A 63,675-nucleotide genomic window follows, 5' to 3' on the forward strand; every position below is an offset into this window, starting at 1 on the left:
TGGAAGAGCACAGAGATTGAAGTGAAGATCCATAATTCATCCACCAACAGTTCTTTTCTTTATTCTTCTTTAATTTATTTATGTTGAATATTGCTATAGGAATGGTTATGGATTTGTTTCTGAACTAAATTTCCCATTTAGGGAGGATGATGATTGTTGTTTAATGTTTTGCCTAGTTAATGTTTAATTACCATTCCTCAATTCTTGTTTGTGAAATTATCTTAATTTGTGTTTAATTTCATGTTTAAGATTGATCACCTTGTGCATGCGCTATGATCTCAATTCGAAATCTGAAAAGTGAGAATTGAGAATGCTAAAATTAAGATAATCGATGTTCTATGTGAAACGAAAGTATTTGCATGACTTATGTGACGAGTAGATTATTACTTAATGCTGATTACATGTTAGTTTAATTAAGGAATTAATTAGATAACATGTGATTTAGAATCTAGAAGATCTGAAAGGAGCTAGGTTATTTCATAATCTGTCATTCACTCCAAGAATAGGATAGTAATTAATCATTAACGATTTGGGTAAACAACAACAGGATTCTCCTCCCTATTATCTCATCTTGCTCAACTTTAAATTGCGTTATTAAGTTTTCTGAATTTCTTTCATATTTTACTGTTTTTTAAATCATAATTGCTTCCGATTTACTGAATAGAATCATAAGTATAATTTAGTGGTACTTAATCCAATTCCCTGTGGGATCGACCTCACCTGTGTGAGATTTACTACTTGATTGCGTATACTTGCGTAGTGTTTAAAATTATAGCAACAAGCATATGGTGGCCAAGCCTACTGTGCCATAAAGGAAAAAAAAAGGATTTTGAATAGCCATTTGATGAGTATTACTGAGTATTACATTGAGGAATTGAAAAAATAAATAGAAGACAGAGGTGTAGCATGATTGAGTTGAGGAGAGTCAAATTTGTATAGCCCTTTCTCAAGCTTCCCAACTAATAATATCTTCTGAGTGACTAAATCCTTGACACAATAAGAAAATTGGTGAAATTTAAAGAATACATTATTATCTTGTGCAAACAGGAGACTCTTGATAATAGATGGAACATGTAAGAGATTATTAATACTGAGGGATTGAGAAGAGAAAGGAGAGAGAAGAAAGGATTTACCAATATGCTCGATGCTTAGACCAGTGCCATTACCAACATAGATCTGTTCATTATCTGTATAGGGTGTGCTTGTGCCAAGATTGGAGTTGTCTGGTGTGAGGTGATGAGTTTCACCAGATCTCTAGATACCAGCTATCACCACATACAGATTCAGAGGTGGCATACATGACTTGCATCTCAGCAATGTTGGCATTAGCAGGAAAGTTTGTGAAAGATTCAAGACCTGTAAAAGACTTGTCCAAACAATAAAAATATTATTTAACAGTATGGCCAACCATGTGGCATAATTGGCATTGAATTCTCTGGCCAGAAGAGTTGTTGGTGCCACAGCTATTTCCAGGGGGACCACCAAGGCCAGTAGAACCACCTCTAACATAAGGGGGACCACCTCGTGACATGGTTTGAGATGAGGGACCACCATACATGTTACCAGATCCATCAAAATGAGAGGGGCCACCTCTGTGACTGGTAAAAGGATTCTGAGATCCATTAAAAATAGGTTTGGAAAAATTGTTATACCCAATTGGCTTCGTATGAGAAAGATTTATCTCACCTTTGCTGACATCAAGATTCTTGGCATTATTATCGATTCTCATGGATTGAACCATTAAGAGAGCTTCGATTGGCCAAGATCAAAGACAGTCACTGAAGTCAGAAGTTTTTTTTATTTTAGTTGGATACTATCAATGTTTTGTTGAGGGGTTTTCCAAGATCTCAATGCCTTTAACAAAATTAACTAAGAAAAATCAACGTTTTTTACAAATAGATGTGAAACCAGTTTCCATGAGTTGAAGCAACGATTGATCATAGTTTTGGTATTAGCATTACCATCAGATTGGAAAAAATTTGTCGTTTACTGTGATGCGTCTGGACAGGGTCTGTGGTGTGTTCTAATGTAAGCTGATAGGACTATTGCTTATGCCTCTCGTCAGTTAAAGGAGTATAGTAACAATACCCAACACATCAATTATGCGTTTGGATATATACATAAAGTGTCCGAAAATATTTCATATTCTGAAAAATTGAATTTTTATTAAGTTTTTGAATTGAATTTTTTATGTACTTTGGTATTCTTTTATAATTAGTAAGTATATTAAACCTAATCAATGATATTTGAAATACAATTATAACAAACAATATTCTTGTTAAAGATATTTTTTAAACAGTTCTAATCGGTGTAGGTCGTTGCAATCTTACTACGAGATAATAATTTTTTTAGCTTTTGATGATTATTTGTTATTTTAGACCTAATCAAGGGTTAATTAGATTGTAATTACTATTCAATATTGTTCTTATTTATTGTTCTTATTGATTGTTGATACATTATAAATTATTAAAATACATAAATAATAAAAAATATATATAAGCAAATTAAGGGTGATTATCTACTGTAAAAAGTTATCTAAACCAAATCACGAATAGGCTTTTCCTAGTACGACAAAGCACCGAGTGCAATATTGCGCGGGAAAATATTAATATGGAACCTCCAAAATTTAATTTTTGTCGATGCAATATACAAGTCCTACAAAGTTCACTACTTTTGTCAACGCGAAGAAACGTCAACATAAGTCAACTATACAGAATCGGTTATTATTTTTTAAAAGGTTGTTTTCCCAACACATACCAATTTGCGCCAGCAAAAGATCCATGAGTAGCCACTACTTTTATCTAACTCTCTAGTTAATCTTGCGGAAAAAGTTTTAACTCTTTGACAGTGCAAAAATAAATATTTTCATCGGCACAAAGCGCAAAAACTTATTTCCCTGAAGTAGCTTATAACAATGCTCTTTTAATATTTTACAAAAGATCTTGATCTCTCATCATTACCATATGCTCTCAATACTTAGCCAAGTGGTATTTTTCTTTATATTATTATGGGCATGCTATTCAGAGTTATTTCAATAGGAAAATATATATATATCATTTATATAAATTTCAAAAGGAAGTAATAAGAGATCACGATCGATCTATTAAAGGATTAATAATGATTACAATTTACAGTGATATAATCAAAAGCACATGGAAGGATATATATAGGATCCAAAAATACTAATGCATGGGCCCTAAAATAAAATACTTTAGGGTTCTCTTCATATTATTATCAATTTATGATGGTGAATATCTTTAATCTTTCACACACACTAAAATATAATTTTCTTGGAAAAGTTTTTCAAGAAAAAGACAGATAAAAAAGGTCACATCGCCATATACATACGCGCACAATGATCTTATGGATTAGAAATGAAGCTATCTATATCTATCTATCTAAAATGTATATATTTTTTTATTTTATATTATTTTAAAATTTATAAATATATATATTATATTACCGTTGCGTTTTTCCTAAGAAAGACATTAATTTTATGGACTATATGGTGTCTTTTTTTTTCTTTAAAAGGATAAAAGATATATAGCTATGTTAAAGGAAACAAGAACAAACAGCATGTAACACGAATGCACTAATAAAGAAACACAATATATCCTTTCAAATTAAACCCAAAAATAATAATCACTAAATAAAAACTTTTGTCCCAATCTTGGTTACAGCTAAACTTCAAGACTTATTGTATACTAATAAAATTAACACAACAAGATGTACCCCACCACATCTATATACGCGTGAAGTGGGGCCCTTTCTCAAGTAATTTTTCTTTTTTTCTTTCATATTAATTTATAGATTACTACTATTAATTATTTATATATGTATTATGTATATGTATAGGTAATTAGTCGAGTAGGGGTAGTAGTGGGGTTTTTTATTAATTACATAAATAAATATATTATATATGGGGAGGCTTATGACATGGTCTACTTCACGTCAAAGAAACTCACATGCAAAACATAAATTCATTGAACAAATAACAAAACGTCAGAAATTTGGTAGATGTGGATACTAGCAACATAACATGCAAATTTCTCTATCATATATATATATATTAATTAAACATTGCGTTTGGTATATCTTTTTCTATGTTGCTACTTCGATTCTTAGCTTGCATTTTCATTCCATCTTTCTATTTTTTTTATTTAAAAAAAATGGGAGTGAAGAGAGCAATAATTTTCATATATATTTAGTTGCTTTCATATTATTATTAATTTTTATTTATTTTCTCTTTGGTAAGCATATAATAATGTGATGTTGTTACCCTTTCCTTTTTGTTTTTATATATAGAAAAAGAAAAGAAAAAAAGTGATGAGATAAAGGTTTGTCTTGCATTGCATACCCTCTTTCTTAAAATAATAGATTTTTATTATTAATTTTGTTATGTATATACTTAGAAAGCATTATTCAATCATAATATTAAGGAAAATTGAATAGTATTATGGTGAGCTTATTTATTAAATTATTATCATGTATTAATTAATTTGTTTGCCTTAATTATTACGTGATATATTTGTGCACAATAAAATAATATGTATATCAATATGATTATAAAGGTTCTTTCTTACTTGACCTTCTTCAATACCAAACAATATTTTTTGTAATGGCCATTAAACTTCATTTATATTCATTTATATAATTACGCTTTTTTTTTTCATACATATAATTTTAGTTAATATTCATCAACTCTATCAACTTTTATCAATATTTTAACCAAATATATATTATATTTGTTATATATATATCATATTTGTCGTATATGCAACCATGAATTTAGGACCTTCCAAAAAAAAAAAAAAAAACCATGAATTTAGGGAAGAAAAAATAGGTTATATATATAATCCTCATGACTTCCACTTCCTCCGTTTATGGAGATAGAATGTAAATGGTCAAGACTAAGAATGAGAAATATATATATACTAATAATTAGTACTTGAGAGAGATGAACACACATATATACATACCTCATTATATATATATAAATAAATATATAGTAATAAATGAAAAAAAGTCTATACGCGGTTTCATTGCTAAGCAAGAAATATATATTTGGACGAATAATATTAAGTTACGACTATGGTAGATGTGACATGAAATGTGTACTGTCCTAGCTCTCCGCAGTCTATGGGATTTTATTTTAATTTGTCTAATTATTAATTATTGAGTATTATTATTTTTAATTAAAAGGAAATTAAAACACTATTTCGTCTTCAAACTTTTAACATATCCTTTAGGATAAAATTAATAAATTTTTGTATAATTAAATTAACTTATATTGTTTCCTAAAGAAAAGTAAATGTTATATATCTTGCATTATGGTTGGGTTAATATGGATAACAAGTATAGCACACATTCACATTTAACAAGAATAAAAAGAGAGGAAGAGCTGCGAAATCAATCTGATGAATGATGATAACTTCCAATAAACTTATATTTATAACACAATTTGGCATATGAAACATTTTAAGTTCTTGTTTGGTTAATGAAGAAAAAAGCCCTAGTTAAAATTCGTTTATTGCTATTGCTACCTTACGTTAAAATTTGTTTTGTTAAATGATTAGCAAACTGCCTAACATATGTTGTTGTTAGGATGTCTCGGTATTTTCTTGATTGTAGCATTTGCATGTTTAATGCACCAACTGTTATGTTAAATATTTTGTATTCAGAATATTAAATTTATTAAAGTTGATATTTTATCTAGAAAAAAAACCTTAATTTCTCAATGTAATTAAATTATATCTAATAATAAAATGATTAATTATATATGTTGTTAAATTAATTTTTTAAATATTTTCTTTAGTTACATTACTATATATTCATATAAATATATATAATGCAAGATCCAAATTCTCTCTATATTAGTATTCATGTATTTTTTTTCAAATACATAAGATGATTAATTTACTATCCAAACATAACGTTACTAGACTAGGTAGACTAATAACATAACAATAATTAAAATTAGATTTGACTTTAAAGAATTACATTGGGTTTGAGTGGGTGTGGTGGTCCACAGTGGATCACAGCTAAGAATATATAAGAAGTTGGAGTTGGACCGGGCAAGGATTTAAGATGGGCCCACAACTGTTCAGTCAAGTAAGAGAGCACATGCATGTTAGAGAAATGTTAAAAAGGTAGTAGTGATCTTAGCATACTCCTATATGATAATATTATTATTGGTCTAATTAAATATTAAATCTCATATAATTTAGAATAAATTGCGGCATAAATATTTAATGTTTTAGATTTTATACACTTAAATACCTAATATTTATTTTTGGAGGCAAAAATACCTAATATTATAATTCTCTTACACCGTTACTACCACTTGCGTTATTAACTCATAAATATGGACACGCAGAGGGCCAAAATGCATTATATTTATTTATTTTATTTTAAAATTTAATATTCTTAATATCAAAAACTAAATACTACTTGTTTTTTTAAAAAAAAAATAAGAAAAATGCAATATTAAATTACCATAGCTGAGTGAACCAGTGTAGTATATGGAACATGATTATTGAATTGAAGTGTCAATATCATGTGAAAATTATTATGAGAACATTCTGATATTAAAAATATTAAGTTTTAAAATAAAATAAAAAATAAATGTAATGTATCTGAACTCTCCACGTGTCTATATTTATGAATTAATAGAAGTGGTAGTAAAGGTGTAAGAGAATTGTAACATTAGGTATTTTTGCCTCCAAAAATAAACATTAGGTATTTAAGTGTAAAAAATCTGAAACATTAGGTATTTATGCCGCAATTTACCTTATAATTTAATATAATAATTAACTTTTGGAGAGTATCGCTAGCCAATCGCAAGACGATAAATCTAAAGGTACTAGATACCACTGGTGCCTAATAACAATGCTTTGTATATTATGTTATAGAGAATTGTAAGCCACTAAGGCTAGCTTAGCGGTGAGGGAGGGATGAAAAAAATTGATAGTTCCGTTCGAACCTAGGACCTTTAAACTATTAAGCTATTAAATGATCGTAAAATATCATTACGCTCTCAAAAAAATGTTATAGAGAATTGTTAGAAGACATTAGTAGTGTTTTTAGTACTTTCTTTTATTGTTATATTGCTATTAATATAATTAAATATCGGATCTCATATAACTTAAAAAATTAATTTTTAAAAAATATTGTTAACCAATCGTGAGACGCCACCTATAAAAAATATTAAGCGCTACCAATATCTAATAACAATGCTATATGTTATATGGCAGAGTCAGACTAAGTATAGACATTAAAACCATCTCAAGTGTCCATGTGGTTCAATAGCTTAATAAACCATTGTGAAATGTGATGTGACTACCTAATTAATTACCAATTAGCTCAACCAAAATCTTATTAATTTCATTTACATTCTCTACTATACCATTATTATTATACCGAACCAATCACTTTCATATTAGAAAACTTAGGAATGAAAGAGAAAATATAAATTGTAGGTGTCATGAATTATGTTTTAAATCTAAAAGAGTAGTCTCTAAATTTTCAGTACCAATTTAAGAAAATTGCATTACTATACATGTACATTATGAACGTAATTGATCATTTTATCACAAAATAAATTTCCCTTACTATGAATAAGGATAAGATAAATTGCAATACCACATTGATTTTGTAGTATGGTCATTCTTGGGTTACAATATATAAATATATCCATAAATAAACTTACAAAATTGAAACTCCTACTCCTTTAAACAAATTAGTTTCTCATTAATTTTTAAAATCAAATTATCTTTCAAATGAGAAAATTAAATGGGAAGATGAATAAATCAACTTTTATATTATTTGAATGTACCTTATGTCCTTCACCTTTGTTAACTCCCCAATATCCATATCAAATAAGTTAGTTTCTAGTGTGAAAGTATCTTCTATATGAAATTGTTTGAATAATTAAGGATTTATTTATCAATCTCATGTAAACTATAATTTCTCATATGTATATATATTTTTGACAAAACTATGATTTCTCATATTAAAAAGGCATATATAGTTGCAAAATAACCAATTACTACAATAAGAAACTTGAAAAAGACTTATTTTGGGTTGTATTTTTCACTTTTTTAATAAGAAAATTTACATCTCATACTGTAATTATTATTTTTATTACTTTTATACTGTTACTTTGTAACGTTATAATTTACTTTTATACTGTGTAATATTTTTGTTTATATTGTATTTATTTTTCAAACTTTTTTTAGTGTTTGAGTAACATTTGTCACATTAAAATCACATTGATCGAGCTAGATTTTTTTTTGAAGCTGAATACACGTTTTTCAAATCCATTTCTTCTTCTCCTTCATCTTCAAAATTGTTGTCTTCTTCTTCTTAACCTTCTATTTTAGTTTTCTTTATTTGTTTGAAAAATTTATCTACGTTTTTTCAACTGTGGGTGGTTATGCACGTTTGATAAGTTGGTGAACTGAATTCCATTTCAATTCAGTTTTTTTTCTTTCTAAAATCATATTTCCTCCCTTTTTACCTTCCTTCGTTGGTCATTGTTTCCCCATTTATATATATATATATATATATATTTGTTTTATTCTATCCATGATTATTACTCGTTCATGTTCTTCTTCTCCAGTCGTAAAAAAATCCTGAAAACTTTTGAAAAAACTGTGAAGAGTTCAACAATGGGTAAGAAAGATTTTGGTAAGAAGAAAAAATTTTAAGATGATCCCCCTAGCCTTACATCTCCCATAACTTCTAAAAGAAAGTTAGTAGTTGATTAAGTGGAAAAGAAGAAATCAGAATATTCTAAAGTTATCATTGAAGATTCAAACTTTGATTTTGAGCTTGAAGATGAATATTTTGAGATAGAGAAAGTGACAAAGGTATTTATTTGTTTTTTTTTTCGGGAGGGGTGGGGTTTTTTTAATCATCTTGTTATTGTTTATGTTATTTGTTGTGTTTTGTTTTCAATCTTGTTATGTAGTTTAGGGTTCTCTTGTTTTATTGTTGTTTTAGTGTTTTTGTTTGTGCATGGTCACTGATTTTTTAAATTTTATATGTTTTGTATTTTGTATGTCCTATTCATTGTTTAATTAGTATTATATACTTGATTTTATGTTTTTTACAGTTATTTTTTTGTCGTTTTGAATTATTTTTTAATGTAAGGGGAAACTTTCCAAGGGAAAGGTTCCCTCTCATGATGATATGGAAGTCCCCATTGTCAAAAGAGTTATTGAGGTATAGTATTTATTTATTATTTTATAATTTTTGGTGATTTTATTTTTGTAGTTTTATTGTTATTTTACAGTGGTTTGAGTTGATTTTAAGTTATTGTTCTAGGATTGGAGTCCTAAGTTATGGTTATTTTTCGACTGTCCCATGGTTGATTGGTGGTTGCTGATCGTGGCTGCTGAGTTTAAGGAGCTTTGATATTGTTTGACTTACACACAATTGACTCTTGCTACAGCTCCAAGAATTCTCTCGGTCATCGAAGATTTGAGCCAAGAAAGAAGGAGCTGATCTTTCTTGCGCCATTGTTGGTAAACTGGATTTGGAGCACCATTGATCAGAAGTCGTGGTGGAGACAAGTCAGTGAGCAGAATTTCGTCAAGATCATGGCCAATCACCGTGGGAAGAACTTGAGATTTCCATGCTAAAAAGTTCGTGTGATCGAGTTTGATGGTGAGAGAAGAAGTAAGAGAATGAGAGAAAGGGTTCTAGGATTGTGTTGTCGTAGCAAGAGGATTAGCACCAGGATCAGATACACCAGCTGATGACGAGTTGTCGCCAGAAGAAGCTATTGACAGAGGTCAGTTGCTCTGATACCATGAACAAAGAGAAACAGGGGAGAACAGAGAGAGAGAGAGTGACACAAGGAATGCTTGAACACTTGCCTCAATAATGAGGACTTTCACTTTATTTATAATACAACAGAATTGTACAATTACAGAACAAGAATTCTGTTATAAATGAGAATTCGTTAAGTGTAGAAAGAAAAACCAAGAAGCCAACTAACTAATCAAATAGTGACAAAACTAACTAACTAACTATCTTGATTATCCGGCACTAACAATACCTAATAACAATGCTATGTGTTATATGGCAGAGTCAAAGTATAGACATTAAAACCATCTTCAAGTGTCCATGTGATTCAATAGCTTAATTAATTATTGTGAATTGTGATGTGACTACCTAATTAATTACCAATTAGCTCAACCAAAATCTTATTAATTTCATTTTCATTCTCTACTATACTATTAGTATTAGGGCTTTTTTCATAAATGTACAACAAAAACAAAATAGACATAGCCAATTTATACTATACTAAAATAAATATATTTTCTTTCTATTGTTTCTAGAGAAATACAATTTTTACATCAAAAAATAAATAAACAAACATAACTTTATAAACTCTAAATATTATTTAACTAGAAAAAATAAACAGGACACAAAAAACAAAAAAAAAAACAAAAGATAAACAATTTTTTTATGTATATTATTTATTTTCTAAAAAATTACTAAAAAAATAAACATAACACACATAGAGTGATATAATAAACCTATGTGAATATTATTATTTTGTTTATTAAATTAATATGTTTAATTAATAGAAAATAAAATAAACACATATATACATACAAAATGTTTTATATTATTAGTATGTTTATTATAATTGTAAACATAAAAATAGACACATCTAATATTTACTAGGTGAATGTACGTGCCGAGCCACGTATTGCTAGTTTCATTTAAGATTTTGGTCTTTTTAAGATTTTGAATGTATTTTATTTTTAAAGATTGTAAATTTTTTATTTGAAAAAATTAAATATTTATATTTGAAATATTATTTAATAATGTATTAAAAATAATATTAGTGTAATTATAAAATTGTAAATAAATTTATTATTGGAGTAGTAGATTATTGTATTTAGTTCTTTTTTTAACATAGCATTGTAATGTAAGTTTATATCTATAAATATTCTGTAAAGTGTTAATATTATATGAACATCTTCATTTATAAAGCTAAAAAGTGAGTCAATGACAGAAGTGGTATATCTGCAATCACACAAAGATAGAAGTGGTATTTCTGCTTCCTATACTTATCCAGAGAAAACATTAGATAACGTGAGGTTAACTTTAATATATAAAGATTTTTCTTTTTTAAAAAATAAATAAAAAAAATTATTAATATTCTCCCAAGATAAGTTTGTTAGAGAGATATGTGGCTAAGATGATTTTTTTTTTAATTTAAAAAGAGATTATTAATATTTAAAAGATTGTTTAATTTTTTTGGGTTTAATTATATTGGGTTTATTTATTAACGGGAGATCAAACCTAATCGTTAAATTTAACAGAATATTCTTTTATTTTTAAGTATATTCTGTTAAACCAAAAAATACCGTTAGATAGACACTTTTAATATATAAAGATACTATACTAAAATAAATATATTTTTTTTCTATTGTTTTATATGTTGATTATTTTCTAATGAGTTAGTGAACGAATTTATCTATTAAAAAAAATTCTTACATCAAAAAATAAATAAACAAACATAACTTTATAAACTTCAAACATTATTTAATTAGAAAAAATAAAACATAAATTGTAGATAAGTATATATGCATATGATTTACTTAATGAACACAAAATTATTTATGGAAAAAATTAATATTGAGAATCATATATTTTACAATAAATAAAAATGAGATAATATATCAATAAAATATAAACAAAAAAATTTGCATACATTTATAACACAAATAATAATACAAAAAATACAAATCAAAAGAAAACACATGTAAATAAATAAATAAAAAAAAACTAATCTTCTTATTATAATTTTTATAAACATAAATGTTTAAAATTTGAGTATATTGTATTTGGATATAGTATGTATTTGAATAATAGTTTTATAGGGAAAAATTAAATAGTGATTTAATCTAAATACAAATTTTCAATATTATTTATAATAATGGTTGATTTTTAAAATTATATAAAAATCTAAAATAACTATTAATATATCATTCAATAACTATAATAATGAGTGATAATAAATTAAATAATCAAATACTTACCATTTATATATTGTTTAATAAATTGAAAATAATTTTCTTCATAATAGATAAAATGTATGATTATATGAAAATAAATTATTATACACATATACATATATTGTAATAAAATTATATAATGTATATATTAGTGTAAATTGCCCTTATTATACCGAACCAATCACTTTCATATTAGAAAACTTATGAATGAAAGAGAAAATTTAAATTGTAGGTGTGATGATGCTTATGTTTTAAATCTAAAAGAGTAGTCTCTAAATTTTCAGTACCAATTTAAGAAAGTTGCAATACCTACATTATTATGAACGTAATTGATCCTTTTATCACAAAACAAATTTCCCTTACTATGAATAAGGATAAGATAAATTGCAATACCACATTGATTTTGTAATATGGTCATTCTAGGGTTAGAGTATATAAATATATCCATAAATAAACTTACAAAATTGAAACTCCTACTTCTTTAAAACAAATTATTAGTTTCTCATTAATTTTTAAAATCAAATTATCTTTCAAATGAGAAAATTAAATTAGAAGATGAATTAATCAACTTCTATAATATTTCAATGTACCTTATGTCCTTCACTTTGTTAGCTCATCAATATCCATATCAAATAAATTAGTTTCTAGTGTAAAAGTATCTTCTATATGAAATTGTTTGAATAATTAAGGGATTTATTTATCAATCTCATGTAAACTATAATTTCTATATATATTTATATAATATTTTTGACAAAACTATGATTTCTCATATTAAAAAAGGCATAGGGTTAAATTGGTTTGTATTTATTCTTTTTTTAATAGAAAAATTTACATGTTATACTTTAATTATTATTTTTATTACTTTTATATTGTTAAACTGAAACAATATAATTTACTTTTGTTAATTCTATTTTTAGCATATTTAATTGACAAATTTTTTTTATTATTTATTGTATATTTCGGCTGGTATGTTTAATTTGGTTTCCCTATTGTGTGTATCTAAACTTGGAAGGAAAGCTGTCTAGCTTTCCTATTTATGGAAATTGAGGTAAAAATAGTAAGTTTGATTAAACAATTAATTTTTATCTAACCAGCTGTATATTCTGATCTTGTGTGAGCTTCCCATTTTCTTAGATCAGATTTCTTGAAGAGAAAACCGGAGCTAAACTTTCTTTTTCTATAAAAGGAAAGTTGTACTTACTGCCCACGATTCTGTAGGTACAGAAATGGAAATTCTTGGGCTGATTGAAGAATTATTTTAGGGAAATTTCTAGTGGGTTGGGGTCTTGTTTAGACTGTGTGTAAGCTGTCAATAAGGTGTATATTGATTATAAATACACCTTATAGCAGCTAGGTTTTGTATCTCTTTCATACACTTAAAATTGTATACATATCTTAAGGAAAGAGTGTCTTTGTTTTGTAGAGAAGAGTTGTTCGACTCTTACTCTGTTTATTTGTAGTTTGTATTGTCTTGAGTCTGTATTCAAGTCTACAACAAAGAAGAACATCAGTGCAACCTTCGGGAGAAGGTTTTACAAAGCTTTCGGGAGATTACTTTTCAAGTCTTGCATCGGGAGGATTCAAGCACACAACCTTTAGGAGAAGGTTTTTCAAAGCTTTCGAGAGATTGCTTTTCAAGTCTTGCATCGAGAGGATTCAAGCACACAACCTTCGAGAGAAGGTTTTTCAAAGCTTTCGAGAGATTGCTTTTCAAGTCTTGCATCGCGAGGATTTTAGCACTCTTCAAGGTGATCGAAGGGATTTCGAGCTCTTGGAGTTTTATCAAGATTCGGTTAGTAGGTGGAATACATCAAGCTTGCGGCATACAATACGAGGGAGTCTATTTATGCATAAGTCAATTACTTTGTATTTTTGAGACCGATCTAATGAATCTTATCTCTGGGCCTGGCCCCGTGGACTAGTAACAATCTGAAAGGATTGTTGAAACCACGTACAAAAACCTTGTGTATTTTTACTTTTTTGCACTGTTTGTTTTTCTGGTTTATTCTAGAGTTACAGAATTGTCTTTTGTAGCTACAGAAAAACTGTTTCAGTACCAGTTTCATTATTCCGCATTTAATTAAATAATAAAACTGGAAATATTAAAATACGGAATTTCAACTTTTATACTGTGTAATATTTTCGTTTATATTGTATTTGTTTTTGAAACCTTATTTTTACTGTTTAAGTAACATTTGTCACGTCAAAGTCACATTGAGCCAATTTTTTTTAAAAACTGAATACACCTTTTTCAAACTCATTTCTTCTTCTTCTTCTTCTTCTTCTTCTTAACCTTCTTTTTTAGTTTTTTTCTTCACTTGTTTGAAAATTTTATCCACGTTTTTTCAATTATGGGTGGTTACGCACGTTTGATAACTTGGTGAACTGAATTCCATTTCAGTTCAATTTTTTTTTTCTAAAATCATATTCCCTCCCTTTTTACCTTCCTTCGTTGGTCATTGTTTCCCTTTATATATTTGTTTCATTCTATCCATGGCTGTTACTCGTTCATGTTCTTCTTCTCCAATCGTAAAAAAATCTAAAAAACTTCTGAAACAAATGTGAAGAGTTCAGCAATGGGTAAGAAAAGTGTAAGAAGAAAAATTTCAAAGATGATCCCCCTACCCTTACATCTCCCATAACTTCTAAAAGAAAGTTAGTAGTTGATTCAGCGGAAAAGAAGAAATCAAAAATGTTCTAAAACTATCATTGAAGATTCAAACTCTGATTTTGAGCTTGAAGATGAATATTTCGAGATAGAGAAAGTAACAAAGGTATTTATCTGTTTTTTTTCGGGAGGGGTGGGGTTTTTTTAATCATCTTGTTGTTGTTTATGTTATTTGTTGTGTTTTGTTTTCAATCTTGTTATGCAGTTTAGGGTTCTCTTGTTTTATTATTGTTTTAGGGTTTTTGCTTGTGCATGTTCACTGATTTTTTAAATTTTATATGTTTTGTTATTTTGTATGTCCTATTCGGTATTTAGTATTATATACTTGATTTTTATATTTTTTACGGTTATTTTTGTTGTTGTTATGAATTGTTCTTAAATGTATATAGGGTAAGGGAAAACTTTCTGAGAGAAAGGTTTCCTCTCATGAAGATATGGAAGTCTTCATTGCCAAAATAGTTATTGAGGTATAGTATTTATTTATTGTAATTTTTTTGGTTTATTTTGTTTTTGTAGTTTTATTATTATTTTAAAGTTATTTTAGTTGGTTTTATGTTATTATTTTAGGATTGGAGTCTTAAATTATAGTTGTTTTCTTACTGTTCCATGATTGATTGGTGGTTGTTGATCGTGGTTGGTGAGTTTAAGGAGCTTTGGTATTGTTTGACTTACACACAATATAAAAGTTAGAAAATAAATTAGAACAGTATAAATATTAAATTTTATGTGTCCTAATATTTTTGTAAAGTTTGGCCCAATTTAGGTATTTGTGTAAGTTTTCCCTTTAATATTAGAAAGAGATTTTTACACCATATACTGAAATTTCTTACTTTTTTTTACTGTGGGGCATAATTTTTTCAAAAATACTGTGTATTGTGTTAAGTTTCATGTGTTGTTCCACTATTATTTTTCTAGTTGTTCTACCATTGCTTTTAATTATTCTGTGTAGTAAATTACTGTAAAGCCCGCTTAGTTAATTTGGAAATTATCAGTTGTTTATGATTAATTATGAAATTATTTATAGCTATTTAAATAATTTATTATACTGTTATTTATGTTATTCTGTAGCTTGCCTATTTTGTAATTCCCAAGTGCCCGCATTTGGAACTCCTGCCGTTTGGCTCAGTAGAAATCACAACTTAGTATGTTAGTAGTTTGGGGACGGGTTTTAGACATTGGGAATGTCGGGAATGGCCGGGAATTTAGAATTTCCCAAAAATACCCCTTTAGTGATTTTTATGTGATTTTTTGGAGAAGGGGCAAAATGGTCTTTTTGCCCCATTAGTGTTTTGTCTTATGTGACTTGATGAATTGGAAAATAATGTTTATTTTAATGTTATGTGGCTGAAAGTGTTATATGTTAAGTGTATATGCTTTATTCCAAATTTTTACAAAAATGCTAAGTGTAGAGAATAGAAAATTTTGAAAAAGAAACTCTCCATTTCTCTCTCTATTTCGGCTGAAGCTTTGGGCAGCAAGGAGCTGAATTCTTCATTGATTTTTACTTGTTGATTCATCCCATCTTAAGGTCCTTTGCAAGCTAGGTTAGCTCATCTTCTCCCTTCTTTAATTTCTTGAGTTTTGATGAAAAAGTTGAGTAAATGCATGTTAATTTGAAGTTCTTGCTGCTGTGATTTGTTGTTGTTTTCTAAAGTTTAATCTTGCTATTTTTAAGTAATTTAGAGCTAGTGTATGCATGATGGTTACTTGGAATCAAGTTTTGGGAGTTTTTAGTTCAAGAGCATGAATTTTGAAAATATATGTTGAATCTGTAAATTACTTGCTGTGGTTGATTATTTTCATTTTCAGAGGCTTAGTTATGCATATTTATGTAGGTTTGATCTAGCTTGATTGCATGTTAGTGGATTCTAACCAAGTTTGAGTTTTGGAACTCAAAGCTTGGTCTTTAATGGTGTTTTGTGATTCTGTGAGTTCTGGGTGATTTTGTTGCCTTTGAATGGTTATTTGGGGCATATAGAATGTGTCCTAAGATCTTGCATGATTTGGGTTAGAATTGATCGAGATATGAATATTTGATGTTGCGTCGCGAGGAACCGACTCCCGTTGTGCATCCGAATTCTGGACGAGGGTCCCGACTTCCCAGAACCGGAATTCCGGTTGGGCAACCGGTCTACCGGTTGGGGATTTTTCAGAACCCGTGTTTTTCCTCGTTTTTATGTTTTAAGGGGTATTGCCATGCTTTTTATCAATAGGGAAACTTTTAGTTCCTAGTTTAAGTCCCCGGGAAGTGATTTAGCGTGTCACTTATAGCGTTGTGATTTTTATGGTTTAGAGCCGCAATCCGCCGTCACTTCGGGCCAAATGTTGACCGCACACCCGAATTCGAATCCGTGTAAGATTAGTATAACAAGATGCATATGTAGATTACATGTTTAATGAGCATGTAGGAAGCCTATTGGGATTACATTAGTTGTATGCTGGCTTCGAACCAACCAACCCTGTCACGTCTAAGACAGCCGGAGTATGACCAAGAAATGAGTATGACCGGCTTGACCGATCAGCCGACACTTGGTTGGTGGTTCCGTGCTATTGACGTATCCCGCTCTGCACAGCCTGAGTATGACCAAGAATGAGTATGACCGGCTCGACCGATCGTGAGGATATAGTAACACGTCTGCAGACAGCCGGAGTATGACTCAGCCGGAGTATGACCGGCTCGACCGATCGGGTTGTTACGTGTCAATAGTACCGTCCCTATGAACGTTCGTAACTCGCACCATGTCGGACATGGCAAGAAGGGGCTCGGCACCATGTCGGGACATGGCAAGAAGCGGACTCCTGTGACGTGTTGGACACTATAGCTTAGAATTATGTATGAGTATTATTATGCTTTTCTTACTGAGTCTGTCGACTCACAGTTCTACGTTTATGTGTAGGTAAAGGTAAGGCTAAAGCTGATGGACCGTGAGCGAGCTTGTGAAGATTGTACATGTCAGGCAAGTTAGGCCTGGAGCGTACGATCCTCGGGACAGCAAGGCTGAATTTTTGTAACTGGTCGTTAGACGACTTTTATTTTATGTAACAGTTAAACGGTTAAATCTTTTGTAAATGATTTTATAATCAGGATCCCGAGTCTTTCTGTAATATTATTTTATAAGTTTAATTAAAAAGCAAAATTTTAATTAATCACGTTTTTCCATAAACCTCGTTGATTAGCAACGAGCTGCACAGTACGTTTAAAAATCACGTAATGCGCCTAAGGTAGTTAGGGTGTTAGAATTACGGTTGTTTTATAAAAAACAGTATTTTTGTAAAAAAATTCATGTAGTAGTAAAATTGTAAAATTTTGTACAAAATTCAGTATTTTTGTAAAAAAACCTTACTAGAAGGGAAATTTACATAGTATACTAACTTTTATTATTTTTTTACAAAAATACTCAGGCGGTATTTTTTACTTTTTTACTGTATTTTTTTATAAATTTCATACTGCAGTATAATGTGTTAAGTTTTCATTGGTGTTCTACTATTGTTTTGTAGTTGTTCCACTATTATTTTTAGTTGTTCTGTTTTGTGTTCTACTGGTCTTTTATAAAAACACGGTATTTTTGAAAATATTTCCGTGTGACGGTATTTTTGTAAAACTTATCCCAAATTCCAGTATTTTTGTAAGTTTACCTATTAGAAAGGCTTTATCTTTTAATTGGGCCCAATATTCAAGCCCATCATATAATCTAGTGGGCTAGAAGTCCACAAACACCATTAGCCAGTAAATGTTGGACAAATGTCGATTTTTGGTACAATCCGTGAATCGAAAACACATTCACATGCTCTTCACTTACATTATTACATCGTAGTCATCGTCCTCAATCTCACTCTGCTAAGCTACCACAACACAAGGAGCTTAATTTTTATCTGATTTGATCTAAAGAAAAGGTTTTCTTTCTCTTCATCTAAATTTTAATCAATTTATAATTAATGTCACAAACAAACTGTTTTGATTAACTCATATTTATTATCCATTTCGATTTCAGAATGGCTTCTTCACTGCTCTCTATAACTTCACTCTCTTCTTCACCATCAGCTTCGGTCTCTACTGAGGATTCTTTTAGGGTTAGCTTCTTCTATTAATTTTCTTACTGATTTCTAATTTTTGTTTTGTTTGCTGAGATAATTTATGAAATTGGATTCAATACAAACACTCTTGAGATTTTTTTTTAATTGCAATTTGCCGATCCAAACTTTTGTGTTTTTCTTTTCAAACAGGGAAGGTTGAAGCTACACAGTTCAAGTTTGAGCTTCACCAAGGAGAAAATCAACATTTTTTCAAATGGAAAGGTACATATACATATACATGTATATATCTAATACAACTATATATGCTTAATTATCGAAATAGAGTTTTGAGATCTTTCAATTAAATCATTTGAATTGGTTTTGGGTAGTCTTCTGGCCGTGTATCTATGGTTGTTGCTGTCAACACATCTCGGTTTGAGGGAGTTCCCATGGCCCCTGCTGATCCAATCCTTGGAGTTTCAGAAGCATTCAAAGCAGACACCAATGATTTGAAGCTTAACCTTGGAGTTGGGGCCTATAGGACTGAGGAGCTTCATCCTTACGTGCTTGAAGTTGTTAAGAAGGTTGATTTTGTTTTTCCATTTTAACAAATCTGATGATGATAGTTTTAGTTCTCACAATAATTTTGACACAAAACACATTTTCTTTTTGTTGTTGTTTTTTAGGCGGAGAATCTTATGCTTGAGAGGGGAGAAAACAAAGAGGTAAAATCCAAGTAGTCGAAATGTTTGTTGACTTGAATTCTATCCCTCTTGATGATAGTTACTAAATGTGATTTGTTTACGTATATAGTACCTTCCAATTGAAGGTTTGGCCGCCTTCAATAAGGCAACGGCAGAATTATTGTTTGGAGCAGATAACCCAGTAATCAAAGAACAAAGAGTAAGCTTGAATTTCGAATTTGAGTCAAGAAAAATTAATTCTTTTCATGGTACCTTGATTATTTTTGTCATATTTTCTCTGCTTTATATCAGGTTGCAACCGTTCAAGGACTTTCAGGAACAGGTTCTCTCCGTCTCGCCGCTGCTCTTATTGAAAGATATTTTCCTGGGGCTAAAGTTCTGATATCAGCTCCAACCTGGGGTGTGTAATGCCAAAATAAATTTCTTGAATTTGTTTTTGATCTGAACCTTTAAAATTGATTTTTATGTCTAACAAACTTTTCATTGCAGGCAATCACAAGAATATTTTTAATGATGCTAGAGTACCCTGGTCTGAATACAGATACTACGATCCAAAAACAGTTGGTTTGGATTTTGAGGGGATGATTGCTGACATTGAGGTAAACATGATGATCATTTACGGACTGCTTGATCAACATTTCATAGTACTATTATACCAATGTAGTTCAATCTAGTGCACTGTGGCTTAATCTTGTAAATTCTCACTTGTGTTATATTATGTGTTTCAATTTTGTAAATTGTAGTATCTATGCTATGCAGATGTGTTTCTTTTCATCCCCTGATAACTTTCTCTTTTGTTTTTGAAAAAGGAGAGGTAAAGTTCATGTAATGCCTTCCTTTATTTTGTAGTGTCAAATTGGGCAGATGCTATCTATAAGATTATGTGTTCCTTTGTATTTTTATGTATTTCCGAGTGTGTTTCACTCTTTTCTAATTAGTGATATGTGTGTTATTTTCTTCAGGCAGCACCTGAAGGGTCTTTTGTATTGCTTCATGGCTGTGCTCACAACCCAACTGGCATAGATCCAACACCCGAACAGTGGGAGAAAATTGCTGATGTCATTCAAGAAAAGAACCTTATTCCATTTTTCGATGTTGCATACCAGGTACCAATGTTTGAAATTTTGCTTTAGATTCATTCTCTATTTACACTACTACTTTTAAGATTTTGTGTTGCAATGCAATGCATGCAGTATCCATTTTCTTATTTTGGATGTAACATTTAGAACATTCTGTTGAGTCGTTATTTAACTGTATATTTATTATTATTTTATTTTTCTTTAAAGGGATTTGCTAGTGGAAGCCTTGATGCTGATGCATCATCGGTGAGACTGTTTGCTGCACGTGGCATGGAAGTTTTGATCGCTCAGTCTTACAGTAAAAATTTGGGTCTTTATTCAGAAAGGATTGGAGCAATGAATGTTGTCTGCAGTTCAGCAGATGCAGCAGCAAGGCAAGTTCTTGAACTTTTATTTTAATTTTCTCATGCTCTGATAATAATGATCCTAAATCTTCATGTGTGATTGTTCCATCTCCCCAGTGTCTTTTTCAACCAAAGGTAGACTACAACATTTTTATACTACCCTAAAGGTTATTTCTTTTGGAGTATACCTTCAATTATAATTTCATCCAAAAACCCACAGAAAATCTAGATATGAGAACCTAGTTATATGTGTGCCTTCTCCCTAGTAAGCGCATCTGTCAAGTTATGTGTAATTAGTAGTAACTAGTAAGAAGTATTATCACTTAAGTAAATAGAAGTATGATAATATTGAATGTGGTATCAGCACCCGTTATTGCAGAGCGATCCATTAACCTTGTCTAGTAAATGATTGAGAAAATTGATGTTGAGCTTTAAACTAAGCACGCTATCCCATGGAGAATTTATCACCAAAAATAACTCATTGAAGTACTCATATTTTTTACCCTGAAGCCAGCCCAAATTTCTGTAAAAGCTCCTTAACCCTCAAGCCTCTTTGATTGATAGTTTTGCAATAGAGATAACTTATCATCCCCGAAAAACATATGCGGCACTGATGGAGCTTCATGAGCCACCTTACACCCATGAATCCACTCTCTCGCCTCATACGTCTTGATGACAGACTTAAAACCTTCCACCCAAACAATAAAAAGGTAAGGAGAAAGGATCTCTTTGTCTTATCCCTCTTATTGGACTAATCGGCCCTATCTCTCTTCCCCCATGAACAACTTTATACTCAACCTTGGAAATACACTGAGGAACTAGTTGAATCTCGTTCATGAAATCCCATCTTTAAAGCATCACTCTCAAGTAATCCCACTCTAGACAGTCATAAGCCTGCTCATATCTAGCTTAAGAGTTATGTATCCTTCCTTGCCTTTCTGCTTTCTTTTTAAGTAATGAAGCCCTTCAATACATAACATCACATTATTTGTTATCAACCTTCCCAGAATAAAAATAACCTGCATTTCTGAAAAACATGATGTAACAAAATAGACTTCATTATATTAGCCAGTACCTTAGAAGCAATTTTGTACAGTATAATATTGCACAAAGAAATAGGTCTCAGATTCCCCATAGAAAATTGTTTCTTTTTCGGAATCGGCACTATATTAGTAACCTTCATATTATCCTCCTACACCAGCTGCCACATCATTCCCCACGATCATCCAAAAATTTTGATAAAAGGTTGGACTCAAAACCATCTAGTCCTAGTGATTTATCCAGATGCATAACTGCTTTCTTCGCTTCTTCATCTATAACCGGCCGAAGCATCTCAATGTTTTCATCTATAATCGTTGTTGGAAAACATCAATAGTCTCGCCAATCTGCCCCTAAAGCAACAAACAAATTATGAAAATAACATATCATCTCCTTCGCTAGCTAACCCAGGATCTCAATCCACCCACTCTCTGTCCCCATTTTTCAATTTATAAATAAGTTATTTTTCCATGCTTGCTTGAGCATGAAAAAACCTGCTATTTTTGTTCCTTTCTTTCAACCAAAGCTGCTTCGATCGTCGACGTCAAAAACCTTCACGTTGAACAACTTAATATAGTTTCAGAATTAAGATCAAATTATTAATTCAATCTACATATCGAGTTTCAATTGCAAATCCTACAAAAGGAAATTAGTTCATTATCACACTAGTATAAACCCAACAAAATATCATAAACAAAGCTATCATGTTTACAATGGAAGAACAGACGAGATTAAGAAAAACTCTTGAAATATCTGTGAATCTTTAGCTCTTCAATCCTTGATCACTTTTGTTATCTCTATAATGCTTAGGGGCTGTTTCTCATCTACAAGATGTCCCAAATTAGTAAAAAAAAAAATTGCAAGAAAAATACACAAATAAGGCAAGTTTTCCATTTCTGAATTTTGGCTTGCGTCGACGCTAACACCAGCCAGCGTCGCAACTCAGAAGAAAGTTGTCATAACACGGAGCGCTGACTTCGCACTTGATTTTTTTAGCTCAATTATCCATTCCTTTTCTTTGTTCCGATGTCTTTTCAAACTACAAAACACATTTAAATTAAGTAAAATAAACTACGAAACGCTAAAGTACAAAGTTATAACGTTAAAACGCACAATATCAGAAATCATTCATGTCGTCATAGATTCATCCTGTATGCTTGTTCCTTTGTTAGCAGTAGTGAATTTCTCATATTTTCCATTGCCTTTCTATAGTCGAACCAAATACTTTTTTAGCCAACCTGTTGGTTATTTAGTGGAGCATTATGTCAAGAACTTGCTAACAAGTTTATGTTTATGTTATTCAGAGTGAAAAGTCAACTGAAAAGGATTGCTCGACCTATGTACTCGAACCCTCCTATTCACGGGGCAAGGATTGTGGCTAATGTGGTTGGAGACCCAACTCTCTTTAATGAATGGAAAGCAGAGATGGAAATGATGGCTGGAAGAATAAAGAACGTAAGACAGAAATTATACGACAGCCTTAGCTCGAAAGACAAAAGTGGAAAGGATTGGTCATTTGTACTTAAACAGATTGGCATGTTTTCATTCACAGGGTTGAACAAAGCCCAGGTAAAATTCCGATTCTCTTCTTCAACTGTATTCCGCGATTACTTAACATGGTGACAAGCCAACTTTTTCTGTTGAGTGTAGTAATCAGATCAACTACCACAGAAACAGATTATTATATGAATAATAATTTTTGCTTCATTATTGATCAGAGCGATAACATGACCGACAAGTGGCACGTGTACATGACAAAGGATGGAAGGATATCCTTGGCTGGCTTATCTTTGGCCAAATGCGAATACCTTGCAGATGCAATCATTGATTCTTACCACAATGTTAATTGATAGACTACTTCAACAAGCAAATCCACACACAATTTTTTGGTGAGCCTGTGAATGGGATGTCTAGATCTGAATTTTATTATATGATTACATAATAATTGTAACAAAGCAATGCTTGCTTCTCAAACCTGTTGTTTTCTCAATGAGAATTTTGTATGCTAAATTCTTTACCTGTAATCTTGTTGAGCATGATATAGTCTGCAGCTTAATGAGTTGTGATTCCAAAAAATAAAACAAAATAATTCTAGTATCAACGGGATTTGTCATCGTCGTGGAAATTTAATTTTCCTGTTATTATAATTTCTTTAAAAGAATTAGAAATAATAAATATTATAATTTACAATCCATTTGTCTATTTTCTTTTATTTGGACAAATTCCTCAATTTAAATTTTAAATTATGTAAGAGAAAGCCAAATGGATTAGCACGGTTATTTTCAAGCATACTTACTGTGGTAAAACGGTTTTCAACACAGTAAGTATACTTGAAAATAACGTGATTTTTGTGTGTTAAAGATAGACCGATCCTGTTTGACACAATATTTAAACACAATATGTAGAAAGATGGTATGCTCCATAGAGATTTGTTTTTTCCTGATATGAATAGAAATGGGTTTTCTTTTGAGAATGGAAAGTCTATTTAAAGTGTTAGAAATTTTTAGTTAGGTGTATTTCAGTATTAGAACAAATTTAGCCACAGCATCGCATAACTTTGGTCTAAGAAAATTTTTGTCAAATAAAAGAGAATGAAACACATTGGGATGATTTTCAACAGGCTGTTTGTACTTTCAACTAAAATTTTTCTAAATTTGAACCATATTTTCAACGTGATTTTTTAATTCACCCTTCTGGACTATGTTTTTCACTTCAAAATCCATAGTCTATCTTTTTTGGTACTTAACATGTATTTGACAATTGCTGTCGAAGTCTAAATTATGACTCTTCACACTGCTATATAGTCTTTTCTCAAACAAGAAAAAATTAAGTCAGCCTACCAAATTTAAATGGATATTTTATCTTGGTATGCTTCTCTAGAAGAGTGGAAGAAAAATCCTTTGAGATGAATGGGAAAATGTTCGCAACAATAGACACGTCTTTGTTTATCCCTTAGGACCACATGTAGCCAACATGATGGATTGCTACACTGTCTTCCTTGTAAGTCTTAATGCAAAATTGGACGAGAATAAGAAAGTAATTTGCAGTCCCACCTTTGAACTATACGACTCCCAGGAAGCATCTTTCAGAGAAAGTTCACAGTATAGAGATCTCCAAAAGGTTATTTTTAAGTAAAATCAAACTATTCAACTAGGAATTTGGCCATAAATAAAAGATGATGCCCCATGAAAAATATTTTCCTCAGATTATTCATGACGCATAGCAAAGGCTCTAGAAAAATTTTAAATTTATGAAAATAGTCACAATCAGGTCCAAGCCCCTAAAGCGAAGAAGAAAAATTCATCACTATTCAAAGAAACTGACACTGTAGGAGTCCTACTCCGTAAGACAAGCATTTTTGAAGATTCATAAGACCCATACATGGACCAAGAATCAAGCAAGATCCTTATCTCTTTCAGTACACTAGACTAGAATGGGAGATTGTTTTTTCTGATTATGATGCATGAGCATGTCCACCAGCTGGAAGCGATGAAGATGATAAACCATCAGGTTGGCACCCACTTTAGAAGGACCCCAATTATGACTCCGACTACAATGCTGACCACAAGTTAATTATAGACTGCTCATAAGTAGTACAAAGAGATTCCATATCTCTTATTTTTGTAAGATAGAAATAAGTAAGAAATTTTCTGATAGTCATGATGTTTGTAGGAAATTTCCCTAATTGTTTGTTTGTAGGTTTGTCGTTTTCTATATTTGTCGGTTTGTTTATTTGTCGTCAATTTGTCATTTTCTATGTTTGTCAGTTTGTCATTTTCTAGGAAGTTTCCTTTTTTGTTTGTTTCTGAGAAATTTCTAGGGAGTTTCCTATTTTGTATCCTACCTGTTATCTGTATTCCCAAATGCCTGCTACGTGGTAATCACGGAAGGGTGCCACCTTGGACTATCTGCAATCAGGTATGTCATTTTTGCTTAATGACACTAAGGAAACTAAGGAAACTGTTATATTCCGGAAGCTAGTCAGGGATCCCCAAGTGTTAGCAAAGATGTAAAGGACTCTAGGACTCTTACATTCCATCTGCGATTAGGGAGGATCAGAGTTTCTGGGAGCTACAAGTATTCTAGGAAGGTAGTAGGTCAGTATGATCCGGGACGGATGTGGCTCAATAATCCCAAAGGATACTTGACGATATCCTACACGGAGCTCGAAGCGACGATTACTTATTATTCGACACCAACTCAAATCTTGTACCCTGTGTCAAACTATAGTAGTGCGCGCACTTGACTTTGAAATCTCCTTTTTTCCTAATGACTTGTCTAGGCAACAACTTTTCAAGGTAAAACCTTTTAGTGACACGTGTCCTAGTTCACATGAAATCCCTCACTGTAGTCGTACACCACACAATGGAGAAGTTTCCTACCAACCAACAAATAGATCGTCATGTTGTAGTACCAGCTCTTACAGCGTGTTGAGTACGAAACCCTAGGTGGGTAAAGGGTATGCCCTTAACCACATGTATGCCTATAAATACTCTCATTTTTTATGCACAAAGGGTGAACATTTTGATACTAGTCGAACCTCTGCTAAAATTCCTACTAGCTTCTTTTTCCTCAAGAGAAACAAGAGGAGTGTAGAGCTAGGGTTTATATTGTAAACACTTGTATTAACTAAACAGTTGTAAGGCTAATACAGCGAACTCGTGGATTAAGAATTGTCAACGCTCGAACCACGTAAAAAATTACTTATTTATTATTTATTATTTTATTCTTTTCTTAAGCTCTATTTTATTAGTTTTCGAAGATCAATTGATTACACTTGTATGAATATGAAATATTCATTATAATTGATTCTAAATCAATTTTTTGATAAACATAAATATTCTAATATTAGGTCAATTTAATTTATTTCTCGATTTGATTTTTCGAATTAATTAATGTGGCACAAATACTAATAAAGTATCTCACGTATAAATAGGGTGCTGAGCTCCTCACTCATTTTGTGTAAACAGTCAATTCCATCTAAAGAGAGTAGAGAGATCTTAGAAGCTCAATTACTCATACTAACGCATTTTCTTTTCTTTTGTAGATTCGAAGTTCGTGTGAGATTAAAGCTCAAAAGATCAATGATTGGAAGTATTTCTTCGATCTCTTTTGTAATTTGCATATATATTTGATATGTTTATATTATTCCGCAATTGATATCGATTGTATAAACTTTATTATTTTTATAAAATAATATCTAGCACACAGCTAGCATTTACTTGCATTTCTATTAATTTTCACTACAAAACAAAGACATGTGAAGAAGAAAAATTAAACCTTTTTCCACTTTGATGCTGGAACTGGAACTGGAACTGGAACCAGTGACAATAATACTTTAAAGTCAAAACTAATTAATAAAGCTTTAATAATAATAATCCTGAAGAGGACACAGCTAGCATTTGCCTGCACTCGATAACATGTAACTTATCTACTATATTCTAATTCTATTGTATTGTTATCTCTAACAATAAGCAAGAAAATTAACAAATAAAAAATAAATGATCAGTCTTAATTAAGAAAAAAAATAGTGCTTGTGCAAATTAATAATATACTCATACCACAAGAACTTATATTCAACTCAACTATGTATGATAATTAAAGGCATGAGCTAGAGTCTAATATTTTCAAAACATGATTATCTTGATTTATTTTGATACTAATGACTGTGTCATGTGGAGCCAACAATTTCAATTGAATCACATGGTGAAGTTGAATTAGTTGAGCAGGATTAATGCCCAAAGCCCAAGGAATGGAATGAAGTATTATTCTATTCTCTGATATATATATATATGGCCATATATATATATAAATATATATAGAGAGAGAGATTTAATTATATTTTTCAAAGCACTGAGTTGAGTCTGTGAGATAGAGCAAGTAATGATGGTGAACATGCATTGCAATTCCATCATGCATTTAGACTAATTTCTTCTTCTGTGTCTTGATAAATGATAGTCACAGCTTTATATAAATGAGCTATTGCATTATTCACTAGTCTATACATGATGACATAGAGCTACAATACAAATACAAAGGACAAATCTTTAATATTATTAGTGAAAGAGGAAGAAGAAAATAAGGAGAGAGAAAAAGACATAAATTATTTGGTAGAGTTTAGAGGTGGCAATTCGGGTTAGATACAATAATACAACTCGAAACCCGCACGAAATAAATGAGTTTGAGTTTATTTTAAATGGGTACGGGTCATTTTGGGTTGACATAATTGACCCATTTATTAAACGGGTCATTTTCGATAGAGTCGTCCCTAAAATATATGGAGTTAAAGACAAAATTAAATTTTAAGTCCCTTATATAAATATATTAATTATTATTAAAATAATAGTTCTCGTATTTTGGTGTAAATGTAAAAAAATTTAAAACTTTATATGAGCTCCAAAGTTTTACATATTAAATATTTTTAAAAAATTGTAAAAGTAGAGATTGAGGATTAATCTCTTTTTGCTTAAAATTACACTCTCTACCATTACACTAAATATTATTTTGTTATATTTTTTTATTATTTAATATTTTATTTATATATTAATATTTTTCTTTACAATTTCGATTTCCTGAGTTTGCGGGCTTAACACGCCTAACTCAAAAATAAATTGTATAAAAGTATACACTCTTAAATCTATTAAAATTCATTACATATAAATTATATATTTTAGTTAAACATGACATAAACATGCTAAATTAATCTTTAAAGTATTATAAAAAGATAGTAAACATGTTAAATTTACTATAAATATATGTTAATAAATTATATATTTTAGTTAAAGAAAACATAAATATGTTAATATTGAGTCCATATTTTATATAAGACTCAATTTTTTACATTTAATTCATGTGGCATGTGGGATAATATTATCGAAGAATAAGTTGATATGTTAACTAAAATTAAGTATGGTTTTTTTTATATAAATAGATAATTAAACGAGTTGGGTCAGGTCAATTCATTTATAAATGGGTTAGGTTTGAGTTTAGTTTTCGATACTAAATGGATCAAAGTTGAGTTTACTATTTACTTGTAATGCTTAAATCTTGTCATGATAGGAACACAAATTGTCACCCCTTTTATCTTAAAGTTTAAAGAGTTTGTTGAGTGAATGAATGAGAATGATATGAGTAAGACTAGTCGACCCGAAAAGGCTTAGGCTTTTTATTTCATTCAAAGGCAACATCATCATTCATTGCATGTTAAGTTATAAATTTTAAATTGTCATAATAATGGTTATCTGTTTTCTTTTTCTTTACTTGGATGGTCATAAATGTTTTATCTTTTATTTTTTGCTAGTGTCATAATTGCGTGTAGTTTCACATATGTAATTTATTGAACCTGAAATTTCATAAGAGAGGTTCAACTACTCAATGGGTTTTAACAAAAAAAATTATAAAGTGGAGTATATATCCTTTATTAATTAGCACATTAAAATGAAAAAGAAAAATAAAATAATAGAGACTAAAAAAGTTGTCAAAGAATCAGAAAAGGTATGAGAATAAACTTATCTCTTCTAAATCTAATCTTATTAAATGTGTGATAGAGTTATCAAAATTTGACCCTGAATTAAAGTATGCTTAGTTTTATTTTGTTTGTTAATATATATTAAGGTCAAAGTATATCAACAACCAGAAAGTGGAGGCTTTGATTAAAATGAACTCAATAGACAAAATACTAAAACCTTGAACTAATAATGTAAACAAAAAGGAATGAAATTTCATCATCCAAAAAAGACAAAAGTAAACCCATATCACATTTTTGGCTACTGAAAAGAGTAAAAAACACAAAAGATCCACAACCAAAATAATATCCAGAAATACAAGCCAAACCCCATAAAATATTCTCAATCAAATAAGTAGTTTCATCTTCATTGGGAGGCAGCAGCAGCAGCAACAGCAGAATCGTTGGGTTTGGGCAAAGGGGTATTAACTTGGATTCTACCATCAATACAGGAAGAGCACTTGGTTTCAGCCCATGTCTCCAAGTCAAAATTTCCATAGCCCATGATTCTCTTACCTGAGCACAACCGACCCACCATTACTGCCATTGCTCCTAAGATGAGAATAGCAACTAAGACACCAACAACAGGACCAACAGAAGATGAACCATGGCTCACTCTCTGCTGCTGCGGCGACACTACTACTACACTCAGTGGTGGAGCCTGTGATGACATTTCGTTAAAAAAAGAGATTAGTTAACACAAGCTGACCACTACAATATCACAATTTATTCGTATATAGAGTGTGTGTGTGTGTGTGAGTCGACTGAGGTGTTTGAAAAAAACTTAGAACAACACGTGCATAGTTTCAAAGGGGTCAAAGGTGTGGGAGTCCGTGAAATAATGCAATAATAATAATAATAATAATAATAATAAGACTAATAAAGACTTGCTTCGTCTTTGATTCAAGATTTCAGAGCAGGGCAATTAACTCCACTTTACTTTACTATTCTCATATAACCATTTTGACCAATGGTGTTGAGAGGATGACACCCATTTCAGCACAACGTTATTTCGACAACGACTTCTCTCTCGATATTCAAAGCCATTAATTCAACACCCATTCATTGGTTTCCACTTGGATTAATTTCATTTCATTCATTCACTGTTTTAGTGTTTTTTACTCGTATCATAATAAGCAAAGTAGGCTGTACCCGTTACTATTTGTGCCCTATTATTGGACCACTGCAGAAACTTTCATAAACAAATTACACCCCATTCAATTAAATAAAATACTCCAAACTGCAAATTAACATCAACTTCCGCATGATCACGTGGTTTCAACCAAAATAATTCGAAAATAAAAATTTATATAAAGCTACTATACTATATAGCTTTAGAAGTTGGTCAAAAGTTTGTTTAGAAAATCTCATCCTCATTATGCTATTGTAGTACCAACCAAACCTATGTGAAAAATGTAAGGCAATGGTTCTATACAATATGGATTAACATTGAAATATTGAATACCTAGTGTTTAATACATAATATCTTGTTAATGAATAGAATATTATACAGAAATTACAACAAATCACCACAACAGCATTTTGTCTGGCTTATAATCTTGGCTCAGTTCATGACATATGACATTCAATGCGACTTCTGTTAGATTATTAAATGTAAAAATCTTATGTTACATCAAACAAAAAATCATACACTAAGATCTGTTGTAATGGAATCAAAACACATTACAATATTTGGTTTGCTTTCAAAGTAATGTAATAATAAGAGCATTAAACTATATGTGACTTGATATTTAATTGGACCAATAGCAATATGAATCTCATATTAATAGAGAAGGTGGAACACTTATATTCAAGACAACTTTTGTATATTCTTCCAATGTGGGACTTGGGTAGATACCCCAATATTAGTCAATAGAATTTTTGCTATTCAATCACCATGCATCCAAGCATTGAACACTTATTGAAATTGTGGTATTGCAACATAATGATGACTAGCACAGCCAACTTTAATCTAATCAAACATAACTCCATGAAAATGTATCATAAAATAATTGAATCTGAGCTACACAACTTACTAATTTTACAATTACAGTTAAACAAAGCATAATTAGATTGGGCTAGCTCAATGATTTAGACTTCGAGAAGATGGACAAAAGGGTGAAAATTTGTTGGAGTTTACAAGGAAGCAAGCTGAGAAATAGTAAAGTTAGAATGCCATGCAAGGAAAACTCATAAGCATAATGTATTTGTGAGTAAGCATATATAGGAATGCAGGTTCCACATTCTTGCTTACTTTCTTTTTATTCTTCATGTAAAATTATAGACTTTTATAGCTTCAAAATAGACAAATACTAACCCAAGACAAAACCAGCAATTGGAATGTTGACTAGATGCTGCAGAGGATGGGACTTAGGTAAAAGGCGAACCCATTTTCAAAAACCAGGATATTAACAGCATAAAATTTAGCTTATAAATGTAACCGCATTAGCCTGCAATAAGGTTGTTGAACCAACTTTGAAATCAGAGTAGAGGTAAAACCAGAAACCACAGCCAAAAATGAAGTGTCCATGGAGTTAAAACAACTCATTTCTGGAACAAGAGCAAGACACATTACAAAGACATAAAGAAAAGCTATAATTAAACCTTGTATAGGTTGCAATGAGTTTCTATACTTTGAAAGAATACATACAATATCACACAACTCAAAGCACAATGAGATTACCGACCCCAATTGCGTCTACACCAGGCCCAAGACCAGGAGGAAGAACATGTTTGCTCAATGAACCAACTATCTTCACCTCTTCGATTAAGAAAATCCAAAGAGATGATGCATTGAGTAAACAAGAATTATCTAATGGAGGACAGCTTGGTAAGTTACAAAAAATTTGACACTGCTGACATTGTCAGAATCTTTAACACTATAGAAAGAATCTTCTCTGAAAAACCGTGTTTTTGCAAATGTCAGTTGTATATAAGAAAATATAAAAACTGTAAGTGTTTGCAGCAGCAGAAAGTAATTCTGCTACAGCAAAACTGAACAGGCAGAATATAAAATATTTGCAGAAAAATAAATAACTTGACACAAGAGATTTATACGTGGTATCAGTATTCTCACGAACACTCCTAGTCCACGGGGCCACGCCCAGAGAATGAAATCAATTAATAAAGTATCAAAATTACAAAGACAATTGACTTAAACAAGTTTAGACTCCCTCTAAAGTATTGCAGCAATCCTTTGTAATCCACTTTATGAATCTGACTTCTTGAAACACCTTCAAGCCCGAACTCCTTTCGTCTTTGAAGTGTGAGTGCTTACTTCCTCCCGAAGTAAGGCTTCAACAAGTCTTCTCCCGAAGACCAAGTGCTTACTTCCTCCCGAAGTAAGGCTTCAACAAGTCTTCTCCCGAAGATCAAGTGCTTACTTCCTCCCGAAGTAAGGCTTTATCAAGTCTTCTCCCGAAGACCAATCTCTTGTTCAGTCAAGTAGTTCTTCACAACCTCTAGGATAGAGTAAGAACAGAAATAGAACAACTAGAACCTAGATGAACAACTAGGCTCTCACAAAACAAAGAAAGACTCTCTTCTCTCAAAAGATAAATGTAGAAAATGAATAATGGAAGAGGTAATTCGAATGGTTGCTCTCTAGGCTCTATTTATAGACCATAGAAACCAAAGAGGCAACCACAAGTTCGAATTAGCAGCTGTACAAAAACTTTCCAAAAACAAACACGATCTGCTACATCAGATTCGGATGCTGACGCAGCAGATCTGACCAGAAACGGGAAACTTACTAAAATCGGGTCCGATCCTCTATCAATGCTTGATTCCTGCCAAAAACAGATTAGATATTCTGATTGTATCAAGATACAATCGAAATTAATAAGGAAAAGGCAATAATCAAAGTTTCCCTAAAAAAGACAACTTTCCAAAAGAGAATTCCTTCTCTTTTGAGAAGTTTTCAACAAAGGAAAGTTCAGCTGAAAGTGCAACTTTCCAAACAAGGAAAAGGGCAACTACAATCCGAATTTATAAGCTAAGAAATCGAATATGAATGCACACCAATCTTACCATAAATGGAAAAATTATTTTGTCAACTAACTTGCCAAAAAAAGACTTTACAATCTCCCCCTTTGGCACTTTAGATGAACAAAATAATTTTTAACACAAAGTACCTGCAAGTTAAAGTTAGCCATAACAAATAACTACTCCCCCTGAGTAACACAATCGAAAACCAACAATAACTAAAGAAACATGCTAACTTTTAAACCAAATAAGTTCACAGGTACCAAACACAACTCCCCCTGAAAAAAGGGTCTAGAGTTGATAAAAACAAATTGAATGCTCAATAAAATGCACATTAATTAAGAAATATTTTGACAACTAAATTGCCAAAAAAAAGGACCTAACAATCTCCCCCTTTGGCACTTTAGATAATCAAAATATTATTAATTAACAAACACCTACAAAACAAAGTTAGCAAAATAAACATAAAAACTCCCCCTGAGAAGCACAACATTAAACCAAAATAAACAGCTAACTTTGACCAAAGATGAACACAAACACAAACCTCAACTCCCCCTAAACAGTTGAGTATACAATTACTCCCCCTTTTTGTTTATCTATAAGGGCCAAAGACAAAAGAAAATGAAAAGATAGAAATATGTCCAACAAAAACAAAAAGAAAGAAAACTTATGCCCCATAAAGCTTGATCAATGAGGACAACTGCTTGGACATCTCTTGCTGAACCTCCTCCATGGCAGCAAGACGATTGGAGCAGCAAGAAGAGCATTTGAGGGAGCTTGTTTAGATTCCACCATTTTCCTATTTGGGATGCCCTAGGTTCTTTGTTCTCACTATTTTGATCTGAAATAGACAATGAACAGCAAACAAGCAAGAGAGACAAAGAAATAGAATCGGGTAGGTGGTGAGAGTGAATGACATAAATTGGTTGAAATAAACATGGGAGAGTTTAGCAAAAAGGAAACCAATTTCAACATATTTGAGAAACCACCAACCCACGATTACAAAAGGAAACTGCCCACTCCTTGCAACTTCTTTTCCTTTTTTTTTAAAAAAAAATAAATAAAAGGAAACTAGAATTACCAACAATATTTCCAAAAATAAGTCAATCTTTCAAGATTAAAGACACATTACATATAAAAGATCAATCTTTAAATGGAAACATATCAAAAATAAATCAAAGAAGAATGAATGTTGATACTTACCATTTATGCACAAGATTTTCTTGACCCATGAAGCAAGTCACACGCCTCTCTCTTTTTTTTTTATTTTTTTTATTTAATTAAAACCGAAAATAAAATACAATGTGTACAATAAATATATGTGATTCGAATCAAGCAAAGAAATCAAATATCATTGACAATTGACAAAATAAAATACATGTTATGCTTTTAAGGGAAATAACTAATTAGTATCTCATGAAATAATCATACTAATTGATGTTAAGGAAAAAGATATGCATGTTACTGAAAATTGTGTACCAGGATGATCAATTTAATTTTAATAGAGGAGACTTACAGAATTGAACACACTTGTCAGACATAAGTGTGTGCAGTGAAAATAGGGTCATTGTCCTTGGCAAGATTTTTCATTTTCGCCTTTTTCAATTTGATCCCGCAACTGGATGCTTTCACACCATACTGAAGGTAGCCCTTTTCTATGGTAGTGCATCCTCATCATAGTTGCTAATTACAATGTTCCAGCTTACTCATCAGATGGCTTTCACACCTCAGTATGGGTAGCTCTATTCCAGCAAGGGGCCTGATAAGTCTGAAACAAAAATTGCTCAACTCTGTATAAGTACATTATTTAATCCTAGACACAAAAAAGTAACATGAACCTTTTAACACAACATCACAAAGTATGATAAGAATGAGATCCTAACTGATTATAATCCAAAAGCATAAACATGATTGTCAAAATACAATGATAGGAGATTAAAAGCTAGAGACGAATCACATAACACTATTGTACAGAAATTATGAACATGATAAAATTAAACAATGCAAACTCCCAAAGACATTCTGAGGGAGTCAAAGCGACTTGCATCTAGGGCCTTTGTGAAAATATCAGCTAATTGTTTTTCAGTATCAACATATTCTAATTGCAATGATTTATTTTCAACAAGTTCCCTGATAAAGTGATGTCTTATGTCAATGTGCTTTGTTCTAGAATGTTGAACAGGATTTTTGGAAATATTTATGGCACTAGTGTTATCACAAAAAATAGTCAAAACACCCAATTCAAACCCATAATCAATCAACATTTGTTTCAACCACAATAGTTGAGTACAGCAACTGCCAGCAGCTATGTACTCAGCTTCGGCAGTGGATAAGGAGATGGAATTCTGTTTCTTGCTATGCCAAGATACTAGATTATTCCCAAGAAAGAAGCACCCTCCACTTGTGCTCTTTCGATCATCAGCATTTCCTGCCCAATCTGCATCACTAAAACAAGCAAGATTTGAATTGGTATCTTTCGAGTACCAAATTCCATAATCAGGAGTGCTATTAACATATCTAATAATCCTTTTTACAGCTGATACATGAGATTCCATAGGATTACTTTGATATCTAGCACACACTCCCACACCGTAATGTATATCGGGCCGACTAGCGCTAAATACAAAAGACTTCCAATCATGCTACGATAGAGTGTAGTGTCTACCTTTACTCCATTCTCATCTTTTGTTAATTTCAGTGTGGTGCTCATAGGAGTACTTACCTGCTTAGCCGATTCAAGGCCAAATTTCTTGACAAGGTTCTTAGCATACTTGCTTTGAGATACAAATGTACCTCCTTCCATTTGTCTCACTTGAAGACCCAGAAAGAAATTAAGCTCACCAACCATGCTCATTTCAAATTCACTTTTCATTTGATCAACAAATACCTGCACTTCATGGTTAGATGTAGAACCAAAAACTATATCATCAACATAAATTTGAGCAATGATAAAATCGGATTTTATATGTTTGATGAAAAGAGTTTTATCCACACTACCTCTGTGATAGCCATGAGAAAGTAAAAATTGAGTCAACCTTTCATACCAAGCTCGAGGAGCTTGTTTCAGACCATACAAAGCTTTTTCAAGTTTGTATACATGGTCTGGAAATTGAGGATCTTCGAATCCTTTTGGTTGCTCAACATAAACTTCCTCATTCAAAATACCATTTAGGAAGGCAACATTTCACATCCATTTGAAACAATTTAATATTCAGAATACAAGCAATACACAAAAGTAAACGAATTGATTCTAATCTTGCAACAGGAGCAAAAGTTTCATCAAAATCAATACCTTCTACTTGTGTGTACCCTTGAGCCACCAAACGAGCCTTGTTTCTCACAATTGTACCGAACTCATCACTTTTATTTTTAAACAACCACTTTGTTCCAATAACATTTATACCTTTTGGTCTTCGGACCAAAATCCATACCTTGTTGCGAACAAATTGGTTGAGTTCCTCTTGCATTGCATTGAGCCATTCCTCAAAGGTCATGGCTTCCTTCACATTTTTCGGTTCATATTGAGAAACAAAGCAAAGAAAGTTGATTAAATTAATATACCTTCTGCGAGTTACCATGCTTTCTTCAGGATTTCCAAGGATGAGATCTTTTGGATGATTCAGCTTTGACTGGTGCTTGGTTCTTTCTGAATAGAGTCAGTGATGATGTTTGGATGAGTCAAGATAGACGGTTCTGGTTCTCCAGATTCAGTTGCAGCAGCAGATTCGTCCTTTGCAGCATCAGCAATGGGTTCTGCTGCATCAGGATCTACTGTTACAACTTCTGGAGGAGTATCCATGAGACTATCTATCTTGGCTTCTGTGGAAAACTCTGAAAAATCTCTAAAATCATCGACAACCACATTAGCTGATTCCAAAACAGTTTGAGTTCTCATGTTATAAACACGATAAGCTCTACTGTTTAAGGAATATCCAATAAACACACCAACATCACTTTTAGCATCAAATTTACCAATATGCTCACGATCTCTATAGACATAACACACACATCCAAAAACATGAAAATGACTTACATTGGGGCGCTTACCTTTCCAGATTTCATAAGATGTTTTTGAGGTACCTGGACGAATAAACACTCTGTTTATTATGTAGCAAGCTGTGTTAATAGCTTCAGCCCATAAGCGCTTTGTCAACTTCTTGCTATTTAACATCACCCTTGCCATTTCCTGCAATGTTCGATTCTTCCTCTCAACAACTCCATTTTGTTGAGGAGTTTTGGGAGCTGAAAATTCATGAGTTATACCTGTAGACTTGCAAAAATCATCATACACAGAATTTTCAAACTCCTTACCATGATCACTTCGAATTCGAACAATTTTCCCAATATTACAACCTTTCTCAACTCTTAATCTCAGACAAAGAGTTTTAAAAGCATCAAAAGTGTCAGATTTTTCTCTTAAGAAATCTACCCACGTAAAACGAGAGAAATCATCAACACACACAAAGATATATCGTTTACCATTCAAACTTTCAACTTGGATTGGACCCATAAGATCCATGTGAAGCAATTCCAATACCTTTGAGGTATTGATATCAGACACAGGCTTGTGAGTGATTTTTAATTGCTTCCCAAGTTGACACGGTTCACACTTACCTTCACTTTCCTTACCAAGCTTGGGAAGACCTCGAACAATACCTGCATTTGACAATTTTTTCAGGTTTTTAAAATTAATATGCCCAAGCTTGGCATGCCACAGATCTGTGGTGTTGTTGATAGCTGAATGACAAGTAAACACAGGGGTTAGAGTGTAACAGTTATCATTGGATCGAAATCCTTGCAATATACATTCATTGTCTTCATTCAGGACATAACAATGATCTCTATTAAAAGAAACAGTAAACCCTTGATCACAGATTTGACTGATGCTAAGTAAATTAGCTCTCAGTCCTTCAACTAACATCACATTTTTCAGTCTAGGTAACCCTTCAAAATTTAGAGTTCCCATACCAACAACTTTTCCAGATAGGCCATTACCAAAAGTGACTTCTCCACATTGCATAGGTCGAATGTTAGTCAAAAAGTCCTTGTCACCTGTCATATGTCTAGAGCAACCACTGTCAAAATACCACATTTGAGATGCAGCAGTTTTATCAGAAAAACCAGCTAGACAATTCTTTTTCACCCATATTTGTTTCAAACCTTTATGTTTCTTTTGAGATTTTTCCAAATGATCAAAAGAATTTGTTTTAAACAGATTTTTCAACGTGAAACATTTAGGTCTAATATGTCCTTTTCTACCACAAAAATGACAAGTGGGAACAAATCTTTTTACCTGAGATCTTACTCTTTTCGAAAATCCTGGAGATTTTGCAGCATCAGAAGCCGTTTCTTCGCCGCAAAGGCCGTGAAACCGTTAGCTGATACGACGGAGGTTTGTAGCCTCAAGGTGATTCGTTGGAACACTAGATTTTACAAACTTCGTGACTCCTTAACTCTCCATTCCATTAGAACCAAGGCCTGCGAAACCTCTCTGACCTGCATTCTGAGCTTTTTCAAAAATAGAAGATCCAGGGTTAAGCATTTGAACATTTTTCTTAAAATTTTCAAGTTCCTTCTTTAATAGAGAGATTTTTTCATCTTTATCACAAAAACTTGTCTCATATTCTTTTATTTTCAAATCACACATTTCAATCTGATGAGACAATTTTTTATTCAATTTATTCAACTCTCTATTTTCAGAAGCAACCTGAATCCATTTTTCATACATGACTTTGTATGATTCAGCAAGAGATTCTTCACAGATTTCAGACTCATCTGAATCTGATTCCTCTTGTTTGGTGGTATTATTCAGACATACCACTCTAGCTTTCACCTGTGAATCACACAACATATTAGACATAACAGAGGTTAGGGCAACATTTTCAGAATTATCTTCATCACTTTCGGTTTCATCATCACTCCAAGTGACATTGAAACTTTTCTTATTCTTTTTCAATGTGTTTGCACACTCAGCTTGAATATGCCCAAAACCTTCACATTCCCTGCACTGAATTCCCTTTTTGTTAGAGACAGATGGTTTAATAAAAGTATTACCTTTTGAACCTTTCGAAATATTCTTTTTATTTCCCATCTTTTTCATATATTTCTGAAAATTCTTAGTTAATAAAGCAATCTCATCATCACATTCACTATCAGAATTTTCATTATCAGCAACTTTCAAAGCAATACTTTTACCTTTATCAGCAATGGATTTGGGTTTGTCCTTTTGTTTAATCTGTTGATTTAATTCAAAAGTACGTAAGGAACCCATCAATTCTTCTACCTTCATTGTGCTAAAATCTTTAGCTTCCTCCATTGCTAAAAGTTTCGTATCAAACCTTTCTGGAAGTACTCTAACAATTTTTCTCACAAGAACAGAATCATCAAGCTTTTCACCAAGAGCAAAATATTCATTAGCAATGTCAGATAATTTTTCATAAAATTCAGTTAAAGTTTCATTATCAGACATTCTAAGCTCATCAAATTTAGTTTGAAGCATGATAAATCTAGATCTTTTCACATCAGAAGTTCCTTCAAACTGAGTTTGAAGGATCTCCCAAGCTTCCTTAGCAGAAACACAAGATGATATAAGTTTAATGAAACCCTCACCTACACCATTAAAGATAGCATGCAAGGCTTTGCTATTATAGGCAGATAGTTTATCATCTTCAATAGACCATTCCAAGCTTCGGATTTTATTATAGTATTACCCGAAGTATCCGTCTCAACTGGAGGAGACCAACCTGATAGAACCATTCTCCACGCCTTCTCATCTTGAGATTTGATGAAGGCCCTCATTCTAACTTTCCAATAAGGATAGTTAGAGTCATTAAGCAACGGTGGTCTAGAAATAGAACTTCCTTCTGCAAAAAATGACATTCTAACAAAAACGTTATAGGACCACACTAAGAGTTTAGTGTCCCGCTCTGATACCAATTGAAAAACCGTGTTTTTGCAAATGTCAGTTGTATATAAGAAAATATAAAAACTGTAAGTGTTTGCAGCAGCAGAAAGTAATTCTGCTACAGCAAAACTGAACAGGCAGAATATAAAATATTTGCAGAAAAATAAATAACTTGACACAAGAGATTTATACGTGGTATCAGTGTTCTCACGAACACTCCTAGTCCACGGGGCCACGCCCAGAGAATGAAATCAATTAATAAAGTATCAAAATTACAAAGACAATTGACTTAAACAAGTTTAGACTCCCTCTAAAGTATTGCCGCAATCCTTTGTAATCCACTTTATGAATCTGACTTCTTGAAACACCTTCAAGCCCGAACTCCCTTCGTCTTTGAAGTGTGAGTGCTTACTTCCTCCCGAAGTAAGGCTTCAACAAGTCTTCTCCCGAAGACCAAGTGCTTACTTCCTCCCGAAGTAAGGCTTCAACAAGTCTTCTCCCGAAGACCAAGTGCTTACTTCCTCCCGAAGTAAGGCTTTATCAAGTCTTCTCCCGAAGACCAATCTCTTGTTCAATCAAGTAGTTCTTCACAACCTCTAGGATAGAGTAAGAACAGAAATAGAACAACTAGAACCTAGATGAACAACTAGGCTCTCACAAAACAAAGAAAGACTCTCTTCTCTCAAAAGATAAATGTAGAAAATGAATAATGGAAGAGGTAATTCGAATGGTTGCTCTCTAGGCTCTATTTATAGACCATAGAAACCAAAGAGGCAACCACAAGTTCGAATTAGCAGCTGTACAAAAACTTTCCAAAAATAAACACGATCTGCTACATCGGATTCGGATGCTGACGCAGCAGATCTGACCAGAAACGGGAAACTTACTAAAATCGGGTCCGATCCTCTATCAATGCTTGATTCCTGCCAAAAACAGATTAGATATTCTGATTGTATCAAGATACAATCGAAATTAATAAGGAAAAGGCAATAATCAAAGTTTCCCTAAAAAAGACAACTTTCCAAAAGAGAATTCCTTCTCTTTTGAGAAGTTTTCAACAAAGGAAAGTTCAGCTGAAAGTGCAACTTTCCAAACAAGGAAAAGGGCAACTACAATCCGAATTTATAAGGTAAGAAATCGAATATGAATGCACACCAATCTTACCATAAATGGAAAAATTATTTTGTCAACTAACTTGCCAAAAAGACTTTACAATCTCCCCCTTTGGCACTTTAGATAGAACAAAATAATTTTTAACACAAAGTACCTGCAAGTTAAAGTTAGTCATAACAAATAACTACTCCCCCTGAGTAACACAATCGAAAACCAACAATAACTAAAGAAACATGCTAACTTTTAAACCAAATAAGTTCACAGGTACCAAACACAACTCCCCCTGGAAAAAGGGTCTAGAGTTGATAAAAACAAATTGAATGCTCAATAAAATGCACATTAATTAAGAAATATTTTGACAACTAAATTACCAAAAAAAAGGACCTAACATTCTCCATCATGCTTTGTAATATAGTAGCAACCAATTTGCAGGAACAAGAAATTTGGTGAGAAGTAAAGTTGCAAAAGCTCTGCTTGTCACGGGATTCAGAAAAATTTAAACAAGGACTTAATTTCCCAATAGCCTTACAAGGATTATCTACCAAATCTAACATTTCCTTGCTTGATATATGGTCTTTATTACATCTCTTAAAAATATGTTCATCATGATGCCTGCCATCACAATATTTCATGCGTTTCTTCAATATAATTATAATAATTAAATTATTTCTTTTATAAAATTAAAAAGAATACGCAGTTTTTATTTTTTTTAGAAAAAAAAAAAAAGAAAACGTAGTTACTAATAGTAATAATTTTTTTTATAACAGCTGTTATGAAATAAATTTTACCTATTAAAACTCTTTTAATATATATCTTTAATATAGTACATTGCAATAAAATGCAATTACTGAGATAATACACACCTTTTTTCTTTTCATTATACATGTATTTTTTTCTCTAATAAAATTGAAATTACATACAGTAATAGAAAATCCCTTAAAAAAAACGCAAAATAAGGTTATGAAATTAAATACAAAGATCATAAACAAAATTAGTAGCAATATTAATATGTTATATATGGTAATTAAGATATTTAATTTTAATACCATTTATTGTGTGATTTTGTTTGGCTCTTTTATCTTATAAATATATATATAATGAGACTCTCGTCTCAAAGTAGGAAACTATTAATATTGAAAGAAAGAAAGAAAGAATGGGTTTTAGAGAGATAATTGTAATTATTATGATGCTAATTTTTGGTATGTCTCTTTCATCCAATACTAGTTGTGAGGGAGTTGGGTCTGAAAATAAATTAGTAAGAATTAAAAGTCATTTGGTGAAAAGCGAAATCGGAGATAAGGAAATTTCAGTTGTGGCAACATGTGCATCAAGTGATGATACAATCGGTCCAGTGACACTCATCCCTTACAGCAACTCTATGGAATTCAAGTTTAAAACAAATGTTTTTGGTGAAACAGTTTTCAGATGCACTTTCAAAATCGATGGTACAGAGCACAAGTTTGTGATATTCAACAAAGAAAGGGGAATATATGGTGAAAATTGTTGGATAATAGCAGATGGTGGTCCTTGCCTATGCGACTGCAAAAATGAAAATTGTTACGAGAAATCGGACGATGCTAAATGCTTCAAATATGATTCCTAGACCACCATTATTATATGTAGTTATATATGTCAAATATATATATGTACACATCTATCTCTTCCACCAAAAAAAAATTATTAAGAATTAATAAATTTTAATACGTACTCTGAAAAGGGTAAGGTGGTTTCATTTTCATTTTGTTTGTATTCAAGTTGTGTATTTATATATTTTGTTGCTAATTGATTACTATAAGGATGGGGATTCACCATTCTTATAATAGGTTATTTTTTCGTAAAACTTCATTCTACCCATTTCATTTGAGCAACGTTGTCTTTCCCCCTTTTTTCTCTAGCTTTCTATAAACATGCACACGGAGGAACACACAATTGAACCACCCACACAACTCACGAACCACCTCGATCTCGTGACTACCCCACCCAAACGACCCACGGACCATTGCGACCACACACACCATCCAACGCCGATAATGTCTTCGTCAAAGATAATCCTTAATTTTTTTCATGAATTTTTAACTGTAGTCGTTTTATTTTTTTATGATTTAGGGTTAAAGCAATTAGATTTAGGGTTAGGTCTGTGTTTTTAGTGGTTTTTAATGAAGATTATGTGATTTTTGAAGTTTTTAGACTCGAATTTGTGTTTTGGGAAGAATCCGTAATTTTCGTCTGGCCCGTAGGTTCGACATAGGTCTGATGGTAGTTTAATGTTGAAGGGGTTAAATGTTGAAGAAAATAGTCTTATAGGTCCCGATAATAAACCCAATGGTCCTCATAATTTTAAATTTTATTATGACACGATGGGTCCGATACAGGGCCCGATATCAACAAAAATTCCAAGAGCTCGAAAAGGCTGAGCTAAAAGTTGTTGATCTGAGACAGAAGCTGCCATCTCATTCTCATACGATTGAATCGAACTAAAATTAGCAGCAACACAAAAAGAGATGGATCGTGGAGTATAAGAAGGCTGCTATAGTTGATGAACTGAATGAGGCATTCCTTGAAACAGTAACATGGTTGTGCAGAGTAAACTCGAAGCCATCATCAAAGCCAAAGCTGAAGAATGAATCATCATCCCCACACCATCCTCCAACCAAATTCATCGAGACACCACGAGAGTTGGAGAAAGAAAAAACTGCATCATCTTTTGTTTCAAATAAAAAAAAAACACTAATGTTCTCATGTGCATTTGTAGTGTTAGCATTAGCTAGGTTTTTTTAAAAAAAAATGTTTTGTGTTAGTTGTTAGTTGGTTATGGATATTACTTTCTGGTTTGTTACCACTTTCTGTGATTTTTCATTTTTATTGACACAAAACTTGATGGATTGTTTGACTATTGTGGACATATATCTTGTAGACATCCTTTAGATATGTTTTTAACAACTATTTGGGCACTCTAATTACAGTACATACTTATTTATATCCAATTCTTTGACAGAAAGACATACAAATGCAATACAATACAATGTTAGTAAGTTGATATAACCTCAATTTGTAAGACATCCATAGAAACAAGTTTGCCCAAACTTTGCTACAACACTACAAAATAATTACACACTTGAGTAGATCAATCATTTTCTGGTACGAGATCTCGTACCCGCATGTCATCCCATTGTTTTCCGAGGAGAAGCATTCCATACTCTATTTTCTTTAAGCCTCAAAATCATTGTGATTATCACCCCAAGTCATCCACATTCCATTGCATACCAGGACTGATGCTGGTGACAAATTTTGCAAGGCTAAGGATACATAAACTTCCATCCGAGAACTAGAGTCGAGCAAACTGTTTCGCTCAGGCTTAGGCTTCGACTCAAGTTCCCTGATATTCAGACTAATGTGAACGATGCACTACCTATGCACAATAAACTAACTATATATCTTACTTTTTCGATTAAAAAACAAATAAACAAAATCACTCTGTTCTGCCAACAAATGATTTCCTCCCTCTTGAAGCATTTTCAGAGTTTGGGGCAGTCATCAAGTTCCCGCTATCAGACATGTAGAAGTGATTATAGTTGATTCTAGTAACCAAATCTGCCAAATGAGGAAAGTTACCCACGTTCAGCTTGAAAGAAAGGACCTGCATCAACACCGAACGTGAGAAGCACATATTTTTTTAAGAAAAAAAAACTAAAAACTTGTAGAGGCAAAACAAGGAAAATGAAAGAAGGTTTACTCTTAGGAGGAAAGCAATGCAATCATCGAACTGTTTCTCAATACGATCAATTTCCATCTCACACTTGGCCTTAATCGCAGAAACTGCTCCGCCACTCAGTGTCTGCTGTATGGAATAGAAATCTAATGCTAATCCAAGGATGCTGTTGATTCTACTCGCAATGAGAGCCCACTGAGTGCAAAAGAAAACGATAAAAGTCTGTAAATCACACTCAATAAAAGATCAGTTAGTTAGAGAAAGAGAGTATCTAAGCTACCCACCAGCTTATCTGGGACTACAAAACACTGGCGCTGAATTGACAATAAGTAGGATTCATGTACTTCTATCACTTCATCCAGAGAACGAGCAGCTGCCATGCCCTCACAGAGTTCTTGCCATGCACTGTGATATACCTGATTACTACGTCCTATTAGAAATTTAACATTTTATGCTCTTATCAAACATAATCAAAATGCAAAATGTACTAGGAACTATATATGACTCTGATGGCAATGTTATGCTTCTGAAATGCAGAATATAATTACTACTACACAACTTAACTTTTCAATTAGCTCGAGTATGAAACCCAATGCCAAGTTCTTTGTATTTGAAAACTTATAAAAGGGACAATGCAATCAAACAGGCACATCAGTAGAATTTTGACAACCAGTTGAGGGGGAAAATAGTAAGAGGTAAGCTGAAACTTATAGAATAGAGGTTTAAAAGTTAAAAAAGAAGCCAGAATACACAAGATAACATGCCTTAAGAGTGAACAAAACTACAAGCATAAATGAGGAACAAGACTCATAAAAGTCCATAGATTGCAACTAAAAGTCCAAGTTTCAAGTTAATTTCACAAAAGCTTACTCTGTCCATCACATATTGGTGAAAAGCATCCACAAAATGGAGAAGTTTTTGCTCCACCAACCAGTGATGCTTATATTGATTTGTTGGAGCACCTTTACACTGCACGTAAAGAGAAAAAAGACAATGAAACAGCCAAATTACATCAGACAGCTGATATTTAGTGAAGAAAAAATCGAGATTATTCCTCATATTCTAATAGTTACAGTCGTTGAATATACTAGTGTCATAATAAACTATAGAATCATGCTACAGGGAGCTAGAAATAAACCTTCCACATCCACTTCCGAGCTTTATCGAGTAGAAATTTTGCTCTCTTGACCTTCAATAAGAACCCCATCACCTACATTGTATTTAAAACATTAATGCCTGGAATATAATTAAATCCTAAAAATAGGTGCCAAGACTAGAAGTGGAAACAATACCTGATTATACTTCTTTATAGCCTCAGTATTAGCAATGAGTTCAAGTGGCCATGACACCTGTTGAAATGTAAATATATACACATTTAATAAACATGAAAGGATACAGCACAAGAAACATCATAACAATCAATAGAGTATACCTTGTATGAAAATTTTAGTAAATCAAGGCCATCGATTCCAAAGATGTGTGCATGACTTCTATGAGGAGTTGATGGACGGGAACCCGTACTAGATTGCTCATTTCCAATTACACCCTGATGTTTTGTCAGGGACACAATTAATGAATCTGGAGCGCTAAGTAGCACACTATCAGCAGAGTTTCTTATGGATTCCTGCAGTATTAAGTACAGATATTGTCAGTAAAAGGAGCGAACGAAATGGGAAAACAGAGAGAACATATAAGATCAGTTATATAGTGAAAAACAATTACAGGCACTATCACACGATATAACTCAATTAACACAGTAAAATACAATAGTGAACACCCTCATCCAAAATTATTGACCTGTGCCTAAAATTTCATTTTGATATAAAAAGTTGATATTATATGAATTTCCAGACAGTAATTCTCTAAGATGACACAGTAGGACATGTATTTCCTTAGGGTCGGTAGTTTAACATCAGCAGTCCTTACTCTATTTCCTTTCAAAAATGGCAGTATAACATAATAATAACAATCTATTATAACAATGATGAAATTTCAAAAATAAAAATAATATAATATGAATAATAAATTAATAATCAAAAACCATGTCAAAACAATTATCTGAAACATGCTTGCACTTCTATAAATCACGCCGCTTTTCTTCTCTTCAAAATTATATCCATAACAGCACACGATAGTTCTTAAAAATATGTCCCTGCACCTGTAATATTGAGTTCAACTCAAAATCATCATCCCATGTTTCTCCTTTATCCAGCTTATTGAAAATCACAGTCAAAAAGTGCTGTAACAGATCACCTACAGAGATAAAGGAACGAGTCAATGTCTATTAGGAGACAAAGAAAAAGAGAATTTCAATTTAAGAGATACCTGATCCTAACAAAAAAATGGCACGCAAAACAGCTAGCTCCTCCATTAACCTCCAATCATTCATTAATTTTGACAATATATGTTGGCCAATACAATCCACCTACAGCATAAGTGAATTTTAAATACATAAACATCATTATTAACCCAAAAAGGCACAAAGTTTGGCTCAGTGTACCACTTTTACCTGCTTCTTGATACACACAGTAAAACACTCTTGCATAATAACCACAGGAAGTAGATTATTTTTAGGCTTGAAATTCTGGACCCAGCTAAGAACCCTTGATGGAAGGGTGCTATTTTTCTGGAAAGGTAAGAGCTCTGACAGACGAGAATTATCCTGCTCCAAGAAACAATAAAAACAATTACAAAAATCCACCAAAGGAAATCTATAGAAGCTCCAGATTTGGGGAGGGAGGCAACTTGCAGAAATTGTGATAAAAGGAAAAGGTACCTTCGAGGAAGGAAGAACAGTAGGAAAAGGAAACAACATTTCCAACATCTTAGAGTCATCCTGTGTACGAAGATACTCAGATTCACCAAACTGGAAACCAAAAGTATAGTCTGTTCCTTCCGCTGCAGAAAATGTGTCACTCTCACAAAATATAGCCTTTCGTAAGACCTCATCATTTAGAGGAGGCAAGTAGAAATTTCTGGATAAATTTAATGCTTTCCAGGCTGCTTTATTCCTAGAAAGGATCTCTTGGCACACACTGATAACTGGATTTTCTGGACAGAAGGCTCTCAAAAGATGTAATTTATTTGCATCAGTTTCAGTCATTTTCTCTCCACCTGTGATATCTCCATTAGTGTCAACATTAATCAGTTTTTTCTCCATTAGTGTATCAACCAAATATTTATACCAATTTTTTTCAGAGCAACCCCCAGGCAAAAGTTCATGTTTATTGCCTCCAATTTTTTCAAATGATCGAATAATATTGTTCTTATGCCAGTCATCTTGACAAAGGTATCGGAAGATGTGATCACCGTGACCTATAAGACCCGATAATGACACACAAAAAGCTTCTGACAGTGTTAAACCGGCAATGCTTTGACCGTGACAAAAACCATCCTTTAAACTGCCAAAATCAGCATCAACGTCATTCTCATATCCTCTGCCAGCTGTTACTGAGGATGTTATTGGAATATGCCGAATCAGCTGCAGTGACTTCCCAGCAGAAACAATTGCCCTAGCTATGTCCTTGATAAACAAAGGACAAGCTTGAAGGTCCACATTGGTCCGGTCCTTCCCTTTAGAACTAGAAATCGAGATGGTTTCTCTTTGGCCAACTTCCTTCTTTTCATTTTCCATGGTACCAAGTCCATAGGAAGAAACTAGAGCAGTTATATCAGAATATAATTCTGGACACTGTGTTTGCCTAATTAGGTAGCTCTTTTCCCAGAAGTCAGCCTCATCAACAGATGTCGTTCTATTAGAATAGAAGAACATCTGCATAGAGGAAAATAAGATCAGCAAAGTCTAGAGAGTCTATATAAATAAAACATTATTAAAACAGAAACACCACCAACTATACTCTGTCTGCACAAATGATGAAATGAATCTATACATTGTACAGATAAAATACAAGGCAGAAAGCATTCAACTAAATAAAGGACAATAACAATCTATCAAAAGAGAAAGAGTACTCCTTTATATACTTAATTTTTGTTTGTGCTACATTACAATTCTCATAAGAATCGGAGAGAGAATACTACCTTCAAATGCCCAAAACAAAACGAAATTGTTTACATTTTAAGACAAAAAGAAAAGGTTTAATACAATTACCTCTTCATGAGGATCATCAAGTGTTCCTTCAAAAAGCCATGAATCAAGACCTTCAATATAGGGCAACAAACTTCCAATAAACATGTAAAGTAGCATCTGATATCCTTCCTCCTGAAATTATTAAAAATTATAAACTTTGATTGCACAATGAAGAGAACACAACCAAAAGCAAAATACCTTGCCATGAAACTCGTCACAACCTCACCACCTTGAGCAAGACACACTTCATCTAGTTTCTTGTAAAGATAATCAAGGATATGAACTGCTATGTCAGCTGATGGAACAGAAGAATTTGAGTCGAAAAATAGTTGAGGAACAGCACTTTGCACTATTTGCAATAGGTACTCAGCACCTGAACAAAGGCTAATATAAATAAACAGTAATCAGCAATCTACATAACAAAAACAAATCAAGAGAGCAGTTGCATCATCCACTTAATGAACCATTGATGGAACCGAAACAAATTTTAGCAAACTGAAGGCAACATATGTCAGACATGACTGTCAAATAAGAGTTCTTAAAGCTACATCAACAATCATTAAATACAAACCTGGATAAAGAATTTGTCAATCCTAACAAGGTAGGAGTAAATCCAGTTCCAGCATTGCTCATTTTCGTTTGTTCCTTTAGAGCAATATCCCGTAATCTCTGATGCAAGAAAGTAAGTTAAAGAAAGAAAAAAAAATTAGAATGAACATAGTTTTATTCGATGATTAGCTTTCAGATACATACACGAAGCCAAGCAGAAGCAGCGCATGCAAATGCTCTCAAAGTAGGAGGAGAAGATCCTGTCCGTTTCTCAACTTTGGCAACCACAATTCCCACCAGTTGCAAGCAAGTTCCGGCATACATAAGTTGATTGATAACGGCTTTAAGACTTGTCTGAGAAAGATGAGCAACATATATCCCACTTTTGGCACGAAAACAGTTGTCATCATTGTCCCAATAAAATAAGGAACTAGAAAACCCTTGTAACATTTCAAGTAAAGCTCGCACCTTTCAAAGTAATTAACAAATGAACTAGATAAGAAAAACCATAACACACAATCATAAATCAACTAGAAAAGAATGAGACATTACCAAGTCAAATTCATTTGTCCTCAAGGAGGAAATTGGTGAAGCGAAGTGTGTGCCTTCAGAGAAAACACCATACATTCTATTGATAAAGCTTTGAGAAACTTCAATTTTCCCCGCATCTGATGACAAAACAAACAACAACAGCATTCAAAAATTCAAACTGTACTGCACAAAGCTCAATTACTGTAACACATTATAAATAATAATCCATAAATTTTACTACACGAAGCTACGATACCCAGAAAAGGAACAAGACTAGAAAACAATACCGTAACAAAGAGGTTTTCCCATGGAGATGATAGCGACAGCTTCAAACAACAGCAACCCCCAATACAATAATTAATACTAGAATTGGAATTTAAAAGCTAAAATGAAAGTGAGGAATACGGAATTAGAGAATGTAGGTTAAGGTTTCAGATCCTATCTGCCTACTGTGAAGCCAGAATAATTCAGTGTCATTTTAGCCCTAGGCCTCACAGAACAGACCACCGGAGAAAATAAAGTTTACTTTCTCTTCCCGCCGGCGTTGAATAATGATGATTTCAAGTGTTTGCCTACTCTAATAGTAAAGACCCAATCGTCAAATATTATTTCCACAAATAACTTTCTAAAAAAATATTACAATATACAATATAATTATTTAATACTTTCACTAAAAAAAAATATCTTTTAGTTATTAAAAAATTTAACGCATAAAAAATAAAGTTCAAACAATATTATGTTGTACTTGAGTATCTTTTATTTTACACGCATGTATGATAGACAATTTGAATTCTGCTTTTGTATTGTAAATTATTCTAAATTTATTAAAATTTTACATGATATCTTAAATAACTACAATACACACCATTATATATATAAAAAAAAAAATTATAACTATTTAAATATTAAAATTATAAAATAAGTGCATTTATGTACTTTTTAGGAGTGCATTGTAGAATCACTCACAGTTATTTTACTAATTTAATACTTGTATATGATTTCTTCGAAAAACTTCTTAACTCATACTATAAAATTTATCAAACTAACAACGTCAAAATGTAAATTTGTAAGATACGCTTATTGAATTTACACTATAGGACTATAATAGTTGCAATTGTGTAAATTTATGTTTACAAAACGACTATAATAATCATTTTATTATCGCACAACATAATTTTTTGTCGTGTAAAAATCTCACCAAAGAGTAATAGAACTTTTGTTCACCGAACTATGACATGTACAGAAATTTTTCCCCTAACTTTTTATAATTTTGTAAAAAATTCTCCTTAAACTTTGAAAATAATTACAAATTACCCCTTTGGTTGCATTTTATACGATTCAAGAATCTTTTTATGTTTTGTAGTGAGTTGCAACTAATTCCAAAAACATCTACTTTGTTGTTGTTGCCCAATTAATGAACCTTCATGTAGTGGAATTTCCACTCATGGCAACTCCATGTCAACTCAAACACGACCTTCAACATGTTCATTTGGTATCATGTGTGAGTCTAACTGCAACAATTAGTCAAGCTACATGTGGTGGTGGGTGTTGGTGTAGGAGAGGAGCTTTGTTTGCTCGTCACCCTTCGTTAGATCTTCAACCAAGATCAATCATTGCCCTCGCAAGGCATGAGGTTTCCTTGCCATAGGGAAAAGTAAGGTCTTGCATGTCTCATGAGGCTGAGACATGATTCTTGTCACAATATCTATTTATTTAGCGATAAAATAGATTTTGTCATCATTCTAATACAAATCTCAAAATATTTGTACGTTTTAGCACGATAAAATAAAAAAGAAAAGAAAATAACAATAAAATGAAACATTGGATTTTACGTAATTCAATGAATACTATTTGATCCACGAGTCACTTTTATTGATAAAATCAAGGACAACACCTATTAACCTATTTCCCCATTCTTCATCTTCTATTAATGTACCTTTTGGTAAACATCCTAAATTAGTGTTCCAATACAACTTGGTACGTACTCTCCAATAATAGCATAAAGAAACTCAAGTAAAGATTGCATGTGTAACTTAGACAATCACGGAGACCACGTGCCAGTTATATAGGGATTTTATACTTCTTCCTCCTTTAATTAGGTCATCGTTGTACCTCGAGGATTCTCATCCCACTAAGGATGACACCGTCATTAGCCTCCCAAAAGGCCAAACATAATCCCTCTCATGAGAATTAACCTTAATCTAAGCAAAAAAGGATGCTAATAAAGACATCCCTACCCTTACACAACACACAAAGTAAACTCAAGTAAATTTCATTTAAATAAATCACTTAAAAATTCCAACATAAAAGTACTCTAATACATAAGAATCATAAAAAAACCAATCTTTATTGAGTTCAATCGCATATATTGTCGAAATATGCATGGATATACTATGATCGATGCATGAAGATAAGCTTAAATAAATGAGAGAGAGATCTCATTCACAAACAAATGAGGTAGATACATAGCTCCGATGATGATTTTGATCATTTACAAATACAATAACATTTCTAAAAATGAACAAACTACACTCGACTTCACTATATATATAATTAATCAATGGAACATACAGTTTGAATTTCAAACCAAATTAAAACAAATAATAAATTTAGAAGAAAAGAAAAATCAACTGACAAAAACACACTCTTCTTCTTCTCCGTTGAAGTTTGAAAAATAAATAATTTCCAAAAACAAGTTCTAAATAAATGAATGTTAAGAAGTTGTATGGAAATAATTCATGTTCCAAAACAACAGGGTGTATTTTCATCAATTAATAATTTGATCTTTTTCTTCCAAAAATTAGATGTTCCATTAAAAAAAAAAAAAAAAAAACCCTTTTATGTTACATACAGTTAATCATATATTTCTTGCAAGAAATATATTTGTAAATAAACCAAAAAAAAAAAAAAAGTAAAAATATTTCTTGAAATAATATCAAAACGTTAGTGTCCTTGGAGAAGAGATATTGGTACTAAAGGGCAGAGTTGTGCGTGGAGAGAAGGACAAGAAATCTATTTTATGCTTGCTACGCCCATCATCACTTTCACCATTAAGCATTCTATTATTATCCTACAACATTGCATATAAACCACATTAATTAATATATGATATCAAATTATACTAATTTTTTTTTTATTTTATTTTAATTTTCTACTTACCACAAGATTCATTGCTGCAGAGAAGTGGTTGGAAACATCCTGATTAGTATTATTTTTTTGCGATTTTCGCACAGCGACAAAGGGATGCTCAAGCAGCGCAGCAGCCGAGAGACGCTCGGCTGGGTTCCTCCTAAAGCAAATGTTGAGGAAATCTTTTCCCTCAGATGATAATGTGTCTGGTATTGGTGGTGTTTTGTTCAACACCTTGAACATAGCTTGAGGCTGCCAATTATTATATATATAAGGTTGTGAAGAGAAAATTAAAGCTTAGAATAGTACTAACATTTCATGTTATGTATTAATAATTGTTACTCACCCCAGTGAACTCACTCCATGGGGGTTTGCCATTCATCATCTCAATGATGGTACACCCTAAGCTCCATATATCAATAGCGTATGCAACATCAGGGTTGCTGTTATTCTGCATCACAGCTTTTATCACCTGCAATTTTCATATTTATAGTATATAGTCATTACATTACATTACATACATGTAACCAATGTAACTAATATACGTAATAATTACATTAATTATTAGTATATGGTACCTCAGGAGCCATCCAATATGGACTGCCTTTCATTGAAAGTTCATATGATAGTCCTGTAAGCTAAAGCAGAAAAAAAAAACCAAATTACTCATTTTGATCTCCACACACATATCATATATGTATGTATGAATCTTTTATTAATTTAAAAGTGATGACCTACATGTTTTGCCATTCCAAAATCAGCAAGCTTAACAACCCCAAAAGAATTAACAAGTAAGTTTGCACCTTTGATATCCCTATGCAAGAGAGATCTTTGTTAGAATTATACACATAGAGCCTAATTCATAATATATATATCATTCTTACTCACCTATGGATTGTCTGTTTACCATGCAAATAAGCTAATCCAGAGAGAATATGGCGTGTGAAATTACGAACCACAGACTCTGTAACAGCTCTACAATGTTCACGGACATATTTATTGATGGAACCAGGATGAACGTACTCTAAATATATGTAGAAGTGATCTTCGATCTACAAATTACAATATATAACAACATAACTTAATAATTAACTTATTGTTACTACAAGCAAATTAACTACATTGATTATTATGATCATTATATTGACTTACTTTTTCACAACCATAGTACCGCACAATGTTAGGGTGATCAAGTTCACGGAGAACTTTAATTTCCTACAACAAATTATAACCAATATATAATAAGAACCAAACATGTTTTTATATATATATATATATATATAATTCTAAAATGTGAAAGATACCTGTTCCAGTTGTTTTACACATTCAGCAGACTTAGGATCATCTGGAATAAGATCCACTTCCTTCATTGCACATAAGGCCCCAGTGTTTCTACATTAAGAAAATTGACTAAATATTTTTACATTAAGAAGATTGAAAAATCAAAGGTAAAGGATAGTGACATTAGTATTATTATGATTATTATTATTATTATTACCGGTCCATAGCCATATACACGCTTCCGAATGTGCCACGTCCGATTAGTTTACCTTTTTGCCATTGACCTTTAATCGATGATGATGATGATACGTCTGTGTTACGGGGTAGGGTAACAGGCTGTGATGATAGCGTGGGCCCGGGAGGGAGTGGTAAAGGATGGGCATAAGTCTCGGTCAAGGGTCTTTTACTATTATTATTATTATTATTATATTGAGAGGGAAACGAATTTCTCTTTGGACTCTTAGGGGTATTATGGTCATTTCGACCATTATTATTATTATTATTAGAAGAAGAAGAATGGTCTACGCTATGCCGGATTCTAACCGGAGATAGGGTGCGAGAATTACCGGTTGCCAGGATGTTCTGTAACTCCCGATCATCGGCGCGTGATCTTCGTGGACTTGATGGAGCACTCTTTGATGGGACATTGACTCGCAAGTTATGATGAGGTTCGGCTCTGTTATTGGGTTCCTGTAGATTATTACCATAAATATTGGGGAAATGAGAGAAGGAAATGCCTCCGCCGTTTGATGATCTTTTGTTGGGGCTAATGTGAACATGACATGATGATGATGAAAAAATGGTTTCTTTAACATTTGATCTTTTGGGACTAAGTGGACAAGTATTTGGAGCTGAAATCGCACTCCCCTTAATCGGAACAACATGATTTGAATCAGTAGAGAATCTCCTTGGAGTTTTCCTGATAAAAAATCAGAGTAACAAAATTTTAGTACAAAATTAAGTTTGGATTAACTGAAAAGTGAAAACCCATAACACCGATAAATAAAAAGCTTTAAACTTTGTAAGAATTAAGTGACCTTCCAAACGGTGAAGCGAAACCTTCAGAGGAAGACTCAGGTCGCCGAACCAATGGAGAACCAGGGAGTGGCAAGGGTTGTGGGACGCAGGAGAAAGACCAGTGTCGTTCAGAACGGGCACGTGGGGAACCGATTTTCCGGTCATCAGAGTCAGGAGAAGTTGGGGAAGAACGAGAAGAACGGTGAATATTTAAGTTTGTAATACCCAACTCTTGATCTGTAACGTAACGGAGTTTCCTCTGTCGCGTGAGACGACGCTCTCCTAGATCTGAAAAGGAAATAGTAGGAGAAGTATTTACGGTAGTGTCAGTGGCATCACTACTACAGTTAAAGACATAGAAAGAAGAAGAATTAGGAGAAGGCATTATTATTTGGGAGTAGTAGTTTTGGAAGGCGAGTTCTGGTGAAGAAGCCATTATTTCCTCTCCAGTAAACACCTTCGTAGTAGTATTAATGACCCAAAGCCATATTATTAATTAGCCAAGCTTGCTAAGCCTTGGTGTGTTTTTTAGGAAACTCCTCTGTTCTTTCTTTATTTTCTTTTCTTGTGTGTGTTTTTGTTTGTTAATAAATATGGAATATTGAGTCAGTCAACAGTTTGACATAATGAGTTGAAATTGAAAACTTGAAACCTCGACCTCAAACTCAACTGCTCTTTCTTTTTTTCCTTATCTTAAAGGGTTGAATTGGGTGAGTTGGTGTTGTTCAACTTGAAGAAGAAGTAGTAGTAACACATAATAATAATAATATACATGTTGTTGTTGCTAACATTGGTTTGGGAGTCAGAAACACGACACAGAATTTCTTACTATTTTAATAACGTAATATTATTATATATTTTTTGAAGGGGGAACATTAGAGTGTAGAAAGTTTGTCACTAGTTTGCATTTTCCAATACGTGTCTCCCGGTGACTACAAGGATTATTATTAATGCTTATATAGTATCTTTATACTCGTATAATTATTATTATTATTATTATTGTGTACATGGAAAATAAAGGTTGACAAAATCTACGATTCACCGTGTTTCTATAATGGGTAATATTGTTTTTGGTGTCACCATTGAATTGTCAAATCAGAAAATTAGACCACCTACCCTGGCTTGGCTTTGGCTTGGCTTGGCTTGGCTTCATATCCAAGTCGAAGCTAGCTCCACCAGTCATCATGCCCCTCATTTCTCTTGTTGGAAACCTTTTTAACCGGTAAATAGTAAAAGAATATATTAAAAACGAGTTCTTACAGAAAAAAAATAAATATTTTTATATTTTAACATTACTAAATATTCAAAAATAATATTTTAAAGTTTTAAAATTATAAAAAATATTGTGTTTTAGTAAAAAAAAAAAAATAATTAAAACAGCTGAAAAATAATTGATTCACTTTAACAATAACATGAAAATAATTATAAAATAACAAAGAAGACAGTTACAAAACAACAGAAAAATAACAAGACATTGACCTCATTACAAATTTACAATATGCAAAATAATATTAACTCGTCAGTTTGTATTTGTATTACAAAATTCTTTTTTTTTATTTAGTTTTGACAACTTGGTTCATCTTCTTATATTATTACATAATTTTTTTCCATGAAATTTATTGTTAAAGTTTCATATTTTCAACTCTTTTTTCTTTCTCTTCCTTTTTGAGTTAGTCATAGTTAAATTGACAATTTATTTTTAGAAGTTAATTAAATAGAAAGAAAAATATTAGCGGCAAAACTACTTAAATTAATTTTTTTTAATACTTAACCACATAAACTAAAATTTTAATGGTAAAACCTACTAAAACCTCATTTCATTTTGCTCTTTACACTTTCGTCAAAGAACCTCAGTTAAGTGTCATAGTAGACTGCTCACATGTACACAAATATACACGTGTAGTAAATTTTTAGTGATCCACGTAATATTAATTATCAAAATATTATAAAAATAATTTTAAAATTACAAAGTCATCTTAAAAAATTAAATAAAATTAAAATTTAAAATAAACAAATAAATTACTTCTTTTTTTCCTTCTTCTTCTTTATTCTATGTTCTTCTCCAACAACACCACCCACCAATATTATCACTACCACCACACCTCTACCACCATCACACCATAACCACCACTATTATCACCTTCACACCAAAAATAATCACCTTTAGCAGATGTAGATAAATATATATGGCAAAAAAACTTAGATTATAATTTACATAAATAAAGAAAAAATCCTTAGCATTTTCTTTAATTCTCATTATCAAATTCTTGCGAAATCAAATACCTCGTTTTTTTTAGGAAACCAAAACATGAGTTGAAAATTCTCCATTCTCAAAGCAAATACATACCCTAGACATACACAAACACAAAAATAGAGCATAAAAGAAAACCCAGAACGCAGAAGGATTCATTCTCGCGCTAGTCTAATGATGTGATTTGGTTTAAGGTTGATAGCGAACGGTGGTAGAGTGGATCGGCTAGGGCACATGGAAGATTTTGAAGATAGATCCTAAAGAGAAGAGACACTCTGAGGGAGAAAAAGAAGGTAGATTGGATCAGATGTGAGGCTTTGGGGTCGACGACAAGACAGAGGGAGAAGATAGAGGAAATTGAGGTTGAGAAAGAGGGATTCGAGGGTGAGAATAGGGAGTCGATCCTTTGGGTCGAGGGCGAGAAAATGAGAGTTGATCTTCTAGGTCGATGGCGAGAAATAGGGAGTTGTTGCCGCAAAAGGGAGGTTGAGAGAGGGAAAAGGAGAATCGAGGCCCCTAGTTTTAGGCATGGTAATAGGCGAAGTGAAGAAGAAAGGAAGAAAAAGAGAAAGAAACAAAAAGAAAAAAAATAATAATAATTTTTTTTGTAATTTTTTTTTTATAATTTTTAAATTATTTGTTATAATATTTAATAATTAATATTATGTAGACCACTCAAAATTTATCATGTGTACACGTGGACAGTCCACTGTGGCACTTAATTGAGATTTTTGTACAGAAGTGTAAAGAGAAAAAAGGAATAGGGGCTCAGTAGGTTTTGCCGTCAAAATTTTGGTTTATGTGGTTAAGTGTTAAAAAAAATAAAATTCAAGTAGTTTTACCGCCAATATCCCTAATAGAAATAATAAATCTTATGATTTCAAAATAGGGTATGTTATCCGTGTTTCTAGATGGATGACACGTGCAATTTTAAGATAGTTTTAGGTCAACTGTTCTAGGCCCAGTCGCAGGCCCAATCAAGATAATGGACTAGATCTATTAGCGAAGTCAAGCCTTCCAGATGTTGGGCAGATGGCTCGTCTAGACAAGATACACCTTTGGCACAACGTATCTTCAGATGGCATCGAATAGATCTTTCAGATGAGTGATTTAATGAGCATTTGAATATCCAACTCTGTCTCATAGCAATTTATTATCAAATCCCACAACATCATGGCTTTATTTCTAAGATCATGTTCAGGATTCGTATCTTTCGAATAAGGAAATAAAGTAATTATCAATCAAGCATTTACGTGTCTTTATTATCCACAAAAATATGACATGATTTGACAACTATCAACGTGATATGACATCCACGTCAGAAGAAGATCAATGCCTCATGGGCCAGGCTTTACCAAATGAACCTAAAGTCAATGTATTATCTGTGTTTACCCCATCAGTGGGCAATGCGTACATATTAGAACCCTAGCACTATAAATAAAAGAAAACTCACTGATGCAAATGGTTAGAATCTCATTCCTTTAGTGCTCAGGCAAATCCTAGGGTTCAAACACTTGGCAAAATACTTGTGTAAATCAATAAGGTTTTCCAGTCTTATCATAATAATATTGCCTCATGGACTAGAGATCGTTAATCCTTGAACCACGTAAAAAATCTGGTCTTATTCTTTGTCTATAATATATTTCTTTAAGCTTCATTATATTTTATCGATTTCAAAAAATCTCGGTAAATATTTTGGTGCTTTCAATGAGAGTTGAAGAAAGAAGTGATACCAAAAAAGTTGTGTACTGCAACCATGGTAGCCACCTGAATCACTGGCGACAAATCTGGTATTCGTGATGGGGATACTCCCATGGACGATGTGAATCCTACTACTCAGGAGAAAGTAAGAGTCGATAGAGACATGTAATAACCAATCAGTCGTCCTGCCAAGAAGACTCAACATATTGAAAAATATGTTGATGAGAATCTCATCATTGAAGATGACCTAGAAGATCCAGAAGATAATCCTAAAGATGATGGAAAAGACAAAGAAGATGAGTATTACTATAAACCAGATCCTGAAGTCATTGGAATGGCTAAAGAACTTACTAAAACCAAAAAAAGTTGGCGGATCAGGAGGAATTCTCTCATGATCAAATGCGAGAAACTCTAGTAAGACTGGAGGTCAAAATTGAATCAGGAGAAGTGGGTCACAATGACAATATCCCTGATGACCCTGCTCCTCAGGAAAACAATGTTACGAAGGAAACAAATCCAAAAGACCCTAGAACTTCTGATCTCGCACGAGACAAAGGAAAAGGTGTGTTGTAAAGTCCTTTTTTGGCAAGTTAGTTGACCAAATATTTTTTCTTTTATGGTAAGATTGTTTTGCATACATACCCGATTTCTTATCTTGTATTTTCAGTTTTTAGTTGCTCTTTTTCTTGTTAGGAAAGTTGCACTTTTCAGCTAGATTTTCCTTTGTTTGGAAACTTCTTGTAAGAGAAGTAATTCTCTTATGGAAAGATATTTTTTTAAGGAAACTTTGATTATTGTCTTTTCCTTATTGATTTCGATTGTATCTTGATACAATCAGAATATCTAATCTGTTTTTGGCAGGAATCAAGTATTGATAGAGGATCGGACCCGATTATAGCAAGTTTCCCATTTCTGGTCTGATCTGCTGCGTCAGCATCTGAATCTGATGCTGCAGATCGTGTTTTCTTAGGAAAGTTTTTGTACAGCTGTAGATTCGATCTTGTGACTGTCTCTAAGGTTTCTATGTTCTATAAATAGAGCCTAGAGAGCAGCCATTCGAATCAGCTCTTCCATTATTAATTTTTTTGCACTTATCTTATTTGAGAGAAGAGAGTTTCTTTGTTTTGTGAGAGCCTATTTGTTCATCTAGGTTCTAGTTGTTTATTTCTGTTCTTACTCTGTCCTAGAGGTTGTGAAGAACTACTTGATTGAATAAGAGATTGGTCTTCGGGAGAAGACTTGATAAAGCCTTACTTCGGGAGGAAGTAAGCACTTGGTCTTCGGGAGAAGACTAGTTGAAGCCTTACTTCGGGAGGAAGTAAGCACTCACACTTCAAAGACGAAGGGAGTTCGGGCTTGAAGGTGTTTCAAAAGTCAGATTCATAAAGTGAATTACAAAGGATTGCGGCAATACTTTAGAGGGAGTCTAAACTTGTTTAAGTCAATTGTCTTTGTAATTTTGATACTTTATTAATTGATTTCATTCTCTGGGCGTGGCCCCGTGGACTAGGAGTGTTCGGGAGAATACTGATACCACGTATAAATATCTTGTGTCAAGTTATTTATTTTTCTGCAAATATTTTCTATTCTGCCTGTTAAGTTTTGTCACTGCAAAACTGGTTTCTACAATAACAGAATTACTTTCTGCTTCTGCAGACGCATACAGTTTTGTATTTTCGTATATATAATTGATATTTGCAAAAACTCGGTTTTTCATGTGTCATGGGAGAACCTGCAAAAAGACTACTCCCATTGCTCCACAGAATAATACGAATACTGCTAATCAACTTTTACAAAAAAAAAGAAGGCAGTCAATGTCCAGAGCAAAGCTGGCCGTTAAATCTGCAAGGTAGAGTCGTGTGGGCAGATAAGCTGAGTACTCATGTACAAAGGCCTACTGCTTAGGGAAGGAAAAACTGCCCTAGTAATTCTGTTAACCACAGTGGCAGAGTGGATGAGGTTCACCCCATTCCAAAAGATAGCCCTTCGGGAACGTTTAAATGCAAAAGAATGAGCTACAAGCGAGAAGGCTAGGCTTCGCGAAAATGATCTTAGAAATCACATTAATGATCAGATCCGTGGGTATGAGTTCTAGGATGATAATACAAAGCATTTGGAAGATCAAATAGCTACATTGACCGAGTTCACAAAGTGTCTTGCTCGAAAGCAAAGTGGAGTTGAATATGATTCCGAAGAAGAAGATCTAAAAGCATGTGTAAGAAGAATAATAGAGGCACCTTGTTGAAACCATGTATTTAGACAGGTGGACACCAGTCCCTACATGTCTAAATACATCTGACTGATGCAAGTAGCGAAGGTAAGTGATGATGCAAAGTGCCTCTATTTTTTGTTAACTTTACCAAAGTCTGCTGAAAACTGGTGGAAAAGATTGTCTCCTGGCTCAATTTGTAATTAAAAAGATTTGCAAACCATGTTTAAAAAATAGTTCATAGTCGCGAAGGATTATGACATGGAGGCCAGTTCATTGACCAATATAAAACAACAATCGGGAGAGAGTCTCAAGAAGTATATCCAAAGGATGCAGCAGCTAAAACTAAGGTCTATGATGACATGAAGTTAGTGGCCTTAACTTTAGGGATATCCATCCGATCCTTATTGTGGGGAGAATTGCAAAGAAAAAGATTTGATACTTTTTCATATTTCTTGTCCAGAGTTCAAGGCTTCATAAATTTGGAAGAGGCTTATGGACATGCTTATGGAGTACCTCCTTCACCATCAACAACGGTCAGTAGTTTAACTCCGGCTCCCCAATTTTCTACTTTGATTATTGCTTTCATACTTATTTGTTTCTTTTATATTTTCTTGCATTTTTTTAGAATCAAAGTAACTATTTAGTTTCTTACCATATTAAATTATATACTCATTAGTTACATTCAACGTATAATTATAAAAATAAAAATTTAATAAACAAGTAACCCATTAGTATTACGTTAGTTTACTAATTAAAATATCACCATTCGCTATCAAAAATTTAACATTACAATATTATATATAATAACTAATTAGTTTCTACACAAATTAAGGTTACCAAAATGTATCTTAAATAATATTAAGATAGCATAATATAACTCTAAAATAATTATTTGGTTATTATTTTAGATATCCAAAAATTTTACTAGCTAATAAATTATATGATTTATTTTACTTTATTTTAATGTGTTAGCTTTTTCAATAAAATTAAAGGTAACATAAATGTTGTTACACAAAATAACAAAACAATAACGTAAAATATATATCTTACAATATAATATAAACTAATAATAAACATATAGTTTTAAAAGTAACTACTCTAAAAATTAAAAGTTATCTATATGAGATATTTTTGTTTAAAATGAATTATTTTATGAAAAGTAACTAATTGGTATCTTATCGAAATCATAACCAATTGGTCTAAAAAATATCTTTTTTGTAATGATTTAAAAGTTGTTTGTAACTTTATTGTTTATTAATCAAAATACATATATAATTTACATTTAAAAAATATGAGTGACTTAAACATGTACGATATATTTATTTTTAAATACAATTTATTAAAATAATAGTTTATTGTATGACAACTCATTAGTTTTGAACATAAATTTGAAGACTACTCAAATATATTAATATAACTTAAATAACTAATTGATTTTTAAGGTGTATACAAATAAGTTTTGGAAGTAAAAAAAATATATCTCAAATTATATAATATAATAGTGATACTTTTTATGAAAAAGTAACTTATTGGTTTCTTATTCATAAGTAACCAAAAAATTACTTTTGAAATATAGGAAAATAAAAAAAATAGAATTTCATATTTAGTTTCATTACAAGCATATTATTTTAGAATTAAGGTATTTTTTAATGATGTGACAAGACATTATTGTAATTGAGATTTATTGAGTTATTTTTATAATTAATTTACATTTTATTTATATTATTGAAATAATTTTTTTTTGTTTGCATCTAATTTATAATAATAATGTTACCATTTTTACTGACGTATCACGTTAATAAAATCTGACATTTTCTA

The 63,675-nt window shown here is 32.2% G+C and overlaps 4 protein-coding genes and 1 long non-coding RNA gene across 5 annotated transcripts; 1 reads left to right on the forward strand and 4 right to left on the reverse strand.

Annotated features, from left to right (window-relative positions):
* Positions 1-802: 802 nt before the first annotated feature.
* LOC115711033 (uncharacterized) lies at positions 803-2,399 on the reverse strand. Its single transcript, XR_004010423.2, has 2 exons — positions 1,134-2,399; positions 803-987 (listed from the first exon to the last, which is right to left on the reverse strand). It is a non-coding gene; the product is annotated as an uncharacterized LOC115711033 (long non-coding RNA).
* Positions 2,400-18,444: 16,045 nt separating this feature from the next.
* LOC115699837 (aspartate aminotransferase P2, mitochondrial) lies at positions 18,445-24,075 on the forward strand. Its single transcript, XM_030627384.2, has 12 exons — positions 18,445-18,600; positions 18,699-18,777; positions 18,931-19,002; positions 19,110-19,304; positions 19,407-19,445; positions 19,534-19,623; positions 19,716-19,824; positions 19,914-20,023; positions 20,387-20,530; positions 20,711-20,877; positions 23,190-23,454; positions 23,604-24,075. The coding sequence occupies exons 2-12, from the start codon at positions 18,700-18,702 to the stop codon at positions 23,733-23,735; spliced, it is 1,401 nt and encodes a 466-aa protein (XP_030483244.1). The 5' UTR covers positions 18,445-18,600; position 18,699; the 3' UTR covers positions 23,736-24,075.
* A 5,510-nt stretch (positions 24,076-29,585) lies between these two features.
* Positions 29,586-44,708, reverse strand: LOC115703130 (uncharacterized). Its single transcript, XM_030630630.2, has 3 exons — positions 44,655-44,708; positions 32,077-32,241; positions 29,586-30,050 (listed from the first exon to the last, which is right to left on the reverse strand). The coding sequence occupies exons 1-3, from the start codon at positions 44,706-44,708 to the stop codon at positions 29,757-29,759; spliced, it is 513 nt and encodes a 170-aa protein (XP_030486490.2). The 3' UTR covers positions 29,586-29,756.
* Positions 44,334-50,958, reverse strand: LOC115699845 (uncharacterized). The gene is made up of 17 exons (XM_030627389.2): positions 50,554-50,958; positions 50,288-50,403; positions 49,940-50,203; positions 49,758-49,855; positions 49,408-49,570; positions 49,208-49,318; positions 47,876-48,871; positions 47,609-47,761; positions 47,425-47,524; positions 47,258-47,352; positions 46,532-46,723; positions 46,392-46,448; positions 46,238-46,309; positions 45,970-46,068; positions 45,384-45,515; positions 45,124-45,294; positions 44,334-45,027 (listed from the first exon to the last, which is right to left on the reverse strand). Exons 1-17 carry the CDS (start codon positions 50,573-50,575, stop codon positions 44,860-44,862), a joined length of 3,009 nt encoding a protein of 1,002 aa, XP_030483249.2. The 5' UTR covers positions 50,576-50,958; the 3' UTR covers positions 44,334-44,859.
* Positions 50,959-52,784: 1,826 nt separating this feature from the next.
* LOC115699852 (mitogen-activated protein kinase kinase kinase 5) lies at positions 52,785-56,430 on the reverse strand. Its single transcript, XM_030627396.2, has 10 exons — positions 55,714-56,430; positions 54,894-55,595; positions 54,700-54,787; positions 54,548-54,610; positions 54,284-54,447; positions 54,134-54,209; positions 53,974-54,033; positions 53,742-53,867; positions 53,426-53,647; positions 52,785-53,336 (listed from the first exon to the last, which is right to left on the reverse strand). Exons 1-10 carry the CDS (start codon positions 56,127-56,129, stop codon positions 53,202-53,204), a joined length of 2,052 nt encoding a protein of 683 aa, XP_030483256.2. The 5' UTR covers positions 56,130-56,430; the 3' UTR covers positions 52,785-53,201.
* Positions 56,431-63,675: the final 7,245 nt, after the last annotated feature.

The sequence above is a fragment of the Cannabis sativa genome, chromosome X (assembly GCF_029168945.1).
Source record: "Cannabis sativa cultivar Pink pepper isolate KNU-18-1 chromosome X, ASM2916894v1, whole genome shotgun sequence".
NCBI lineage: Eukaryota > Viridiplantae > Streptophyta > Magnoliopsida > Rosales > Cannabaceae > Cannabis > Cannabis sativa.

Coding starts and splice junctions, on each gene's coding strand:
- LOC115699837 (XM_030627384.2), top strand. CDS start 18,700: ATGGCTTCTTCACTGCTCTCTATAACTTCACTCTCTTCTTCACCATCA. Junction 20,531..20,710: donor TTTTCGATGTTGCATACCAG/GTACCAATGTTT, acceptor TTTTCTTTAAAG/GGATTTGCTAGTGGAAGCCT. Junction 23,455..23,603: donor CAGGGTTGAACAAAGCCCAG/GTAAAATTCCGA, acceptor ATTATTGATCAG/AGCGATAACATGACCGACAA.
- LOC115703130 (XM_030630630.2), bottom strand. CDS start 44,708: ATGGAAGTTTATGTATCCTTAGCCTTGCAAAATTTGTCACCAGCATCA. Junction 32,242..44,654: donor TGTCACCAGCATCAGTCCTG/GTATGCAATGGA, acceptor CAATGTCAGCAG/TGTCAAATTTTTTGTAACTT. Junction 30,051..32,076: donor CTGGTGTAGACGCAATTGGG/GTCGGTAATCTC, acceptor ATGTCATCACAG/GCTCCACCACTGAGTGTAGT.
- LOC115699845 (XM_030627389.2), bottom strand. CDS start 50,575: ATGGGAAAACCTCTTTGTTACG. Junction 48,872..49,207: donor TTGATGATCCTCATGAAGAG/GTAATTGTATTA, acceptor TCCTCTATGCAG/ATGTTCTTCTATTCTAATAG. Junction 46,724..47,257: donor AGTTGAACTCAATATTACAG/GTGCAGGGACAT, acceptor TTAATACTGCAG/GAATCCATAAGAAACTCTGC.
- LOC115699852 (XM_030627396.2), bottom strand. CDS start 56,129: ATGGCTTCTTCACCAGAACTCGCCTTCCAAAACTACTACTCCCAAATA. Junction 54,034..54,133: donor ATTTTGGAATGGCAAAACAT/GTAGGTCATCAC, acceptor TTTCTGCTTTAG/CTTACAGGACTATCATATGA. Junction 53,648..53,741: donor CATGGAGTGAGTTCACTGGG/GTGAGTAACAAT, acceptor AATAATTGGCAG/CCTCAAGCTATGTTCAAGGT.